Below are 60948 nucleotides of genomic sequence, written 5' to 3' on the forward strand. Positions count from 1 at the left end.
CTGCCCCAGACCGACTCCTCCAGGACTTTACCACGGGGACCAGGAGGACTGACTGGCTCCAAGGGCCTGGAAATCCCATCTACCCCCTTCTGTCTGCCACCTGCTCACTAAGCCAGGGGCTCCCAGCCAGGCCTGGGGCCACGGCAGGGCAGGTCTGGCCCCTCCCGCTCCCCCCCATGCCCCAGATCCCAGGCCACCCCCTCCCCCATCAGGGTGGAGCACCTGTCAGGCAGCTACCCAGAGAAGAGCCAAATGGGGCGGGCTCCCCAAACCGGACCGGCTGGTTTGGGCTCTGGTGAGGGAGGCGGTCAGGACTGGGCAGTTCTGACCAGCCAGGGAAACTAGGTCCCAAGGGAAGGGACCGGGGAGGGCGGAGGAAGGAGGGAGCACCCCTCCTCCAGGAGGAAGTCTCACTGGAAACAAGGGATCCTCCTGGGACAGGCCTCAGGGGCAAGGAGAGGTCGGTTCAAGAGCCTCTCACACCGGAACAGATCTTCATTACCAAACTTTATAAACACACCCCAAGCCAGAGACTAAACCAATGAACCCCCATAAAATCCATCGTTCGGATTCTCAACTATTAACATTCTGCCACATTTAGGCTTCATCTATCCCCTCCCTTTCCTTTCCTTCTCTCCGTCTCAGTCTCTGTCCCTTTATAATATGGAACATAGTTCAAAAGCCAATGGCACCAAAGGGAAAACAGGGACAGAACGATGCCCTCCTGCCCTGCCCCACCCCAGCTCAGCCCTGGAGCCACCTCTACTGGAGTTTCTTTGTTTTCTTTCTGAGAGAGCCTATGCACACGTGTGTGTGCACGCACGCGCACACAGAGACGCTTACGCACTTTTAAAACAGCCAGAAATGGCAGCGCACCACACGTACGATGCTTTTGCCGACAGCATTCCTCGGCCCCTCTGCGCCGTTGGCACCAGGAGGAATTTGGCAGGATCCAGTCGAGGTGAAGACACACTGGGGACCTGGCAAGTGCTCTCCCACGTCCACACCCAGGGACACACATGAGAAGGTTCACACAGCACAGTCTGAATCGGCGAGGACTAGGTACTGGAAACAACACAAATGCTCGTCTACAGGAGATGGATGATGAACTGTGATCTACTAGCTCTGTGGAATAGTACACAACAGTGAGAATGAATGACCCACAGCTACATTGGATGGACATCAAAAACAATATTAAACAGAAGAAGCAAAGCAAAAACCGATACATCCTAGGACTTTGTTCAGAAATAGTTTAAAACCAGACAAAATGAAATATGCTCTTTAGGGAAGCATACAGAGGAGAGCAAAACCAAAGAGAAAAGCAAGGCAGCGACTGCCTCAAAAATCAGGGGAGAAGCTGCCTCCGGGGGGCAAGAGGGCTTGGGACGGGCTTCTGGGGGGCTGGAACCATCTGTGTCTTCAAATGGAGGTGGGGGTTACGTGGGTTTTCCCTTTAAAGTAACTGGTCATACTATACATTTATGCCTTAGGTAGGCTAATAATTTAAAATTAGGATTTTAAATAAAAAAAATATATATGTCTAGTGATCTTTCCATGCTTCCATCTCTGCAAAGCACAGCCTTGTTGCTTTAGCAGCTGTGTGGAAGGGCCACGATGTCTTGAGCCAGTCCCCATGGGGCCAGGTCAGTGGTTTCCAGGCATTTGCTCTTACAAACGGTGCAGCAATGATAACCATGTGCAGATGTCATTTCACAGGTGTGCCAGCATGTCTGTGGGCCAAATGCCTACAAGTGGGATTGCCGGGCAAAGCTCAGCACTGCCAAGTTGCCCATTCTCAGCCCCTCCCTCGGCCTCATGCCCAGGGTGTTCTCAAACTCTCCCATCTTCCTCAGTCAGACAGGTGAAGTCTGGCCCCTCTCGGCCTAGTTTTCATTTGCGTTTTTGTACTTAGTAATTGTGCATCCTTTCATATTTATAAAAGCACCACAATTCCTTTTCTGCTAAGTGTCTCTTCAAAGCCTTTGCCTCCTGCATGCTGCGCGGCGTGGCCAAAAAAAAAAAAAGTTTTATTTTGGAACTTTCTGGGTCCGTGCTTCCAGTGCAGGGGGCGCGCGCGGGTCTGATCCCTGGTTGGGGAGATCGCACATGCCATGTGGTATGGCCGAAAAAAAAAAAAAGGCTTCGCCTGTTTTTCTGCAAGGGTCAGGGAGACCTCTGTAAACCCACCCCAGCTATCCCCACGTCTCCAGCCTCATCTCCCCACCACCACCCCCAACCATGGGCTCCTTCCCACATTCATGGAGTTTGTCAATAGAAATCCAATGTGCATGCACCAAGTCCAGTCCCAGCTGGTGTGACGGTGCAGCATGGCCCCTGCCCGCTGGGGCCTGCAGTCCAGCATCGCCTGATGAAGTGTGAAATTCCAGCAGAGACGGGTGGCTGGAGGGCTGAGAGTGTGGGGGAGCCAGGCTGGAGCAGGGCAGGAGCCAGGCCTCCAGGGAGGCGGGGGAGCAGAGGCAGGCGCTGAGGACGGGCTGGTATTTGGGAGATGTAACTCTGGCTGCCTTGTCTGTGGAGGATGGGATCAAGGGGGCCTGAGAGGGTGTGCGGACAAGTGATGAGATGGAAGCAGTGTTCCAGGAGACTGATGAAAGCAGCCAGTATGGCTGGACACGGAGAGAGGGGCACAGACCAGAGCTATGTCTGCCCCCAAAAAAGCAACGCTTGTTGATGAGTCAGATACGGGGGGCTGAGGGCAAGGCAGGTGTCAAGGGTGACTTTCAAAGTAGGTAAGTCCTGGTGCCATCTTCTACAAAAGGGAGTGCGAGAGGGGCTCCAAAAATGCCAGGCCCAGGCCCTAGAAGAACTCAATTGTGGAAAAGGTGAACAAAATGGGAAGACTCACTTTCCCCAGTAGTTTGTTTCCCCGATAGTTTAAGACCAGCTGTACAGACACAGTAATCAAGACAGTGGGGATAAACACAGTAATCAAGACAGTGGGGATAAACACAGAGCCCGGTGAATGGAATGGAGAACCCAGAGACAGACCCTTACAAATACACCCAACTGGTTTTTTTTTTTTTTTTTTTTTTTTTTTTTTTGCGGTACGCGGGCCTCTCACCGCTGTGGCCTCTCCCGTTGCGGAGCACAGGCTCCGGACGCGCAGGCCCAGCGGCCATGGCCCACGGGCCCAGCCGCTCCGCGGCATGTGGGATCCTCCGGGACCGGGGCACGAACCCGTGTCCCCTGCGTCGGCAGGTGGACCCTCAACCACTGCGCTACCAGGGAAGCCCCCAACTGGTTTTTAAAACATTGATTCTTTTTCACTGTGGTAAAATATACATAATATTTATCTTTTAACCATTTGTAAAGTGTACACTTCAGTGGCATCAGATACATTCACAATGTTGTGGAACACCTTCAAGGCCTATGCCTCAAACTTCTTCATTATCCCCAAAAAAGATCCTGTACCCATTAAACAATAGCTCCCCACTCCCTCCTTCCCCCCAGCCTCAGGTAACCTCTATTCTACTTTCCTTCTCTATGAATCTGCCTACGCTAGGTGGAATACGTAAGTGGAATCTCACAATATTTCTATGTCTGGCTTATTGCACTAAGCATGTTTCCAAGGTCCACCCACCCTGTAGCATAAATTAAAACTTCATTCCTTTTTATGGCTGAATAATATTCCCTTGTGTGTATGCACCAAATTTTGTTTATTCATTCATCTGTTGATAGACACTTGGATCGTTTCCACTTTTTAGGTATTGTTAATAATGCATCTATGAACATTAAAGTATACAAATATCTGTTCAAGTCTCTGCTTTCAGTTCTTTTGGATGTGTACCTAGCGGTCGAATTGCTGGGTCATATGGTAGTTCTGTATTTAACCTTTTGAGAAACCACCAAACTGTTTCCCACGGCAGCCGCACCATTTTACATCCCCACCAGCAATCCATAAGGGCTCCGATTTCTCTGCATCCTCACCGATACATGTTATTTTCCTTTCTTCTCTTGATAATAGCCATCCTGGTAGGCGTGAAGTGGTATCTCACTGTGGTAACTGATTTTTGACAAAAAGCATAAGCAATTCAACGGAGGAAAGACAGCATTTTCAACAAATGGTACAGGAACAGTCAGACATCCCTATGCTGGAAAACGAACCTTCATCTAAACCTCACACTTGCACAAACCTACATTCATAATGGATCACAGGCTCAAATATAAAATGTGAAACTATAAAACTTTTAGAAAACAAACAAATCGTCAGGATCTAGGGCTAAGCACAGAGTTCTCAGACTTGATACCAAAAGCATGACCTGTAAAAGGAAAAATTAATAAAGCAGACCTCATCAAAATTAAAAACTTCTGCTCTGCAAAAGTCCATGTGAAGAGGATAAAAAGCCACAGATTGGGAGAAAATATCTGCAAGCCACATATCTGACAAGTGATTAATATCTAGAAGTGATAAAGAACTCTCAATACTCAACAGTAAAAAAAACCCCAAAGAATCCAATTAGAAAATGGGCAGGAGACATGAGACATTTCACCAAAGGGGATACACAGATGGCAGATAAGCTCATGAAAGGATGTTCAACATCATTAGCCATCAGAGAAATGCAAATGAAAGCCACAATGAGTCATCATTACATGCCTATTAGAACAGCCAAAATAAAAAATAGTGATAACACCAAATGCTGGTGAGGACACAGAAAAACTGATCACTCATATACTGCTGGTGGGAATGCAGCGTGGAACAGTCATTCTGGAAAACAGCCTGGCAGTTTCTTTAAACATGCATCTACCTTACTTTCCAGCAGTTGCACTTACGGGTATTTGTCCCAGAAAACCGAAAATTTACATTCACACAGAAACCTGTATGAGACTGTTTATAGCAGCTTTGTTTCTAATAGCCCCAAACTGGAAACAACCCAGATGTCCCTCAATGGGTGAATGGTTCAATAAACTACGGCACATCCACTGCTGAGCAAGAAAAAGGAATGAACTATTGACACAGGCAACAACCTGGATGAATCTCCAGAGAGCTACGCTGAGAGAAAAAAAGCCAGCACCAAAAGGTGACGTACAGTATGATCCCATTTACATAACGTTGAAATGACAGAATAATAAGAATGGGGAACAGATAGATGAGTGGTTGCCAGGAGTCAGGGACAGGCCAGGGAGGGGATGTGGCTATAAAAAGGCATCAGGGGGGATCCTTGTGATGGAATGTTCTATATCTTGACGGTATCTGTGTCAATATCCTGGTTGTGGTCTTGTACTAACCGTAATTTTGCAAGATGTTATTATTGGGGGAACTGGGTAAAGGGTACAGGGGCTCTCTCTGTGTTATTTCTTACATGTCCAAGTTAATCTACAACGATCTCACAATAAAAAGCTTAATTAAAAATATTAATAATTTAAAAAAATATTAATAATTTACTGAAAATGCCAGACCCTTTCCCACCTTAGAAGATGCTATTCATTCTCCTTGGAACGCACAGCTTTCCATACACTAACTCCTACTCCTTTTACAGCCCTCAGCACAGATGTCTCCTCCTCCAGGAAGCCTTCCCTGATTTCCTAGGGTGGAGCCAGGGCTTGCTTCAAGTTCTCGGGGCCTCCTCCACCAAAGCCATGACCCTCGGGCCTGTGTTTTCCTCAGGGTCACTCTGGGCTGTCACTGCTTAGTGCTGTGTCTGTCTCCCATCACCGGACATGAGGGCAGGGCCTCGGGCAGACAGGTCACCATCCTGTCCCAGGCATCAGCCAGCACAGGGCTGGACTCAGAGGAGGCACACAGTGAAAGAGTGAGGGACGATAATGACAATAATACTCTCAGCTAACACTTGTTAAGAGGTTTCTATGTGCTAGCTCTCTTTTGAGTGCTTTACATGGATAAAATAACCTTTATAACAATCTCATTTTACAAATGGGGAAAGTGAGGCCGAGGGGGGCTGGAGGGGAGCCACGAGCCCAAGGTCACCCAGCTAGTAGGTGGTGGAGCTGGGTAGCAAACCCAGGCCTTCAGATCCAGAGCCTTTGATAGTCATCTCCACCCCACAGGGCTTCTCCATGAAAGGCTGGATGAGACCGGCTAACAGGGGAAGCAGAGGGGCAGAGGAGGCAGGGGAAGAGAAGAGACCCTCCCTGCACCCAGCCCCCAATCCATTCCCACGTGGCGGGGGGTGTCTCACCCTTCTCCAGGGAAGGCCCCTCCGTGGAAGTGACAGATCTGGGATGGTACCAGAACCCCCTTCACACCTTACAGGTGTCAGGGAAGGCCCCTTACAGGTCATGGGCCTACAGCTGAATCCCAATTGTCAACCTGGGAAGCTGGCAGTGCCCTCTCCGGACAGGGACTACCCACCTTCATTTGAGGCAGAGGTGTCACACCCAGCTGGAGCAGGGGGTGGCAAGCCGAGAGGCGCCCCAGAGCGCCCTCCTGCGGCTCCACCGGGGCAGGGATGCTTTCATCTGGCTATGGGGAGAGGCTTCCATCTGACCCGTGCTGGGGAGCATGGGACCTCACTTACCCACCCTATTGAGAGCAAGCTGCAGCTGAGTGCTGGCGGTCTGGAACCATTTACATACAGTGTTAAAACCCGCAGAACAATATGGGATACTATTTATGGAAGCAACAAGGAAGCACAGTGAGTACCTGCGGGAGGGGACCCAGGGGACTTTAACCATGGCAAGCGTTTTTTCTCTCTTAGTTGGGCAACAGGCCCAAGGGAGTCCATCAGGTGATTCTCTGATCTCTTGAGGGCAACTGTAATCTTTCATGATTCACAAACGAATAGGCAACAATTAAAAGGAAGAAAAGAGGGCTGAATTTATTTGATAAACCTGGAAAGAGCACACGAAGGAGGGGGCTTCTAGGGTGCTGGCAACGCCTGTCTTCTTGATCTGGTGGTCGTTAGAAGGGCGTGTGCTTTATGATCATTCACTAGACTGAACAGGGAGGTCTCACGCAGTTTTCTGTACGCGTGTCATATTTTACACTCTAATGCAGGAAACACCAGCGGTAGCAATTCTGACAGCTGGAAGCTTCCTCCACACCTGCAGGTGTCCGCAGACAGTCTCTTTTGCTCTCTGTCCATCTCTCTCTCTCTCTCACACTCACACACTCCCAAGGCTGTAACTGCTGCCGCGATCAGAGCAGTAGCCCCCCTTGGCCCCTTGCAGCTCTTGGGCTGTCTCCTGCAAAGCAGACAAAGGCCTGGAAGCAGCTAGACTCAGCCTCAGCCCCAACACCCAGGTCTCTGCACATGCCCAGCACTCTGGTGTCCTGCGTGGATCACACTCCCCGTGGAGCCTTTCTGGCCACAGGGAAGTATCTATCCACGGCGTCCCTACCCTGGGGTGCCACAGCCGGTCACCCAGAGTGGAAGGAGTTAGTTAAGATTTGGTAGGGTCCCCATGGTGGGGACAGCCCTAGCTGCCTCACCTGTGCCCTGCGCTGGAGACAGAGGACACCAGCGAGGCCAGCTACAGAGCCTTACGTGCGCGCACCACGCTAGTGCAAGACAAGGCAGTGAGCAGGGTGCTGTGAACGCCTCCATGCTGCAGACGAGGAAAGTGGGGCTCAGAGAGGGGAGGTGCTGGCCCAAGGTCACACAGCATGTATTAGAGCCAGGATTGCATGGCAGGTGTGACCCAGGCCAGAGTCCACTCACTTAACCACGTTCTTATTCGGTCCCGCACTCAACAATTCTTTATTATGCACTCAGTATGTACCAGGCACTGGGGATACAGCAGTGAGTAAGATAGTCCCTCCTTCCCAGAGATGACATCCTAGTGAGTGAGACGGAGTTAAGACAACACACAAGTAAACAAAAAAGTCCGTCACAAGTGGGAGAGGGGACAGTGGGGGGAGGGGTGTCTCTGAGGGGGCGGCATTTGGGCAAGAGCAGGGGAGTGAGGGAGCCACGTGCGGATCCAGGGAAGAGTTTTCAGGGTGGAAGGAACCACAACTGCAAAGGCCCGAGGACTGAAGCCTGCCTGGCACATTCCAGAATGCCGGAGGAGGCTGGCCAAGGAGGCTGGCGTGGCAGGAAGGGAGGAAGGGTGGAAGGGGAGAGTGGCCCGGCTGAGGTCAAAGAGAGTCTACACTAAATGTGCAGAAGTGTCATGTCTACACTAAGTGTAGAAGAACTGCGGCTCCCGGCGCCCAGGCCTCTTGACCACAGCCCTCCAAGGGAGGTGTGGTCCCCCTACCAGCATCATGTTACAGAGGAGGAAGCCCGTGGGGGATGGGAAAGCTTCCCAGGGTGGCCCTGCTGGCCAAGGGCAGAACTGGGGCAGGAGTCCCTAAAGCTTAACCGCCAGGCCAGGCTGAAGGATGGGGGTGGGGCTGGGGGCCAGGGACGGCTCTCAGCTGGGCGCCTCTGGTCCCAGCAAAGCAGGAGCCCAAAGCTGTGCACTTATGACACTGGTTCACTGGAAGCCAGGGGCTCACACACAGCCCTTTGCTCCCAGGCCCCGGCCATTCTGGAAGTCAGGCCTTTGGCTTCCTCCCGCTCCGCTCTGCTGTAGCTGGGTACCAGCGTTACTAGGAGTGACTTAAGAACTTTTTTTTCAATCCACTCACTTAAAAAAAAAACTTAATTAAATTTATTTAAAAATAGTCACTCAGACACAAATGTTGGCCGGATGTTCCCACAGAGCACCGCCTATGAAATAAGGGAACCTGAATCCAGCAGCGCCTCTAGGCCTAAGGCCCAATATACAGGAAGTACAGAGGACAGAGGAACATGTGAAATGACACCACAAAGATGCATCAGTGAGATCCAGAGTGTGGAAACTTCCAGAGGAGAGAGGACCAGGGTTGTTGACGGATCAATGACCCAATAAGCAAGCACAGGAAAGAGCCGCCTGGGGAAACCCTACAGACTACAGAAGCCTTAAGGGGCCTATCAACCGAACGCAAAGCAGACCCTGTCTGGATGCCAAGTCAAACAAACACATGAAAAAGGATGATAAGACAGCTGGGAAAATGTGAGGATATTAAGGAAGTACTGGTTCTTTTTCTCCTGTGACAATGGTATTGTGTGTGTGTGTATGTGTGTCTGTGTGTTTTAAGGATTCCTTATCTCTCATAGGCAAAAAAAATCTGAGATACTTATGGCTGAAGTCTATGATGTTTGAGAAGTGCTTGAAAAGAATCAGGGAGGTGGGGATGGGGTACAGATGAAAAAGCCTGGTGGTTACTGATAACTGCTGAAGCTGGGGACGGGGACGTGGGGAGGGCATCAGACCATTCTTCAGAGCATGTGTGGACACTTCCATTACACAAAGGTTTTAAATGTTTTGCAAAAGGAAATGTGACCTAGTCATAACAGTGAAGAATTATGGATCGCTCACCCCGTGAACCTTAATTACTAAATCCAAACACATATCCTGCCTCTAATAACTGTAACAGGAATCACGGCAACAGTAACCAGAATGACACAATGATGACAGCCCTGTGCTGAGTGTTACACACACGCTGACTCAATTCTCCCAGCTGCCCTGGGAGGCAACAAGAATCCTTCCCCTCTGGCTCCAAATGGGAACCGGTGCAGAGATACCCCCGGCTCAGGGCCCGGCCTCAGGTCACAGAGGAAGCTCTGTTGGGGGTGGGTGAGGCTGGCAGGGGAGCTGCATGCCCAGCCCTTGCTGGGATGGGGTCGGGGAGAGGAGGCCAGAGAGCCCTTGGTGAGTGGGGACACACAGGGGCACTGGACTCTTGGTCCCCCTCGTTCCCATCAAACAATAACGGCTCCTGCAATGCAATATTCACATATTAGCACAAACCTTTCCTGAAATTAAACCATGAGCCACCCCACGGGAGGCTGAAATGGTAACCAGCAACAGATGACAACACCAGATCTGGGGCCCATGGGATTTGTTAGGCTCCACCCCACTGGATGGTCCTCCCTGCAAGGTTGCAGAGCCAGCCCCAGTACCCCCGGCCCCTGACCATCAGTGGGATGGGTGCCCTGCCTCCCACCCTCTCCCACGCCAGGTGCCAGGAGGAGCAAGGGAGGCTGGAGTGTGTGTGGCGGGGGGAGCCTGTGGAAGGAGGGAAGCCCTCCTTCCTGTTCTTGTCCTGGGCCTGTAGAAACCATCTCCCCTCTGTGGCTTCAGCAGGATCCTGGCTCTAAACAGGGAAGCTAAGGAAGCCTCTTCAGGGGAGGAGGGAAGCAGAAATTGAGGGAAAGAGGGAGAGAGATAGGAGGCAGAGACACAGGTAGAGAAAGACAGGAGCGGGGCGGGGACAGAGAGATAGCTGCTCAGACAGAGGTCTGGAGGGCCCAGGGATGGGAAGACAGGACAGCGACAGAGGCTGCACCACCAGGCACGGACGCCTTCTTTGGGCCTCAGCTCTCTTGTCAGTAACATGGGAATAATAATCATATCTTCCTACAGTGTGCTTATGGAGGTGACATGACTTAATCACGCCATGTCAGAAACCCAGGAAAGTGCCCAAACCCAGGAAATCGCAAAAGCTAATATATGTTTCCTATCATTCTGTAAGCCAGTGGCTCTCATCTCGGTTCAGAATTGCACTAGAGTCACCCAGGGAGCTTGAAAAAACCTCACAAAACCCAATGCTCAGGCCTCACAGCCAGAGATTCGGATTCAAATGGTCTGACCTTGGACCCCCGCGTGGATGCCTGCACCAGGTAACCCTAATGTGTGGCCAGAGGTGAGCACGGGATTAGGGGTGGGGGGCCTGGACACACAGTCCCAGGCCTGCGTCCTCGAGGGGTGGTGTAAAGTGAGACAGACTGATGGGGGTGTAGGCCTTAGGGGCTGAAAGGGAAAGGGCGGGGCAGGGTGAGTGCCCAGGAGGCCCCCCTCTCTGCCTGCCCACCCTCCCCCACCGTAGCCACTGGGAGTCTGGGGCCTGCTGAAGAATGCAAGGAATGAAGCCAGGCCTGGCACGGCCATCTCCAGGTCCCCGCCCCTTTCACAAACTCCCAAGAGCCCTTCCCTGGTCAGGTCACTGGCCAGATTGCCAACCACCGCCCCCGGGAAGGCCTCAGCAATCACTCAGTCCTCCGGGCCTGAAGCCCGCGCCCAGCCCTCTCCTCAGAGCGCCCATCCTGAACCCCTTCTCCTCTTGGGTCCTCCACAATCCCAATGCTGGACCACAGGGCACAGCCCAGGAGTGAAGTGCTTCTCAGTGGTGGAGGGAGTGACACTGACAGCCAGCCTGGGGCTGGCAGAGTTTATCACCTGCTCTGGAGGCAGGAGTGGCCTGAGAAGGCTTCCCAGAGGTGGTGACCTTTAGGCCAGGACCCAAAGAATAAATGAGGTGAGAGCACTAAAAAAAGGCCAGCGAGGCTGAAGTGCAGCCGGCAAGGGAGGGGGGCAGGGCCTTGCCGACCAGAGGCGGGACTAGGTCCCCCACCACCCCAGCAGTGGGAACCATAGAAGGATTTTAAGCAGGGCAGGGACCCACTCTGACCTCACCGGCATCTGCTGCCCTCCACCCTGTTCTCTCCCAGGGACGGAGAACCGCAGCTGGCTTCCTGGGGGTGCCGGGGCATCCCCAGATCCTGCCATGGCTACGGGGTAAGGGCTGGGCCCTGGCTCCTTCCCGCCACGCTGTAAGGAGACCCCAGCGCTGCTGCTTCCTGCATCCCTGAGCCTGTTTCCCGATAATTAAACCGTAAGCTGGTTAGTCAAGGAAAACCTTTAATTAGCCCTTGAAATCATTCAGGAAAATTACAACCTCCTCTCTGGCACCCTGCCTGCCCTCTGCCAGGGCCCAGGGGCGGTGCCAGGGAGAAAGCAGGGAATGGGGGAGGTGGGCTCCTGCCTCTGCTGTGAGAGCCTCACCCAGCAAAGCCAAGCCCAGTGAACAAGGCGCCTCGTGGGAGAGGAGGCCACAGGCTCCCCCTGCCACAACACAAAGTGCCTTGGAATAAATCCAGCAGGCGATGGGCAAGGCCCAGGCTGGAAAAGTGTGATACTTTGCTGAAAGACATCAGAGAAGACATAAATAAATGGAGAGACAGACCACGTTCATGGACTGGGAGACTCAATGTCACGTCTGTGTGTGTGGCAAGATGCTTGTCTCATCTCTAAATGGAATTATGAAAAGTCAAATAGCCGAGACACTCGGGAAGAAGGACATGTGGAAGGGCTTGCTCTCCACACCAGCGAGACTTACTATCAACTACAGAAATTAGGACAGTGGGGTACTGACACAGGACTAGGCAAACCAAGCATGAGAAAGGAAGAAAGTACCCAGAAACAGGCCCACTTATACAGAGAGATAATTTATGACACAGGTGGCAGGGGAGAAACGCTGGTTTGTAATAAATGGTACATGGATGACTGGGGATCCAGGTGGACAATGTGAAACTGGGTGCCTATCTCACACCACACATACACACTCCAATTCTAGCACAAAGGAAAACTAAACGTGAAAAGCAGAACTATAAAACTATAAAGGAAATGGGTGATAACTGACTGCATTAAAATTAAAGGCTTCTGTTCATCAAAAGACACAATAAATAAAGTGAATGGACTTCCCTGGTGGTCCAGTGGTTAAGAATCTGCCTTCCAATGCAGGCGACGTGGGTTCGATCCCTGGTCAGGGAACTAAGATCCCACACACTGCAGGACAACTAAGCCACAACTACTGAGCCCGTGGCCTCAACTAGAGAGCCCATGCGCCACAACTAGAGAGAAGCCTGAGTGCTGCAATGAAGAGCCCGTGTGCTGCAAGTAAGATCTGATGCGGCCAGATGAATAAATAAATAAATATTTTTTTAAAAAAGTGAAAAGACAGACCATGGACTGAGAGAAGGCAGGAGTACCATCTAGGAAACACATGTTCTTGACCAGAATCTAGAATTTAACTCACAGAAATTCAAAACAAAAATGCAGACAGGGAATTCTCTGGCGGTCTAGTGGTTAAAAAAAAGTACAGACAGCCAGAGGAAAAAGAGGCAAGTGACCCGAATGGGCCATTCATAGGAGGGGCGCTCCAGATGTTTGAGGAGCATGTGAGAAGCTGCTCCAACACCCCGAGGAGATACCACCACATCAGGTTAGCACCAGCCGGTAGGATGGACCCAGTACTCACTACTGGTGCCACCCTCACTGCCCTCATCTCTGAAATGGGTTGAATCCTTCCAGGAAGGACTGAGTAGAAACAGCGTGGGAGTTGTGTGCGGGCACTGGGCCTGGCACGTGCAAACCCGCGATTAGTTCTCCTTATTAATCAGCCTCAGGAATAAGGACTCCCCAGGCCCAAGGTCTTTTCAGGCCTTCTCCTGCCTCTGACCTGGGAGGTCGGGGGTGTGGCTAGAAGGCTAAGAGCCCAAGAGATAGGCTCCATCTGGGGAGCAACTGGGTCTGTTTATCTACCACAGTGTCCCCGGAGGCCAGAAAGGGCCAGGCGCTCCAGAGTATTTGTTGGAAAAAAGGGTAATAAACCAATCACATGCATATTTCTATGCCAGGCACTAGGATACGTATGTTAGGAGCAGAACTTTACACATGCCCCAGGACACGCAGAGGAACCTCAGTTCTAGAGGAAGAAATTGAGACATGAAGAGGCCCGAGTGGCTGCCAAGATTCGAATCCAGAGCAGTGGGAGAATGCCAGTCTTCCTTCGACTCCTGGAAGGCTCCTTGCGCTCTCCCGCCTGGAACTTCTGCACAGGCAGCTCCCTCAGCCTCGACAGTCACCCTCCTCCTCCCTGAGTTCATCCTTCAAGTAGCAATTCCTCCTTAGGAAAGCCTGCCCTGTAATTCTCACGTTGGGGGCGGGGCGGGCGGGTGGGGGAAGGACACCCCCCCACATCATACATGCTGGCAATGACACTCTCCGCTTATTATGGCTTGTTCATTCATTCGGCCCACCAGTGTTTACTGAGCGACTACTACAAGTCAAGCCCTGAGATACAACAAGGGACGCAAGAATCCCCCCCCCACCGCCATGAAGCTAAGTCATTCGGGGCGGGGCGGGGAGGGGTGGGCAGAGAGGACACTAACCCAAACGCCCACAGTCATAACAAAGGATCAGTAGTGACGGTGAGTGGACCAGGAGAACCAAGCAGGGGAAGGTGGGGAGAGAGAGTGACGGCGCTACTGTAGACAGGAGTCAGGGAGATCTGCCTGGATGCAGGGATGCGAGGTGCTGCAAACACAAGGGAGCAGCGTGAACAGAGGGCCTGAGGCAGGACCAGCCTGGAATGCTCCAGGAATAGGGCGGCAGGAGAGGAGTGAAGGCGAGCAGGGAACCTGGGCCAGGATCTTGTGGGGCCTTGGAGGCGTTCCCAAAAGAGATGAAGCCACGGGAGGGCGCCCAGCAGGGCAGGGAACCCCTGGCTGGGCACGGGGACAGACTGTGGGGGCAGCGGGGGAGTGAGGAGGCGGCCACATGGCCCAGGCAGGAGTGGAGGGCGGCTGGAACCAGGCGGAGACAACAAGGAGTGGGAGGCGCTGGGGTCTAATCTGAGGCAGAACAGCCGGCTTTTTTTTTTTTTTTTTTTTTTTTTCAGTACGCGGGCCTCTCACTGCTGTGGCCTCTCCCATTGCGGAGCACAGGCTCCGGACGCGCAGGCTCAGCGGCCATGGCTCACGGGGCCAGCCGCTCCGCAGCATGTGGGATCTCCCCGGACCGGGGCACAAACCTGTGTCCCCTGCATCGGCAGGCGGACTCCCAACCGCTGCGCCACCAGGGAAGCCCCAGCCGGCTTTCTTGACATCGTGGATGTGGAGGATGAGGACAAGAGAAGCCAGGATGACGCCAGATTCCTGGTCCCATGGAGAGGACGAATGGGGTACCCGTGAACGAGGCAGGGTTGCTGGGAGGAGATGGGGCTTGGGAGTCTGGTCTATTTTACCTGTCTCCGCATCACTCTTTGGTCAAGGTCTGGGTCGCCTGCCAGACTGAGCCCAGCGAGGGAGCCTGCTGTGTTCACCTCCAGGTCCTGGCACCCGGGGCCCCAGCACAGGGCTTATCAAGGAGTAAGCACAGGACTCCCATAGGTGGGATGGGTAAGAGCTGGCATGGATAGGAGCCCAAGGAGGAGAAAAGGACAAGAGGACTCATCTCAGCGATAAGAAGCACACATGTTACTTCTGTAGGAGAAGAGAATATAAAGTGTTCCAAGGTCAGTTACAAAATCTGAGAGACCCAGCGCAGGGAGGACGAGCAGCGCCGCTGGGCGGGCGCGCAGTTACGGCCACTCTGGACAGCTGCGTGGCGGGCTCTACGGGGTGAGACTCGACCCTCTGAGCTCGGCACCGCAGCCCAGACGTGACCCCTGGAGAAGTGCATGCACACAAGTCGCAGCAGATGTGTTCAAAGAGCAGTCACCCCCGCGCAGCAGGGGCGGAGAAGTAAGTTATGATTAGAAGGCTGCCCAGCAACGAGGGCGAATGAACCACTCACACCCACAACCACATGGCTGTGCCTCACAGACCAAGGATGAGGGAGGGCAGACCCAGACGAGGATGTGCTGCAGGAGTCCCTTTATGTGAAGTCCCCAGGCAGGCGAGGTGACAGGCTATAACTCAGGATGCACATCTGGTAAAACCTCTGGAAAAGCGGGGGCCTGGTGACCCCCAAGGTCAGGGAGGTGGCCTCTACTGGGGTTGTGGTCAAGAGGGCATGGGAGGCTCCTGGGGTGCTGTGTTGGCAGTCTTCGCCTAGGTGTGGTGAAATGCTGCTCACCTTATAACTACCTGTTAAACTGACATGGGCACTGATGCACTTTTCTATAGGCATGTTACCCTTCACCACTGTGGAAGGTTTAAAGAGGTGGAATCATCAAGGTACATAAATACACAAATAATCTGGGGCCAGATTTGGAGGAAGGGAGCTGGGGAAGTGGCTGCAGGCAGCAGAGGAGGGGTCCTTAGGGAGAAAGGAAGCGCGAGAAAGAGAGCGTATGCCTGCGCACAGGACTTGGGGGGTTGTCCTCACCTGGGGGACAGTAGGAGCCCAGCCCTCCCACAATGCCCTACTTCCTCCCCATTCCCAGCACTCGCGTGGAGGGCTGGCAGGAGGGGCGGGGGAGGGGGAGGAGGCCCAGGCGGCTTCCCCATGTGTGGGAGTGGCTGAAAGCCGCCAGGGGAAGCAAGCCGAAACTGCCACACAATGCCGCTTTATCAGAGTTTCCAGGGCCGGGCTGGGGCGCTGGGGTGGGAGCAGAGGGCCCAGGAGGGAGGCTCTCTATGTGGGGCCCCTGCCCGGCGTCCCCACCTGTCAAGGTGTGCCCTCCAGAGCTCCCCTGCAGCCGGCTGGGAAGGGAGGAGCCTTCTAATCCCTCGGCTCAGTTAGCGGGTGGCAGGGGGAGCCCGGGGCCAAACCCCAGCCCTGCTGGCTCTGACACCAGGCTGGTCTCCCAGGTTCTCCATTTCCTCCCCTTAAAAGTGGGATAATAAGAACATCTACATCTAGGACTTCCCTGGTGGTCCAGTGGGTAAGACTCTGGGCTTCTACTGCAGGGGGCCCGGGAACTAAGATCCCACATGCTGCTAACAAAAAACCACCACCACCAAAAAAACAAGAACGTCTACATCTTGGGGTTGCTAGGAGGATGTGACAAGTTCGTTCACTCAAAGCACACGAAACAGTGCCTGCTAATACTAATAATATAGAGTAACACTGTGAGTACTAATACTGGCAGCTGTCTGTCTTTGAACACTTACTATGCATTTTGTCTGATGAGTATGCATTTATATCCTCAAAACAACCCTGTAAAGGAGGGATCATTATCGTCCCCATTTTATAGATGAGGACGCGGAGGCACAGAGAGGTGAACTGACTTGTCTGGGATCACACAGCTAAGAGTGGCCAAGTTGGCTCCAGAGTCTATGCCCTCAATCTCCACTGCGTCCGACAGGTTAAGAGCTCCAGATTGGAGCGAGGCAGGCCTGGATTTGAGTCCCAAATCTGCCACTCACTAGCTGTGGGCTTTCCAGCCTATGCCTCAGTTTCCTCTTTTTAGGGAAAGCAAAAATATCACAAATAGACAGGAAAGGAAGTCTAGAGGGCTTTCAACAAACACAAAGATGCTCCCTTTTACTCATATTAAAATCAGGGGACTTCCCTGGTGGTCCAGTGATTAAGACTCTGCGCTTCCACGGCAGGGGGCATGGTCAGGGGAACTGAGATCCCACATGGTACAGCCAAAATTAAAATAAAAAACAAGAATAATTTAAAAAAATCAGAACCACAATAAGGACCACTTACTGTGGCACCTGCCTGACTGGCAGAGGTCAAAGTATCAGATAACACCCATCCACATGGCGAGAACGTGAGGAGACCATGGCGCCACCGGACACTGGGAGTGGGGTGCAAACAGGAGCACGCTCTCAGGCAGACTGGGACACTGCCAGCAGAGCTCCCGGGGCACGCATCTCAGACCCCCGAGCACCTCCATAGGTGTGCCCACAGCTCACACACGTGTGGGGGGACACCATGCCGTGGAACCTCACACAGCCACAGAAAGCACGAGGAAGCCCTCTACATCCTGACACAGAACTTAAGAGTGAAAAATGCAAGGGGCAGGACAGAATACAAACATGGGAAGTCGGCTCCATGTAAGCAAAAACAAAAGCGGGGGAGAACACGTGCAGGAACAAACACCCAAGACAGAAAAGAAACCAGGAACAATGCTGTCTCTGGGAAGGGGCCCGAAGACAGAGAAGGGGTGGGAAAGAGACCTTATTGCTGTATATACCATTCTGCGCTGTGCGTGGTTTCTCAACTGCAAATAGGCAATACATGCAGAAAGGGCAAAAACGGGCCTCTTAAAATTAAAATGCAGGAAAAGAGAAATGAGGTTAATAACACCTCCTCCTCAGGGCTCCGGGCCAAGCCACGGCGGGATGCTCAAAAAGCACACATCTGGTGCCTGGCACTCAGGGACCTGGCGGCTAGCACGGCATCACGAGGGGCTGGGAGCAGGCGAAGAGGAGGCTGCAGTCCAGAGGGGCACACGTACCACGAGCTTACTATGTACCAGGTAATGTGCTAAGCACTCGTCAGCACGGTCTCCTCCAATCCCCCCGACAGCCCATTTAACAGGTGAGGAAGGGGAGGCCCGGGGATGCTCTGGCTCTTCCAGTAGGGGTCGGGCTGAGGGACGTGTGAGCGGAATGTGTGGCCCTGGCAGGGAAGGTGCCATTGGGCAGGACCAGAGGGCCCCGTGAGACAGGCTGCAGTGAGTGGTGGCTTCTGACACATCTGCCGTAGCTGGCTCCCCTGGGACCTGGGAAAGCTCCCCTTCTGACCCTCCCTGCCCACCTCCACCAGCGCTCCTGTGGGCCAAGGCAGCTGGCAGACAATAAGCCCCAGCCCCGGATGGGTGGCTGGGCCGGGAAGGGTCCCATTTCCCTGGCTGTGACTTGGAAGGAGACTGCTTCCTGCTGGCAGCATCTGTGGCCGCCCGGCTTGGGTGATGGGAGAAACAGCTGCTGGGGACACCCCGACCGGCGTCTGGCCAGGAAGTCTGGCTCACTGTGAGCCAGCAGGACAAGGAGCGGTGAGGCAGTAGACACGAAAGGGAAGGGGGCTGTGGGAGGTCGTGAGGGAAGTAGGGACCCAGTGCCCAGAAACCACCCAGGCTGAACAGGCCCCCGAAGAGTTTCTGTCTAAACAGGAGGCTGGAAGAACAGGAAGTAGCCTTGTCTTACCAAGACCACTTCCAAAACACTGCAGGGCACTGGAGCCTGAAGGCCTGGAGTTCAAGTCCTGCCTCTGCCACATGCCTGCTGTGTGACCCTAGGCAGGTCACATATCTCTCTGGGTCTCAATTCTCTTATCTCTAAAAAGGGGTTGATACCAGTACCTACCTCATAGGTTGTTGTGAAGATCAAATGAGTCCATATGGGTAAAGGACTCACAATCTTGGCCAGCACACGGGACCCTCCAACACCGCCACCCTCATGCTACCCACTCTCTTCTGCTTGGACTATCCCGGCAGCCTCCCCTCAGGTCTCCCCGCCCCCACCCTCCCTGATCTGTTCCCCACATGGCAGCCTGAGCAATCTTTATAAAAGGCAAAGCAGATGTTGCTTAAAGCCCTCCGATGACTCCCATTACACACAGAATGAAGTCCACACTCCTCACCCCAGCCTGTCACCCCCTGCTGTATCTGTCACACCTCCCCACCTCCTTGATCTCACTGCCAGCTCTGCCACACTGGCTTCCTTGGTGGGAACTGAACATCCCAAGCTCCTCTGGACCTCAGGGCCTTTGCACTTTCCATACCAACTACCTGTTCTGTTCTTTCCAACTCTTCCCGGGCCTGGCTCCCTCTCATCAATCAGATGTCTCCTTCTCCAGAAAGCCCTTGTGCTGGCTCCCCAGGCTGGGTCAGATGCCTCCTCCAGATTCCTACAGTCCCTGTGCGTCCCCCATCCCAGCCCTAACCATTCTGCTTGTGCATCCCTATCCCAGCCCAACCACTGTGGGCTGTCACTGTCTGGGGACAGGTCTACCTCCTTCACTGTCCTGTAACCCATGAGGGCAGGGCTTGGACTGCGTTGGTCACCACTGGGACCAATGATCTGACACATACGAGTGTAGCAAGGCTTTGCCCATCCCTTTCCAAGCTGCACCTCCGTCCTCTGTGCCTCCCTCCTGAGGAGGTTTAAGTCAGTACTGCTTCCCTTCCCAAATGTCAGCCCCGGGAGATGATCCCCAAGGAGAGCTGGGTCAAAGTTTCAGCCCCTGTCCTGGATACCCTAGAGGGCGAAGGTCAAAGCCTGCCTTCTCCTCTGGGTGTGAGGGCTCAGCAGGTGTCAGGCCCCAGCTAAGCCCGTCACATGAACCATCCCCCTGTTTCCAGCCTGGGGTGAGGGGGGCAGGCAGGTGGCACGAAACCTACCACCTCATGGCTGAGTAAATTGTTTCAGCAAGGGCCGCAGACTTGCCCGAAGCAGGACACGGAGGCAAGGGAACCCTCAAGCACTGCTGGGAAGCACATTGGTACAAATGCTTAGGGAAGCAATTTGGAAGGTCCAGCATTTCCACTGTGAGACATATACCTAAGAGAGACTCTGGTCGTGGTACACAAGGAAACATGTCTAGAATGTTCATTGCAGTGTTGTTTGTTACAGTCCCAGTGGGAACCACCCAAACGGCCACCGAAAGGTCAACAGGCAACTCCTGTGTGTCACTAATACAAAAAGAAACGCAGAAAGGGAAAATGAATGACCTGTTCTAGACCGACACACATCCACATGGAGAAAAAGCCAAACTAACGCAGAGCAGAACAAGCAGGCTGTTTACTGTGGTATGCTTTATATGATCTGTAAAACTGTAAAACACTGGGCAACCCTGGCTGGCCATCAGAACCACGTGCCGATGCTGGCCCCACGCCAGACCAAGGGACTCCAAGCCAGAATTTCTAGGGTGGGCCTGGGCAGCAGTATTTTTGAAAGCTCTCCAGGTGACTGCAGTATGTAGCCAGGGTTGAGAGCTATTACTCTATTGTTTGTGAATCCATCCGAGGGCAGGAACAGTAGGAAAACCTGCAGAGGAAGGCTGGACACCAAATCCAGCCCAGCGGCTACCACTGGGAGGGAGGACAGGCAGGGAGGGCGGGGCAGAGAAGAGGGGCCTTTAACTGTATCTACTGTGTGCTCTGTCCCAGGCTGGACACTGGAAGCGTGGGTGTTTTGCTACATTGAAAGCTCTACTTTTTCCCCTAGTCTAAAAATGTACCACAGGAACAAAACTGGCAAATAAGAAATCACTTGCTCAAGGTTCCATGGCTGGTAAGTGATGGGGCAGGAGCCCGAATGTCTAGTGCCAAAGCCCTATAATTCCCCCATTATCTGTGCCAAGCCCTGAGATGCTGAGTAAGTTGCCGCCGTGAGGGCCCGAGGCTGGCTGGCCTCATAGGGCTGCCTGGCCCTGTACCCACCCAGTGACCCTGCCAGAGCCAGGTGGGGGAGGGGTAGCTCCCAGAGTAAGCCAGGAGGCAGGTGGAGAGGGGCCCGGCCACCACCTCTGAGGCCCTCCTCAGGTAGCAGCAGCAGCAGCGGCCTCAAGACCAGTGCTTACACAGCACCTACTGTGTGCTAGGCCTTGGGCCAAGCGCTTTATGCTCTGCATCCTCACAGCAGTTCTATGAAGTAGTCATTATCGTTATGCCCATTTTGCAGAGGAGGAAACTGAGGCCCAGAAAAGTTAAGCGACTTGCCCACGGTCACACAGCCTGTGAGTGATGAATGTGAGCCAGGCATCCTTGCACCAGCGTCCTTTCTCTGAACCACCCCCCAGTACTGCCTCGGAGCTCCACACACACAGGGCAGCTACTCACCTGCCCCTGCTCCACTGCCCACTCTCCTCCAAGGCCAGGAACCTTAGGGGTCTCACACAGGCTACATGCTGCCGACAAGCCCCCAACTCTGCATCCCTGACCTCCACTCACGCCTTTTCTTCTGCCTGGCGCACCCTTTCCCATTCCTCCTATTCATCCTTCAGAGATTACCCAGGGGACTTTCCAAGGGACAGAGTACCAGGCCCAGGGTCTGGGCACTCTCATGGTCCTCTGACCATGTCCTCGCAGGCCACGTCACTGCTGGTAGAGATGTAGCCATGTATCACTGGCTAGGGGTCTGGCTCCAGTCCGCTCCCACCAAGGAACACTGAGGGCCCTCAGGGGCCAGGGGCTCGTGTGTCTTGTCCGCTGCTGCAGACCCAGCACCCAGCACTACGCCCGACATTCAACCACCACCAACCCAGCACCCTCCATGGACCAGGCAGTGATTCAAGTGGGGATTCAGGGAAAGAACAACATGGAGAAATTCCTGCCCGTGAGGGGCCCACATTCTATTGGGAGGCAGACAAGAAACTGCGTGTTGATAAATAAGTTAAAGACCCAGTGAAGGGCTGGGAGAGAACAATAGTGAGATAAAGAGTGTGTGTGGAGGGCGGTTGGGAGTTCCCTGGTGGCCTAGTGGTTAGGATTCAGTGCTTTCACTGCAGAGGTCTGGGTTCGATCCCTGGTCCGGGAACCATCCCACATGCCACACAGCACGGCCAAAATACCACAAAACAGTGTCTGGGGGCAGGGTGGTCCTGGTCAGGCTGTGAGTGCGTGGCTCGTGAGTGAGAGGGTGCAAAGTGGGGTAGGGATTCCAAGCAGAGGGAACAGGAAGGTCAAAGACCTGGAGGCAGGCATAAGCCTACAGAGTTGAAGAACAGCAAACAGGCCAGTGTGGTTGGACCTCGGGGAGGGACGTGAGAGAGCAGGAGGAAAAGAGGTGGCAGTGACTGAAGATTGTGAGGAGAGGTTGGGGTTTTAAGGACAGAGAACACCCAACTTTGTACAGGGTACCACCCAACAACACCCTCCCCAGACAGGAGCCTGCCAGACTCACTTGGACTCTGGGCCACCCACAAACATCCCATCCCATCAGCCCAGGGGACCCTCTCCTCCCAGATCACACCCTTCCACGGAGGCCAAACAGACAATCTGTTCCTGCCCAGGGAGCGGCCCGGCCTTGCCCAGCCCACCCTGCTTCCACGAACAGACATCTGGCAATCTACAGTGTGGCGACCAGGGGCAGGAGCTCTGGAATCCTTCAGATCCAGCCTGGAATCTGCCTCCATCACTTAGCAGCAGCTCTTTGAGCCTCACTTTTTGTGGCTGTAAAGTGGGTGTATCTAGATTGTAGTACAATAAGACCAGGCGCTGAGCACAGTGTCAGCCCTCATTAAGTATTAACCAACATTATGAGTATTTGAGAGGCAGCAGAGCATAAAACTCTGGGCCCAGAACTCCAGAGTTCCAATCTCAGCTGCAAAACGTACTCATGAGGTGGCCCTGGGCAAATCACTTAGCCTCTTAATAATGGCACCAAGCCCATAAGGTTGTGGTCAGGATTAAATACGTGTAAAGAGTTTAGAACAGGGTCTGACACATAGTGCTTTATGAGTGCTTGGAATTCTTTTCATTATCTGCGGGAGGGGGGCTTCCTTCTCCCCCACCAGAAAGCACCTTTGATTTCTTTCTTGAATATCCTACTCCTCCTCTCCAGCAATATGTCCCACTTGGGTTTTAACTTTTGACCCTTGGGAACATCATCTGTCGGGCCATCAGATTCTGATTTTTGCTCGCTTTGGTCACGCCCCACCTTTGATCTCATAAAGATGCCCCCCAACCTAAGTCTCCTACATTTGCTCCACTGGCTGCTGCCTTAACTCCAACCGCCGCCCCCACGGTTGTGACTTCTGACCCTCGTAGGCACATCCTCCCATCAAATTATTAATTTGACCCCCCTTTTTTGACATTCACCCTGTGTCCCTCCAACGAACTCCCACTTCAAATTTCGAATTTTGCGCCCCCCTTCGCCACGCCCCCTTCGTTAATTTGACCTCTGACCTCCTATACACCTCCCTCCCTCCCGCTCAGCGTAGACCCACGACCCCCCCGGACGCGACCCTTCCCTCCACAAGTGAACTTTGACCCCAGCGGCCCCGCCCCCTACTCGCCTAAACGCTCCACCACCGCCCGGCGCACCCCGATCCCGTGGCCAGACCACTTATCCTACCGGCTCGGCACCGCAGTCGCTCGCGGCCTAGCTGCTCGGCCCGGAAATCGGCGCCCTCACGCCGCCCTCAGCTCTCTTGCGCCGCCGCCACCACGGCCACTGCCGCCGCCATGTTGAATCCCCAACGAACATCCGGGGCTTTCCCCCTTCGCCGTCCACCAGTCCCCATAGCAACGGGGCTGACTGGGCCTGGGGCAGGGCCCGCTCAGGGGCGGAGCTGGGCTCCGGGCAGCGCCGCTCCAGCCTCTGATTGGTGCTGATAGTCCAATCGGAGACCTTCGGGCAGAAAATGCCAAGCAGGGATTGGAAAATTTGGAAAGGGTGCGGAGAGGCTGGCTCCCAGCCCACTTGGATTCTTAAAGGGGAAAATGGCTATCCTCTGGTAACAGAACTTCCCACCTTCCCTCAAAAGGAGTTAGGGGGTGGAAGGCAGTAACGGTAATAATGGCCAGAAACAGTTCGTAAGCATTTACTATGTGTCAGACACCCCGCCAAGTGAAATTTCTCGCTGAATACTCACAACAGCCGTATTGTATGTTAATACCCATTTTACAGATAAAACTGAGGTTTAGAGGGGCGAACGAACGAGCTGGTTCGGGATCACAGGAAGTAAATAGTGAGTTTTGGACGACGTCTGTCAGTCTGTCTGAGCCCGGGAACTTGGCCCGGAATCAAGGCACAGTTTGATTTAATCTTTTTATAAGGTTTTTTTGTGTGTTTTTAGTATTTATTTGTAAAAAATTTTTTTGAAAAAAAAACCCTGTAATCTAAACTCGGACATCTTTTTCTGTGATTGCACTCATTGAGCTCCAGCCAGTTTGCTCTTCCAAAAAAAAAAAAAAAAAATCAGGTGCTCTCCCACTTCAAGGTCATTGCATTGCCTTTTCCTTCTGTCTGGAATAGACTCTTCCCCCAGGTATCATCATGGCTACCTCCCTTCTGTCCTTCAGGGTTTTACTCAAATGTCATCTTATCAGTGGGACTGTTCCTGCCCACGCTGACTAATGCAGCAAACATCCCTCTCACATGCTACTAAACCCCTTACCTTGTCTGCTTTTTCTTATTTTCTGTTGCTCAAATCATCTTCTAACATACTAGATGATTAGATAATCATAGTTACTGTTTTTTGGCTCTCTCCGCTGCTGTCGTGTCAGCACCATGAGAGCATTGATTTTTGTCTGTTTTGTTCACTGTACTTGCCCATTTGTTGAATGGATGGTTGGATGAGTTGTAAATCCACCTCTGCAGAGGTACTTTTAAATATTTAGTGCATCTCCCTTGCCCCAGCCCAGTGTCTAGCACATAGTAGGCATTTAATTAGTATCTGCAGAAGCAATGAATGAGTGATTGCATAATGTCTTTTTTTCTGTGCATTTACCTTTTATTTATTTTTAAAATAAATTTATTTTTAATTTTGGCTGTGTTGTGTCTTCATTGCTGCGCTCAGGCTTTCTCTAGTTGCGGCGAGCAGGGGCTACTCTTCGTTGCGGTGCGCGGGCTTCTCATTGCCGTGGCTTCTGTCGTTGCAGAGCACGGACTCTAGGCGCGTGGGCTTCAGTAGTTGTGGCTTGCAGGCTCTAGGGCACAGGCTCAGCAGTTGTGGCGCCTGGACCTAGCTGCTCCGCGGCATGTGGTATCTTCCTGGACCAGTGCTCGAACCTGTGTCCCCTGCATTGGCAGGTGGATTCTTAAGCGCTGCGCCACCAGGGAAGCCCCCTACCTACCTTTTAAAACAGAATTGGAAACACATTTATAAAGAATTTTGTATCTTTCTAAAACAAGACTATAAATATCACCAGTAACTTTCCAGGTCATTAAATATTCTTCAAGAACATTTGTTTTAATGGCTGCATAAGATACCATTCTATCAATGAATGCTAATTTGTCTGAACCACTCTTTCTTGTTGAACATGTAAACTGTGATAAATATTTTGCTATTATAAATAATTTACCCCACCCCAAAAATCCAAGCAGTTAAATATTTGTGCACGTCTTTAATTATTTCCTTTGAAAAGATTACCACAGATGGAACTGCTGGGTCAAAGGAAACGTACATCTTTAAGATTTAATAATAGTAACAGTTCCCATGCTTCAGACATTTCTGTGCACTATACACGGCGCTAAGTTGCATAATTTAATCAGCAGGGGCTGTGATTATCCCTGCTTCACAGAGGAGGAAACTGAGGCTTAGACAAGTAACTCGAAACCACACACTGGGCTCATCCCTAGCTTTGATGCCCAAGTAAGGCTCTCGCTAACTTCCCTCTGCTGCCTCCCCACGGCCTGGGACACACATTGCCAAGTTGTGCTGCAGGGATCCAATTCACACACCCGCCAGTGTTCGGAGAGAATATGCCCTTTAAACTACCCTTGCCAGCATTAAACATTCTTGTTCTTGTGCTCTTTTGAAGTCTTTCTGCCTTACTGAGTCTCCGTTTTTAAAAAAAAAACAAGTCTTGGGACTTCCCTGGTGGTCCAGAGGTTAGGACTCTGCCCTTCCACTTCAGGGGACACAGGTTCAATCCCTGGTCCCTGGGCGGGGAACTAAGATTCTGCAACCCTACCTCACCCCCACACACACACACAAAAACACAAGCAAGTCTAGTAGCTGAGACGATGGCACTTTATCCAAGTCCCAGTGATGGGAGGATGGCTGGGTACAGCCTTTGTCTCTCTCTTTTTAATTTTATATTGGACTATAGTTGATTTACAGTGCTGTGTTAGTTTCAGGTGTACAGCAAAGTGATTCACTTACACATATACATATATCTAGTCTTTGCCTCTTTAATACCCTGTACACAGTGCAGGGCATCAGGCTCTAGAACCCATGTTTGGGGAAGCCCTCCTGTAACTTAGTTGGGGATCTCAGTCAGAGATCAGAGCCCTGGAACAAGCCCAGTGGTAGATCTGCTCCAAGGGTTTCCTCAGGATGGGCAATCAGGCCCTTCTACTTCAGGGCCCTGGGAGAGGAAATCGGGCCCAAAGAACCTCCTATAGCAGGCTTCCTGGAGGGGTTGGTGAGGAGGTGACCCCCAATAGATGGAAAAGGTGAGGAGAGTGAGGAGGATTTGGCCTCATAAAAATGATAAATTTTGGGCTTCCCTGGTGGTGCAGTGGTTGGGAGTCCGCATGCCAATGCAGGGGACACGGGTTCGAGCCCTGGTCCGGGGAGCAGCTAAGCCTGTGCGCCACAACTGCTGAGCCTGCATTCCAGAGCCCATGAGCCACAACTCCTAAAGCCCAGGCGCCTAGAGCCCGTGCTCTGCAACAAGAAAAGCCATTGCAGTGTGAAGCCCGCGGAATGCAACGAAGAGGAGCCCCTGCTTGCCGCAACTAGAGAAAAGCCCGCGCGCAGCAACGAAGACCCAACACAGTCAAAAATAAATAAATAAAATAAATACATTAAAAAAAATGATAAATTTCAATACATCATGGAAAAAGATCAGTGGCAATATATAGATGGCAAGCAAAGCTTCCTGTCCTTTACAGGTAAAGAGCATTTACGAATTTGTGGTCCAGTGGTTAAGACTCCACACTCCCAATGCAGGAGGCCCAGGTTCAATCTCTGGTCAGGGAACTAGATCCCACATGCCGCAGATAAGCGTTCACATGCCACAACTAAGGAGCCAGTGAACTGCAACTAAGGAGCTCTCGAGCCACAACTAAGGGGCCCATGTGCCACAACTAAGAAGCCGGTGAGCCGCAACTAAGGAAACTGCCTGCTGCAACTAAGGAAACCAACTGCTGCAACTAAGACCTGGCACAACCAAGTAAATAAAAAAAAAAAAAAGAAACTGCAAGGAGCCTTGGGCCTAGTGGAGCCTGGGGGGGAATAAGATGTGAGGAGGCTGAAACTGCATGGCGCAATGGAGGAATACATGTGCCATCAGCCAGAGCTAGGGGCTCACAGGCTTCTCTCAGGGGAGCCCTCAGCCCTGGGGCCAGAGCCCAGCCTTTGCCTAGGACTTCTGGAGTCAGATCCTGTCCATCCCCAGCTCAGAGCCCTCCCCTGGTTCCATGTCACTCAGGATAAAGGACAGAGTCCTCCCTGTGACCCACAAGGCTCCACACGTTCTGCCCCAGTCGCCTCCCTGCCCTCATCCCCACTCTTCCTCTCACTGCCTCTGCCCTCTGACAGGATGGGCGTGCTTCTGTCTCAGGGCCTGTGCATTAGCTGTTCCTCTGCCTGAACTGCTCTGCTCACATGGCTCCCCCTTCAGATTCCTTCAGATCTAAACATCACCCTCTCAGTGAGGTCTCCCTGACCACCCTCGTGGAAACTGCCACTGCCCCCCACTACTCTCTATCCCCCTTCCCGCTTTTTCTGTGCATTTTCACTATTTACCATTATATGTTTTACTTACTTATTGTGTTTGCTGTCCGACACCCTGGATAGAATGTCGGCTCCATGAGGGCAGACATCTCTGTGTTGTTCACAGCACGGAGAACAGGTCCTGGCACATGACAGGTGCTCAATAAATACCGATTGAATACAGGAAAGGAAGAAGGGAAACACAGGGAGGGGGAAAAATTTAAAAAGGGAGGAAAATGGCAGCTCCGTGAGCTCCTAAGCTTGTCAGCTGCCCCAGTTGGAAGTTAGGAGTGTTAACACTTCCCGCCTTCCAGGATAAGTCAGTGCCAGGCTGGGAAACTGAGTCATGAAGGACACTGGTTACCGCTCCTTGGGCCGTTGGAGGCAGGCCTCTGATTGGCACTAAGGGCCGGCCTGGAGGAGAAAGTCACCATCGCCACCTGCTGGACAATGGTGTCATGACAGCCATACTCACCCTGCTGACTTGGGGCTGCTGATGGCCCTTGCTCCGTGGTCAGGAGAGGAGTCGGCCCAGTGGGGCATCCCCAGCAGAAGTTCAGAGTCCACAGAGACACAGCCATAAGCCTCTTTACTCCTGAGGCCCTGTGGACACTCTGCCCAGTCAGTGCTATGCAGGAGGGCAGGGTTGTACCACCCAAGACCTGTCTTGCTTCACTTTGCCCGTACAGCTGCTCTCCCAACACAGCAGGTTGGGACCCCCACCTCTCGGGGAGGGGAGAGCTGCTCCAGCTCCCTCAGGGCTGCATCCACCCCACATGGGACCTAGGAAGGTAGAGGAGTCGAGGACCTCCCTGACACCCTCCCGGGCCTGGGTACTCCAGCCTAGGTAACAAGGCCCAGGGTTCCTGATGAGAGCTGTCTCCATCCCCAGAGGTACATCATCCGGCCAAGCAGAGGTCTCATCACCCAGACATCGTCCACAATCTTCCCATCATGCAAGGGACAAAAAAAAAAAAAAGAAAAAGGAGGTAATGAAGGCTGAAAGCCCAGATTCTGGGGCCAAGTGGCCTGAGTTCAAATTCCAGCTCTGCCTCTGATAGGCTGTGTGACCTTGGGTGAGCTATTAGACCTCTCTCGGTGTCAGTTTTCCTCAACTGGAAAGTGAGGATGCTAGTAATAGTACCTACATCATAGCTATTATGAGAATTAAGTGAGATATTTGGAAAAGGCTGAAAAGGGAACCTGGCACAAGGCAAGGACTGGGTAAGTGTGGGCTATTATTATTAGAGCACAAACCCTGGAGTCAGACAAAACTCACTTTATATCCCAGCAAAGCCACTCCCTATGTGGCCTTCAGCACATGCCCCTACTCTGAGCCTCACTTCCATATTCCATAAAATGGGGAGAACTGAATAGATAACATACACAAGAGCCTGCCTGTGGTGTATGGGCTACACAGTAAATAGTAGTTATTTATCATAAAAAGAATATGGTCTTTGGGGTCAGATCTTAGTTCTGCACCCTCTGGCTGTGTGACCCTGGGAAAATTACCTCCCCTTTCTGAGCTGTAAAATGAAAAGAAAATTTGTCACATGGTATTGTTTTGGTGATTAAAGGGACTAAATATAAGGCATCCAGTTCAGAGTCTGGAGCACAACCGGTGTTCAATCAATCAGTTATTAGCACCTTTATAAAACTACAATGGCAGAAATAAAGAAAGGTGAGCCATGATTATTTGGGTCTGTCTAACCTTAAGCCATCCCTACCACACACACATCATATTACTTTCCCTCTACCTGTCTCCCACAACCTACCTTTTTCTTCCCCTGCTTCATGTTGATAAATACCTATAGAATTGACTGTGTTTTAGAAACTGTTCTAAGCACTTTATATACAATAAGTCATTCAACCCCCATTCAACCCTGTGAGGTAGAAACTATTAATATCCCCATTTTTCAGATGGGAAAACTGTGGCTCAAAGTTGCTTGAGGTCATCCAGCTGGTAAATAGCAGAGGCAGGATTTGAACCCAGGATTTCCAGCTCTCACGTCCACTTTTGAAACCACTTGGCTCCAGAGCATGCTAGGCCTGGTTACTCAGGCAGGTGATTGGGCCACTGCTCACTGACCTGGTCATCAGACACCTGCTGGATATGGACACGGGTCTCATTGAGGTTGTGTAGCCGTGTGTACCCGTACTCTTTGATGAGCACGGCGCTCCAGGGCCGCGGGAAGAGGGTTAAGGGGGTCAGCCGCTCCTCACAACCCTGCCGGAGAGAATCATTTAGACCCAGGGCTGGCGCAGGTGGAGTACCCACTGGGGAGCAGAAAAGACCTGCCAGGCCGGGACCCTGCCACCCCCAAGGAAGACAAAGCCAGTTAAGACTTGACCTTGATAATTGCTCACAGCTGAGTGTTTTGACCCAACCAGGCTTCCTGGTTCTCTGACTTCTAGAACAGTGCATGGCTGTACAAGACTGTCCACTGCAGCATTTTCTCGAAAATCCCTGAGCTGGAAGCCAGCCAAACGGCCATCAATGGGGGTCAGTTAAATAAATTATAGGGTAGCCATCACCAAGTGGGGCTGTATAGAAAAATGGCCAAGACGTATGGTTAAGGGGAAAATGCAATTCACAGAATAGAAGAAATTGGTGGCTCTCAACCGTCGCTGCACAGCAGACCCTCCAAGAAAGCTATTGAAATCGTCATTGCCTGGGGGAGAGGAAGTGCTTATCCTTGCTGTAGAAACCCAGGTAATGTGAGCAGAAAGGATGAGGGAGCATCAGCCTCAAAAACAAAAAAAGTCACCATTTTGCAGCCATCATCATAGTAACTGATTGAAGCCAGAACCATCAATGGATGGTCAAAGTAGCAGCGAAAATTTGAGGAATATCAGGATATTTGTGGAGTCTCAAAGTATCTCCAGGAGACACTTGTTAATTTTAAAGGGGAAAACCGTGACTATGGTGGAGAAGATGTGTAAACTGAGACTTAAAGGAGCTAAAGGGATACCATGCACCTCCTCATAGGGTGCACTGAAAAGAACACAATATCGCTTTTGTCTATTCTCACCAAAAATGTGTAACTTCAATCTAATCACCAGCAAACATCAGACAAATCCGAACTGAGGGATAGTCTATAAAACAACTTTGCTATGCTCTTCAAATTTTTCAAAGTCATGAAGAATGAAGAAAGAGTGGGGAAATGTTTCTGATTAAAGGAAGGGAGAGGGGGCTTCCCTGGTGGCGCAGTGGTTGAGAGTCCACCTGCCGATGCAGGGGGCGCGGATTCGTGCCCTGGTCCGGGAGGGTCCCGCGTGCCGCGGAGCGGCTAGGCCCGTGAGCCATGGCCGCTGGGTCTGCGCATCCGGAGCCTGTGCTCCGCAACGGGAGAGGCCACAACAGTGAGAGGCCCGCGTACCGCAAAAAAAAAAAAAAAAGCCCTTGCTTCTTGTGGAAGTGACTGATTCCAAGGCTCGGCGGGTGGGGGTAGGGGGACAGAAGATGATCCTGGAGCACCCTGTAGTGCCAAAAAGTAAGAGAGACCCCACAAAACGACAGGGACACATCGAAAGGACACGGCCTGATCTGAAGAGTTCTCAGTGGCCAAAGTTAGAGCAATCTAGGCAGCAGCATAAACAGCAGGCATATTGGATTAGAGCCCACGGGAGAAGATAATTACCCATGAGTCCATACTAGTATAAACCCATAGCTAACTAACCAAATAAATGGGGCAGAAGGGACAACTCTTCCTCATGGGAGGATGCTAACTAATAAATCGAGGAGGAATGAGGGAAATACAAGATCCCCAGTAGAACACCCCAGTAATCACTGTAACAGACAAGACCCACTGATGGGTTCAAAAATTAGCAGGTGAAAGTTGGAGGAGAAACAGGACATTTGCAGGGTCTAAAAGCATCTCCCCCAAGATGTTTATCAACTAAAAAGGGAAATACAACAACTTTACAGAGCAAGAACCCAGCAGACACTTCCTTAAACAGGTGATTCAGAGAAATCCCTCCAGGAATGAGACACAGTGAGGACAGGGACCCCCCGGTATGGCCCGCTGAGAAGGATAGACCATCATTTGTGACTGTGTTGCCCCAAATGCATAACCCGAATCTTGGCAGGAGAAAACATCAGACAAACCCAGATCCAGGTGCATTCTGAAAAAAACAACTGGCCTGAATGAAAGACAAGGGAAGAGGGAGGAACCGTCACAGTTTGGAGGAGACTAAGGAGACACAATAACTAAATACAGTGTGGGATCCTGAAACAGAAAAAGGTCATTGCTGGGAAAGCTGGTGCAATGTGAATAAAGTCTGGAGTCCAGTTACAATGATAATGATAAGCCCTCTGCCCTGGATCCATCCAGTAGACCTGGGCAAGCACCCCCTGCCCCCGCCACTTATTGATCCTGTGATTCGGAAGGAGTATTTTACTGTCTGAGCCTCTGTTTCCACATCTGTGCAATGGGCATGCTATTGATACTAGGTGCATCTAACCACCTAAGAGATGAGGCACCCAGGCTGGTACAAGTGCAGCCCTCAATAGATCAGAAGCCAAAGCAGCACCTCCCCCTCCTCCCACCAAGCTCGCGGCAGATCCGGTGATGATGTGGACGGAGACTCGAGGGTGGGTGTAGGGCATCTCTCGGCTGCCATTAAATACCTGGAGAAGGGACAAAGGGGAGGGGCCTGTCATACCCAGCCAGGCCCCGCGGTTCTGACCTTGAGGGGGCGGTCCACTGACACCAGCCACATGGGTCTCAGCCCACCCCAGGCCTCACATGGTAGTTGTAAATTGGCCACGGGTGTTCATAGGAGCGTTCGTGAGCCCACAGCTGCAGGTCCGCCCCTGATACAAAGCAAGAGGGGGGTCAGGTCCCTGAATCCAGGAGAGATGGGGGGTGGGGCCTGGGGCTGGGGAGTCCCCTGGGGTCACTCACCGTATTTATAGAAAAGATCCTCCAACTCATAGAACTTGCCGAGGAGGCCTCTGCGAACCTGGGCCGGATGAGCAAGGAGGTGAGGGGTGACTCGGACCAACCCCCCTACCTGGATTTCAGCACCTTTTCCCCAGGGAGGGGGTCCTCACCTTGCTTTCACACCAGGTGCAGTCATCCCAATCAGCACTGGAACAGTACGTGGGCCGGTGACCCATGGTAATGATCCACGCGGGGCTGCTGGGTTCTTATTGGCTTTCTGCAGAGAAGGGTGCAGTGTGAGGGGCAGGGGTTGCAGGAGGGGGAGGCGAGGCAGGTCCAAGGGGGACATCCACAGGTTACCTGGAGGTCGCTCTCCAGCCAGCAAAACTGTCTCTCTACCAGGTGGCGCCATAATGGAGAAAGAAATATACCTCGGTGGAGAAGGAAACGATGTGTACTGGGCCCAGATCCCAGCTGGAAGGGTCAAAGGGCAGGGGTCAAATATGGGGTCTCTCCTGCATCTCCCATCCTTCAGGGGAGGGAGGTCAGTCCCCCAGCTTCCCCCAGGTTACCTGTACCACAGGCCTTCACTGTCCCCTGGCATGATGAAGCAAGCTTTGTAGTTGGAGAAGTTGCTGGAAGTAAAACGGTGGGGGGAGGGTCTGGGTGCCCCCGCCCACCCCCACCTCCCACTGTCAGGCCGGGCCTGGCTCCCAGCCCAGCCCTCATCTCCTTCCCTCTCACTTCCACAAATGAGCTGCTGCAGTACGAGAGACTAAGGTGAGACACTAGGAAGGACTGTTTTCCTTGGCCAGGCCCTTGCCCACCCCGAAGCCCTCAGGCCTCACTAGTGGTCTTCGTGATTCCCAGGACACGTCACGTATGGTAGGCTGGCGGCCACAGGTTCAATGAGATTCATGAACTTGTCCCTGACGTGAGTGTTGTCCTGATCCACGTTGTAGGTAAAGTCTCCTGGGGGGTGGAGGAGAGAATGAGGACCCAGACCTGGCTCTGCTTTCTCCAGATTTGAGAGACCTGGTTGGTCACGTGCGGGCTGTGCAAGTCCTGGTCGCCCCCACTGTGAGGCGTCCTGGTTCTCCGATCCCTACCTCACACCCACCCGCATGTGCGCTTGGAACCATTTCCTGAGCCTCTGGTCCCTGAGGGCCCCTGCAGGACCTTGCAGGTCTCCTGTGCTCTGAGCACACCAGCCGCCATCTCACCCCTTCTCAGAGTAATAACAACGTTAAGACTGACATAGTCTGGGAACTTCCCTGGTGATCTAGTGGTTTAAGACTCGGTGCTTCCACGGCAGGGGGCACAAGTTCGATACCTGGTCAGGGAACTAAGATCCCGCGTGCCCCTCGGAGGGGCCAAAATAAACAAATAAAAAAATACATAAGGGTGAATTAAAAAAAAAAAAGACTGAGGTAGTCTAGTCAGGTACTGGTTTTGTACCAGGCACATTTTCAGATGCTTTACATGCTCGATCACCTGAATCTTCAAAACACCCTCTGAGGTGGATGTTATTATCATCCCCGTTTCAGATGGGGAAACTGAGGCCCAGAGGGGTTAAGTGCTCGTTTAAGGTCACAGAGCTGGTTAGTGAGGATCCAGGAATCGAACCCTGGGAGCCTGATTCCAGAGTCTACTATGGCTTTGAACTATATCGGCCCCAATCTCCATCTCCCATCTGGTTCTCGTCCTCTCAAATCACAACAGAAATGATCATGACAACAAACACTTATGTAGCACTTACAACAGGACAGGCAATATCGCCTTATTTAGTCATCACAAGAGCCCTATGAATTCTAACCTAGTCTTAGCCCTTATAACAATAATACAGAGGAGAAAACCAACGCACATAGCTCAAAGCGTCAAGACTGATTTTAACCTGGGCAGCCTGGTTGACCACAGCACCGTCTCTGTGGCCAGTCTCATCCCCCATCCTGCAGAGCCACGCTAGCCCCGACCCAGGTCCCCTCCGCAGTCCTGGCGTGGCCTCCCACCCAAGCTCCCCCTCCCCGACCCCAAGCCTCCAGGCGCACCCTGGCCGATGCCTCACCCACGTGAAGAACAGCGTCACACCTGCCTGCTGGGTGTCGCTGCACAGTCGGGGTAGGGCCCTAGGATTGTCAGTCCCTATGTCCCCAAACACAGCCAGACAGGGGCTCCAGTGGGGCCCATTCTTCAGGGCCCTGAAGAGGAACCGACGGCTCCAGCCCTGAGTACTGCCGCAGCGGTAAACTGAGGGGAAAGGAAAAGGCCACAGTCGGCTGGGGAGTGGGGTGGGGGGCGCCCCAGGATGTCTCCTTCATCCCCATCCATCTTCAGCTGGTGCGGGGATTGAATGGGTCTGCCCTATGCCCCTTCTGTCCACCTCACCCCAGGTCCCCAGCCTTCCATTTTCATCCTAGGGTCTTATACAATAGGCTTGCAGATAAGCAGAAGGGGTACCAGCCCACCTGAGCCACCTGCCAATAGCAGCTTCTAGCCCACATCCCACTCCTCTTCCCATTCCCCCCCCAACACCTGGGCCCAGGGCCCCTCTCACCATACTGGACCCTGGGCAGCAGCCCCTGCAGTGTGATTCGGTCCGCCAGAGAATGCCCCCATCCATAAAGGGGCTGAAGGTGCCCTGAGTCCAAGGTCCTACTACCTCCTTGCACCTCCACCCGAAGATCAAGGACCAGGAGGGAGCTTTGTGCGAACACCACAATGAGTGAGGACGACAGCAGCCCCCTTAGGAGAGCGCTTACTATAGGCTGGGCTCCAGAGTCATTTCCTACACAGCCAGATGCGCCGCTGCTTATAATCTCCATTTAACAGTGGTGGACACATGAGTCTCAGAAAGAACCACCAGCCTAGAAATCAGTGTGGGATTCCTGAGCCTTACTGGGAAATGCCCAGGGAGAGGTCACAGACACTTACCTGGGTAGGACAGGTGGACTTGCTCAGGGGCAGCGCTGGGAGCCTTTGGGGACCCCTGGACTCCCAGGGAGAAAAAGAGGAGCAGACAGCAGCAGGACCAGCAGGGACGAGGGGAGCACACGGTAGAGGGAAGGTGGGAAGCAGAAAGGGGAAGGGGAAGGGTCTAAAGTGTATGAGATCCCTTCAGAACAGCAGGAGCGGCTGGGGAGGATGGAGAAAGAAGGGGGATCAGGCAAAATCACACGGAGGGAGGGAGCACGGCAGGGAGGTCTTCACAGGGACGGTTATCCAGATGCTGGAGAAAAAACAAAAAAAAACAGTCATCGCTACAAAGAGGCAAATGCCCTCTGAGCCTCACTGGCTGCTAAGTACTTTACATAGATTAACTCATGGGAGCCTGACGACATTCCGCTGTGTGGTGGCCACTGTGATCATCAGTCCCATATCACAGATGACGGAGCTGAGCAATGGAGTGACTCAGTTGCATGGCTCAGGTGTGATGGAGCGGGGATTGGAACCCAGGGGTCCTGGCTCCAGAGCCCTTGCTCTTATCCACCGCTCACTCTCAATGCAAGAGGCTTGGGAGTGGGGCTGGGGGGTCTCAGTGTAGGAAGTTGCCTTTGGCAACCCCATCCTCAGCATTCCACCCTGCCCTCAGAGACCTCATCACCCTCTACTCCATCCTCCAACCTTCCATTTCCATCATAGTAACCTCAATCCCCCCACTCCATCCCCAGACCGCCCAAGAATTCCGTCCCACCTGGAGCAGCCCCGTCCTCCTTGCCCCTTACCCAGCATCCCATTCTGCCTTTAGTGACCCCAATTCCTCTCCATCTCCACCTGTCTCCCCTGACCCTGCACCTGTATACCCACCCTCCTCCTCCCCATCCCTTCCCTTCCCGCTCCAGTTCGGTCTCCAGCCCATCGAGGACCAGCCTGCCTGCCTGCCGGGGCAGAGCCAGGCCGGGACCGTCAATCTGGGGGCCGGGAGCTGGGGCTGGAGGTCCCCCCCAGGTCCCTGGCTCACCCGCTGGGGCTCCAACTCCCAGCATGCGCGTCTCGGGGCACCAGTGGGACAGCGGTATTTTATGAGTTTGTAGGCGCTGAGACATCCCGCCGCCCACAGCTATCCCAGCCCCGGAAGAGCCTGCCTTCTCCAGGTGACGGCCTCCTCAGACAGCTGGCGCCCCGGGTTCCACAGGTCCGACTGGTCTTGGGCGGCCCATGCCCACGCGCCCACCTTCCTCCCGCCCCGCCTCCCCGGGCTGGGCGGGGGAAGGGGGACCTAGGTAAATTTGATAAGCTGCTGCCGCCACCTCCAAGCCGGCCTCCAGGTAAGCACCCGGACAGGAGGTCTATGCTCGTCCCCCAGGAGCCCCATCCCGCAGCTACGGAGCCCCCAGGGCACTGACACCGGTCCCCAGCTCTGGCCCTGCCGGATCCTGAGGTACCCAGGTGTGCTGGCACCTGCGCCTGCGACCGAGGTGGGTGTGGGGAGATTCTCCCATCCCTTCTCGCGGCGCCGGCTTTGTATTCTTGGCAGTTCCTTCCGCCTTCCTCACTCTGCAAGCTTAGTCCACGCGGGTTCCTCCTCAGGCCCCCGGGCATGCTGAAAACAGAAAATCAAAGTCCACCGAATGACTGTGCTGCTTCTAAGTCTTGCGCTCGAGGCCGGTTACTCGACCCCGCTGGGCCTCGGTTTCTTCACCTGTGAAATGAGGGTGATAACAGTATGGACACTATGGGCTACTGTGAGGATTAAACCAGTTGACACATGAAATTTCACGCTGAGAACAGGGACTGGCCCAGAGTAAGGGCTGGATAAGAATCAGCTGTTATTTTTATTATTATTACTGCATGAGTTCCAGAAATTGCCCTGGGGTCTAGGTGGGAGCAAGTGAGAATTTTCTCTGTAAATCTTTGTGAGCTGTCTGAAGGTTGTGAGTGGCTTGCTGCAAAATACCCTTGCGTATTTTCCCAGAGCAGCAGGAAAAGTCAGAGGGTCCAGGTTTTAGTTGTTTCATCTTCCTGTCTGCAGATAAAATGACTCCACAATTTGGCTTTGTCAAGTCAGGTATAGCAGTGTCTGCTGATTGGGAACACTGATTCCATAGACTGACACTGAGGGTGTAGGGGTGGTTCAAGATGGGCTTTTGCACTGTTTGGACTTTTTTCCCCCACCTTCTGGAGTCTCCATTACAGCTTAAAATGTAATAAAAAGCAACCCTCTTGGCCATACTCAAATACCCTCAAGACCCTGCTCACCCTCAGCAATTTTAACTTCCCCTTAGTTCTAGTTTTTCTGGTGGTCTTCCAGGAGCTGCGTGGTTACGAACGTTGTTTTGGCTAAAGTCACCTGTGGCAGGCTGGTGAAGCCCTTCTCCAAATCATGTTTTAACACGTATTAAAAAGAAAAAAAAAAAAAAAAAACACAGGATACAAAGGAAACGGATGCCATTGAATTACAGATACACGATTTTTTTTCGATATGTAATACAGTAATATATGTACTTCTTTATCAGTGCATTAAACTTCAAGATCTAGGGACAGGTCCAAAATTATAGTAATTTAGAAACTTTGTTGAGTGTATAGACGATGTTTGAGAGTCTTGCGACGACTACAGTGGGGTTGGAAAACAGCTGTTAATTTCTTCTCATGGCAAAGCCAGAAATCTGCTAACTGTCCTGTGGTTGGCCCTTCCAACACTCGCCCCCGCCCCCCATGGCAGAAGGACCTGGTAAATTTGAATTACAGCAACAGTTTATAAACATTACCCTCTTAAAAAATTTTGAGGACCCCAAAGAGCTTTGGTATGTGTGGGTTATATCTTTTAATACTTACCATGTAAGAAAATAAAACTGGGAAGTGTTTTTTTCTTTTTTCTTTTTGGCTGTGCTGTGCGGTTTGTGGAATCGTAGTTCCCCAAACAGGAATTGAACCTGGGCGCTCGGCAGTGAAAGCACTGAGTCCTAATCCCTGGACCACCAGGGAATTCCCAAAATTAGGAAGGTAGGCCTTGTTACCATCCCAGTTTACAAAATGAGAAAAAAAGCTTGGGGAGGGCAGCAGCCTGCCCAAAGTCACACAGCTGAACCCCGGTCCACAAGGAGAAGACTCCTGAGTCCGCCTCTAACCTGCTGTGCGGGGCATCTGATCAGGGCAGTGATGGGAGGGAACCAGTCTCAGCCAGGAGCTGGCTCTCGGGGGGCAGGTGGAGGCAGGTGCCCTGAGCCCCAGGTCCTTCTCCACCAGCAGTCCCTGAACTTGGCATGGAGCCTAGAGGAACCGTTGGCATCAGTTCTGAAGCTGAGACTGCCAGGTCTCAAACCTTAGCTGGGACAAACCAAACACTCCATATCTGCCCCCTCCCTCCAATGCCACTCTCCACCCCCAGCCACCGTCCTGGGAAGGCACATGCTTTGGGTTACGTTCTCCTTTTTCTCCATATGTTTGGCCTACAATTATTTTTTTAAAATCTTTTTAAAAAATTAATTATTTATTTTTGGCTGCGTTGGGTCTTCGTTGCTGCACGCGGGCTTTCTCTAGTTGAGGCGAGAGGGGGTTACTCTTCGTTGCGGTGCACGGGCTTCTCATTGCGGTGGCTTCTCTTGTTGTCAAGCACGGGCTCTAGAGCGCAGGCTCAGTAGTTGTGACACATGGGCTTAGTTGCTCCGCCGCATGTGGGATCTTCCTAGACCAGGGCTCGAACCCACGTCCCCTGCATTGGGAGGTGGATTCCTAACCACTGTGCCACCAAAGAAGTACCTGGCCCACAATTATTATATAGCATATTTTAAATGTTTTTAAGTTTTATGGAAATGATATATTGTACTCACCAGCCCACAGCTTCATGTTTGCCCTGAGGATGTGCTTTTGGATTAGTCCATATTGTTACCTGGAGATCTTGTCCTCTTGTGTGTCAATACTTAACTCTTCTTTAATGCTCTTCAATAACAGTTTTAAAATTTTTTCATGAAGTATTGCGTATCTTTTGTTGGATTTATTCTGAGCCACCTTAAGATTTTGTAAATCAAATTTTAAAAATTTTTTAATAAAAAATATTCTTGAATAGTCAAATTTCACCATCTTAACCATCTTTGAGTTTAATAATGTTAAGTACCTTCACATTGTTGTGTAACCCATCTCCAGAACTCTTTTCAACTTGTACAATTGAAACTCTGGACCCATTAATCAGTCTCCCCCCTGCAACCCTCAGCAACCACCATTCTACTTGGCCTCTATGCGTTTCCCTACTCTAAGAACCTTATATAAGTGGAATCATATGGTTTTTGTCTCTTTGTGCCTGGCTTATTTCTCTTAGAGTAATGTCCTCAAGGTCCATGTTGCAGCATGTATCGGAATTTCTTTCCTTTTTAAGGCTGAATAATATTCCACTGTGTGTAAACACTACATTCTGTTTATCCAGTCATCTGTCGAGGGACACGCGGGTTACTTCTGCCTTTTGGCCGTTGTGAATAATTCTATGAACATGAGTGTACAACTATCTCTTCAAGGCCTTGCTTTCAGTTCTCTTGGGTATATACTCAGAAGTGGAATTGCTGCATCATATATGGGATTTAATTTTTTTTAACCTCGAACTTTAACACACACACACACAAGGAGAGAAAATGGCATAATCAAACCTCATGTCCTCATCGCCCAGATTCAACAATTACCAGCTTGGGGCCAATCTCATTTTTTGTTTGTATATTTGTTTTACCTTTTTATTGAAGTATAATGTACACACAGAGAGTATAACAAGACTCCGTCTATAACAAGCCACAGACTGAGAAAAGGCATTTGCTCCTTTTCGTCTGGTGTATTTCCCTTATCCATAGCCTTCTAAAGTCCATCCATGTTGTTGCACATGGCTGTAGCTTACTCTACAGGAGCCCTCCAGAAGAGAGCCTTTTCTGAAATAACCATCACACAAGGTAGAAGTCCCTTTGCTACTGAGTCTAATTTAGTTTTGAAGCATAAAAGCAAGTCATCTGGGAATTTCCTGGCAGTCCAGTGGTTAGGACTTGGCGCTTTCACTGTGGGGGCCCGGGTTTGATTCCTGGTCAGGGAAGATCCTGAAAGCCGCACCGCACTGCATGGCCAAATAAATAAATAAATAAATAATTTAAGCAAAAACCATAAAAAAAAAAAAAAAAGCAAATCAACTACTAGCATTTTTGTAAAAGCATCAGTGTAAGAAAATAATTGTCTATATATGCAAAAGACTGAAAAACAAATTTGCTGTGACATACAACTTTTTAAGATAACAGCTAAAATGATGACTGACATCATACCAGGACACTTCAAATTTTAATAACTTCTAGAACATTTATATTAATAATATTTACCTTTACAATGTAACTTAAGATTTATTATTACTCATTTGGCATTGTTTCCCGGGTCATTTAATATACCAAATATACCTAACTAGTTTAATACCTCTCTTTGGGATGTTCAGGGGCCCTCTGAAGCATCCTAGAGTTAGCTGGAGGTCAAAAGAACTTCATTTAGAATTTGATTTGAGAAAGTTTGTCAAAGACATCAAAATGTTTTAAATTTGGTCAAATAGAATCAGAAGTCACAGTGAGGCAATACTGATACATATACCAAAATGACGATAAAAGATCTCAAAGACAAGTGCAGGAAGTCACTGGTAAAGAAACTCTACAATCTCTTATCAAAAGCAGATCCATATTTCAAGAAAACTTTGTCCTCTCAACAGAGAAAAAACCAAATTCTAGTTTTACATCATTTTACCTTTAATATTAAAATTCATTTATTTCATTAAATTCAATCTAAACTTAGTCTTGATCATGCATAAAACTCTCTTCTCAGTATTCCCTTTTAAAAATTAATTTCTAGAAATATATGCCATTTCATAGTACAATCTTTCAATAAAGCACAAAATATATCTATTAATAGTTTCATACATATTTAGTCTCTCTGTAATAAGAGGTCAAGAGTAGGTAAACAGAGGCCTCTTTAGCAATTAATGTTTTAGTATTTTATCTTATTAAAAATGATCTAGACATTCAATGAATTTCCAACATTTAATTTGAGTTAGCAGAACTCTAAAGTTTCAAGCTGCCAAAAATCTGGAGAAACTGTTTGCAGCTAGACATACAATAAAACATATTATTCTTAAAGCATCACCCAAAAGCTTTTATCCCATTTATCTCTATTTTATTACTTGTGAAAATAACATCATACCATTAATTATCTTGTTGACAAATTTTATAACATAAATAACACGAGCTTATTGACTTTCAGTAACCCTAGGTACAATAAAAGTATTATACTTCATAAATGTTGAGAACTCTAAAGACATGTCTATATTAGTTAAACCATTAGTTTAAACTTGTTTTTGGTCATTAAAGATTAATTCTAGATCACGTGATCCTTTTAAAATTTGGGTTAGTTTTTGGTAACATTTAGAAATATTTGATTTGTAAGCACTTGCTTTTTTTTTGCTTGTTTTTTTTTTTTGTTGTTTTGCAGTACGCGGGCCTGTCACCGCTGTGGCCTCTCCCGCCGCGGAGCACAGGCTCCGGACGTGCAGGCTCAGGGGCCATGGCTCACGGGCCCAGCCGCTCCGTGGCATGTGGGATCTTCCCGGACCGGGGCACGAACCTGCGTCCCCTGCATCGGCAGGCGGACTCCCAACCACTGCGCCACCAGGGAAGCCCAGCACTTGCTTTTACGTCCATTAAACAGAGCTCTTTTACAAATTAATTTTGATAACATCGTCTGGAGGTAGGGACATAGCATATTTACAACATACACACAGACACAGATACATCCAGACAGACACAGAGACCTCATAATTTTCCTGCTTGAACTTAAAAAGCCTCTTTCCCTTCTTTTCCTTCCTTTCAGTTTTACGTTCTACTAACTGAGCTAAGGCTGTATTCTCAGATGATGTGGGCTGTGTTTACATTTCAAGGATGTAATAAACGTTATAACTTCAAGCTTTCTCCTAGGAATACTTTTTTTTTAAAACTGGCTCCACCTCACAGCATGCGGGATCTTTGAACCTATGCCCCCAAGCAGTGGGAGCGTGGAGTCTTAACCACTGGACCAACAGGGAAGTCCCTCCTAGGAATACTTTTATTCTCTTGGGGTCAGAACTTTGAAAAGGTGTTTTTTCAAGCTGACTTTCTCTAAAATGTGAAAAGAGCTCCCCCTGGCCATTTAAGAGTTAAGATAAGTGCTTTCCAGCATTGGCTTTGTTCCAATTGTACATGAAACCAGGCAGAGTTCCCCGGGAGTGGCTGCCCATCCAGGAGCTGTTTGGCCTTTGAGGCATGGTTTCCCATTATTAATTTGGCAGCCTAATTCAGATATGATCTGGACAACTTTCTGAAGGCGGGCGTGCTGCTTCTGAGTCTAGTTCACCAGGGGAGTTCTATCCTTGGGTTGGTTCGATTCTCTTACGTGTCTCAGTTTCTCCCTCCAGTGGTCTAAAACTGCCAGGGGTTCTTGGGGCACTAAATGATCAGCCTTTATTATGCCCCGATGACAAGCAGAATTTACTTAATGATTGTAGTGGGATCCTCTGTGGGTCTGCTACAGGTCACGAGGATTGATCCTCAGACGCTTCCCCTAGGTTCTCAGTCACCTCAGACCACCTCGTGGCCAGAAGGAGCAGTTGTCCCTTTTCCTTCAGAGCTGTGCAGGCTCAGTCTCTCATGTCACTAGCAGTTTGTTCAGACCATATACACATAATCTTCCCAATTTAAGCCAAATTTTAAAAAAGGACAAGACAACCCAATTCGCTCCAGATTTCCCCCTAGGTCCTTGCCTAGGAAATGTACCTGAACCCCTTCAGGACTCCAAGTCCCAAGAAAAAGAGATAAATTTCAGGAGTAAAATTCAGGACAGTATTTAAGCAATGATGTCCGGATATCAGGAGAACTTGGAGAAGTACCTGAGGAATACCAAGAAGCTGGTGGGGCTCAAAGTTTCAGGGTGGGGGGCTCCCGGTGTCCTTTGGTGGGTGTCTCCGATATCCTGCAGACTATGCCGAGAAAATGTCGATGAAAATTCAATAAACTCTCAAGTTAAAAAAGAAAAAAAAAAAGGGAATTTTCTTCAAGCCAAACAGGGTTATAATGCTGGAAGCAGATTCTCAGAAAGCTCTGAGAACTATTCTGCCTGTTAGAAGTTGAAGGTACAGTCATACATTTTCTCGACAAAGGATTGTACAACAAAATGACATATTTTACATCAAGTTCACCAAGGATACCTAGTCCAGGTAAGAATATACAAAATGAGTAGCAAGTCACCATGACCCCCACAGAGCTGGGAAAGAATTCTGTTCTTCAGGAAGGTACATTGTGAAGCTTCAGAAGAAAGGGGAAAAAATGATCTTTACAACTGAGCAGGCACTGCCATCTTTGAGGAGCTCTGGGTGATTGCATAATGCAGGCACACGTTGCATTAGGGAGGGACAGAGGAGGCCCAAAAAAAGCACACGGAGAGAATTTTATTTTTAATTTCTCTTGTCCTGCCTCAAAATATACATTTTATTTCATCACACCACGATCTCACTAACACGGATTTATTGTGATTGTTACTCAGTTTCTTCTTGGGGTTTTTTTGTTTGTTTAGCCATATGGCTTATCACAGGACACTAAGTACAGTTCTCTGGGCTATACAGTAGGACGTGTTGTTTACCCATTCCAGATAAAATAGTTTGCATTTGCTAATCCCAAACTCCCAATCCTTCCCTCCCCCAACCCCCTCCCCCTTGGCAACCACAAGTCTGTTCTCTATATCTGTGAGTCTGTTTCTACTTCATAGATAAGTTCATTTGTGTCATATTTTAGATTCCATATATAACTGATGTCATATGGTATTTATCTTTCTCTTTCTGACTTACTTCACTTAGTATGATAATCTCTAGGTCCATCCATGTTGCTGTAAACGGCATTATTTCATTCTTTTTTATGGTTGAGTAGTATTCCATTGTATATACGTACCACATCTTTTATCCTTTATCTGTCCATCTGTGGACGGACATTTAGGTTGGTTCCATGTCTTGGCTATTGTAAATAGTGCTGCAATGAACATTGGGGTGTATGTATCTTTTGGAACTATAGTTTTCTCTGGATATATGCCCAGGAGTGGGATTGCAGGATCATATGGCAACCCTATTTTTAGTTTTTGAGGAAACTTCATAATGTTTTCCATATTGGCTGCACCAATTTACATTCTGCAGCATGGCCAAAAAAAAAAGGACTGCTATGGGCAGCAGGGTGTGGTTTCCAAGATTTGCTTCAAATTGCCTGGAGGAGCAAGTGGGTGGGAGGAGAGATGAAACCAGATTGGTCAGCAGTTAACTGCTGGAGCTCCTTACGCTATTCCACTTTGGGATATGCTGGAAAACCTCAACAGTAATAATTTTATTGACAGTGTATGTAATGAAAAGAAATTTGGCCCATGTAATAGTCAATCCATCTCTCAGAATTCAGGATCTCCCCACCCGGATTGCTTATGGCCCTTTTCCCCTTGCCTGCTCTGTTTCCCAGAGCACTGATCAGCTACACTACACACTACGCAATTTCCATGTCACGTCCACTGCTCATCATGGCCCATGTGAATTACAGTCTGATTTAATGTTTATTCCATAATAAAACTCTGAATCTTTTCTACAGTTGTGAAGAGGATGTTGGGGGTTGGCAGATTTTATTTTGAATGATTTCCCCAACAGTATATAACGTGCTTATTCTGTCTCCTGTTTACCATGTCTCTCCCCCTTGAAGGTAAGTTCCATGGGGGCAAGAAACCATATCTGGTTTTACTTGCTGATACTGAAAAATTATATGTGTAGCACACATTTTATTTTTATTGGGTAGAGTTGGTATACAGGTTAAAAGCAAGGATTCTAGATGCAGCCTGGTTAGGTTCAAATCCCAGCTCTGTCACCTACTAGCTGTGTGATCTTGGGCAGGTCACTTGGCCTCAGTTTTCTCACCTGGGAAGTGGGGACATAGCCATACCTATCTCAGGGGGTTGCTACCCTGACTGGTAGTAAGAGGCTCCATGAAGTTTGGCTGGGGTTATTACTGGTTACAGCACTCATTTAGGGAGTCAGATAGAAATGCATTTAGCTCCTGCTGGAGCCTGCTTTCTCCTGTGCAATGATCTCTGAGTTAGTGATGCTGGATCCTTAAATGTGATAGGAATTTTGACAGGAACTAAGGAATATTGTTGCAGCAAAAATAGAAATGAAGTTTTCCCTCCCCTGAGAACAAGGAAAATAAAGGGAACAGCGAACAGGCTAGAGAAGAAACACAACCTGGCCGGGAAGAGTTAATCACTCCTTATTTTACTTCAACTGTCACTAATTTGTAGTAACTAGATTTGTACTTTACAAAGCGAACCTCACTCCCTGACACTATGTAATTTACATTCAGCACCTATCACCCCTAACGCTGTGTGAGTTACATCCCGCGCCCCTCACTCCCTAACCTTATTATGTCGCGGCACTTATATCCTATACGCCCCTTGTAACAAATCACCTCTTAAGAGTTTTTGCATTTCAGAGACAAGGTCAGCAGCTGATAAACGGGAGGCAAACGGACGCAATTACCAGGCTGCCGGACCCCAATTATCGCGCGGCCTGACGCCAGCTCTGACTAGTTTGAAATAATGCAAAGGAAAGGAAGAATGCAAGACCTTCACTACTTTGATCCTTATCATATACCCCGGACTTCGAGCCCCACATATAAAATCTTCTCCGATTCCCAAGGATTCCCACAGTTCTTGAGGCGCTAGCCTGCTGTGTCTTCCCTTCTGCCTGGCCGAAAAATAAAGCTATCCCTCTCTTCCTCTAAAATCCCTGTCTCCGTATTTCTGTTCGGCCTCGGTACCCAGGTAAGCCGATATTTCGGCAACAATATGAGGCCTCTCGTCCGGAGGCCGGACTGAATAGCGCAGTTGTTCAGAACCAAGGGCCTTACAGCCTCGTTAGGGACACTCCAAGGGGCCATGGGGGCGGGCGAAGAGCGAGAGACTCTGCATCCCGGCGTTTCTACTCCCTCCCTCTTCTGCGGATTCTGTTTGGTAGTTTCCTTGAATACAGCCCAAAGGAGAGGGTGTCTGGAGATTACTGGAGGCGGGGACGGGAGGTGCTGGCCTGTAAATCGCCGCGAAGCAGAGGGAGGAGGGTGCAGGTCAGTGAGAAGGGAGTGGTTCTCAGAGACTGGCAGTTAGAGGGAGGATGGGGCCGCAGGGTGGTGCCGGCTATTAAGAAGGGAGGGGCGGGTGAATTAAAAGGCGGGAGGAAGAGATAAGGGCACTTGAAGCAAGGTGATGGCCCACCCAGGAGGAGCGCTGGCTGAGATGCAGGGTAGGACTCAGGGCTCCGCGCGGCCCCAGAGCCGGTTGGCTGTCCAGGGCTGTGTTTGGGGCGCATGGTGGAAAGGGGAGGGGATGGGAGCCCGGCAAGGATAGGTTGGGAATCTGGGGACTTGAGGACAAGACTGGGGGTGGTGAAGATGGGGAGGCGGCTGACGGGGTTTGGGGGCTGACAGTCTTGGGGTGTGGCTGGCAGGGGCGGGGCTGACGGAGGCTGCAGGTCTCTGACATCTTGGCCCTGGTTGTCCCGCAGTCGCAGGGGAGCCTGGCGAGAAGACCTCCTCCAGGGGCCAGCCTGTCGGGATCCCCTTGCTAGAGCAGGAGCCCGAGGAGCCGCTGGGTCTGGGCCAGCTGCCCACGGAGCTGCTCGAGATGGTGCTGAGCCACGTGCCCCCTCACGTGCTGCTCGGGCGCTGCCGCCGGGTGTGCCGGCGCTGGCGCGACCTGGTGGACTGCCAGGCCCTGTGGCTGAGCATCCTGGCCCGAGACCACGCCGCCCTGTCACCCGTCCTCCGCACCTGCCTGCCCGCCGCCGACGACCCCAGGCCCTGCGTCCTGGGCCGCTTCTGCGAGCGCAGACCCATAGGACGCAACCTCCTCCGGAACCCCAGGGGCCTAGGTGGGGAGCCCAGGAAAGGGGTCCTCCTGTGACCTGGTGCGAGGGTGCGGAGGCCTGCGACCGACCTCTAGGGTTTGGAGGGTGGGGCGGCGATGGACCACAGGGGAAACCCCTGGGACTTATACCTGAGCTGACAGGTGGAGGAAGAACTCGGGCACAAAATTTTTTTACTTAATAGATGGCTCCCAGAAACAGCCTATGCTGAGCGGTGGGGACGGCTGGACAAAGGAGGGAAAATGTAAGGGCATGCCTGCAACTCCTTGTGATGTCCACTTCCTACCTGCCTACTGCCTACCTGGTTACAGGTAAATGTCCCTCCCCATTCCCCAAGGGCCAGGGCTGTGGGGGTGAGTACTTGGCCTGTTCTCTTGACCTTCCTCTTTCTTAGGTGGTTTCAAAAGAAGGAAGTGTTGGACCTGGAGGAGGAGGGTTTCTGGCCAGAACTCCTGGACAGTGGGAAGATTGAGATTTGTGTCTCTGCCTGGTGAGTGTGATGATAAAAACCGCCCTTCCGCTGAGCATTGACTGACGGCAAGCACGAAGCCAGTGCTCTGAAGTTTGAGCTGTTTCAGCACCCTTCGTGATCCTTGATCCTGTGGGAAAGTGTATTTTAAGACCTCAAATTGAGAAGTTCAGAAAGAGAGGTGACTTCCCCTGGTGGCACAGCTAGGGCTTGGCAGGACCTGGCAGGAGGCTCATACTTGTCTGACTCTTGTGCATTGTATGATGGTCTTGAAACTGAGGTCCATGAAGACTTTCCAAGGGATACATGACCCGGATCATTTTAAGGGAGGCAAATTACAAATTCTCTACACTTTTATGTTCCCTGTTTTCAAATTCATCAGCTATAGATCACATCTATGGTGGGAGCATCGTTGGTTATGCCTTCCCAATTCCTATCTCTCATCCCTCCAGTTTTACAGAAAAAAAAAAAAAGCCCCTCACTAAGATGTATGGTCCACAGATGTAAAGACCTCTGGGGAGACAGGCAAAGTGACCATTTTGAAATTTCAGCCTTACTACATTCAGTTTCAATCAAGACATCCTAAACCCCCCCCCCCCCGCACAACCCACCCCGAAAACCCACCTCATTAGGAGATATATTTACAGTAAACTTCTGTTTTTCACTTAATCATTTATAAATTATTGAAGCACATTTGTGTTGCTTAGAGCAATGGTGTAGCTTTTCATTGTAATAATCTGTGATTCCCAATTTTGCCGTACATCACCCAGGAACACTGAAAACTCTTGATGCCTGGGTCACACATCATATTCATTAAATTGGAGTGTCTGGGGTGAGGGAGTCAGGCATCAATATCTTTGAGAAGTTTAGAGCCAACTGCAAGGTTAGAGGGCACAATTCCAAAACCACCCTCAGACTCAGTAATTGACTAGAAATACATAGAACTGAATGAAAACTCTTATTACAGGGAAAAGATACAGACTAAAATTAGCCAAGGGGAAGATCACAGGGCAGCATCCAGGGGAAGTATCCAACACCAGACTTCCATTGCCCTCTCTCTCCCTGTGGAGTCAGGACACCTGACTCTGCTGGCCTCCATGGGTGACAGTATGCATGGAGTATTGCCAACCAGGGAAGCTCACCTGAGTTTATAGGGGCTTTATCCTGTGTATCATCTCAGCCTCCAGGCCAACCGGTACTGCGTGATTCATCCTAAGTCACATTGTCTTCCTGGAGCGGCTAGCCCCCATTATAGACTATCTATATGGATGTGGCCAGCTCCCACCAAATCGCATTGGCAGGCTGTCCACTATGACCCAAGTCTGTAGGCAAACAAGGTTATTCCTGTCAGACATAACATTCCAAGGGTCCAGAGATTACATCCCAGTAGCAGAGGGCAAAGACCACAGCTTTGGACAGGCCAAAAAATTTTTCTACACGATATCTTTTCAAGAATGAAGATGATTCCAATCTGTAGCTATAACTGGAACCACTAGCAGGTAATAATCTAAAAGAAAAGATGTTGACACCTAGAGCTTTATGGTCACAAGAAAATTTTAACTGTCTAATTATATTCTTTGTGTGTGTGTGGTTGGCACAGAACAGCATGAAAGATAAGTCCAAAAAACATAATATTATTATATAAGGACAAAATCTGGGAGAAGTAGAATGGACATCTAAGTCTAAGAAGTGGAGTGATGTGAAGTCTCTGTAAAGAAAGTTACTTCTCTGTGTATTTATATAACCAATTACTCTTGTTTTTAAATTTTTAATTTCTAATATCAAAAAAGCACATATCTTGGGTGTGAAATTCAATGAATTATGACCAATTGAACACTTTCACTTACACCAAGAACAGGATGTTGCCAGCAATCCCCACCCTCAGCGTCCCTCATGCCCCATTCTCCATCACTTCCAACACAAGGGTACCACCGTCCAGAATTCTGTCACCGTAGATAGATTCCCCTGGATCCTTTTAAACGACTGATAAGAAAACTGTATCTTAAAACATCACCACTGTACACATTGGGAATGACATCTTTTGCTACCAGTGAAATATAGAATGAGAAATAATATGGGAGGAGGTACCTTGAAGAGCACGGCTCTAGGTCATTACTCCTGAATGTGCCTGCAGACCAGCTGGGGAGCACATTTAGCACAGATGGACTCATTGGGTATGCAGAGGGGCCAAGCTCCCAAGTGACACCAATGGTGCTAGTTCTGGGGACCACAGCACCATTTTGGGTTTGTATACTTGGGAAGGCCATTCAGGTGGGGGAGGCAGCCCCCCAAAGAGAATGGGCGGCAGGTCCAGCCTTTAAGGTTTCCCTTCTTCCACAGCTGGATGGAACAAAGAGGCACTAACCGTATACGTATATATCAGCTAATTGTGCAAATTCTAGACGTCAACCAGGCTGTCCTGCATCATTTCTCTTCGAATCCTTTTCCCATCCGGCGGTGGAGGAGAGTCCCCTTTGAGGTCAGTCTCTGTGGGGAAAGGGGTGAGGGGAAAGGATGGTATGGCCTATGCTGATCTACTGCTGCGTAACAAACTGCCCCTGAATTTAGTGGCTTAGTATTGACAGCAGTCATTTTCTCACCTCTCATGGGTTCTATGAGCAGGGCTCTGCTGGGAGTTTCTGGCTCTGGTCTCTCATGTGGCTGCATTTCAGACACTGGCTGGAGCTGAAGGGCAGGGTAGGGTGTGAGTGTGTATACGGCAGCTGGTAGCTGGCCAAGCAACTCTTGGTTTAGTCTCAGAGCTTGGCCTTGGGATCTCTCTGCTTGGTCTAGTTTGGGCTTCCTCATAGCATGGCGGTTTCAGGGCAGTCAGACTGCTTCTTGGTGGCTCAAGCAAGAGCCTCCACCATGAGGCTTCAGGAGAAACCAGCAGAAGCTGCATTGCCTTTCTGACCCAGCCTCAGAAATCACTTAGCAAAAGTCACTCAGCACCACTTCCACCACACTCTGGGTTACAAGGAAACCCACCCAGATAGATTCAAGGGGACGGAAATTAGACTCCACTCCTGGGTGAGGAGTGGCATTGATTCTAGAAGTACATGTGGAACTGGAGACATTGTCGCAGCCATCTATGGAAAATACACCTGTCAGAAGGCCCCCAACTCAGCTTTTGAGGGGAAGGCTATGTCACAACGAGGCTTACCTTTTTCTGTCTGTAGGGCAGCCATGTGTTCTCCAACCTCAAGAAGGGCGTTCGCTTTGTGTCTTTTGAACAATGGGTGTCGAACCTGGAGTTTGGGAGCGAGCAATATGGAGTCCTTTTTACCAACTCCAGTGTGATTGTGCGGGTCTGTCTGTCCTAGTCGTGGGCTGTCCTTGCAAAACTACCTGACCGTGCCTTCCAGGAGCTGGGCCCATTGGTTGGGCCATCTCAGTAATCAAGGGCATGTAGCTCCCTGGCATCCTGGGATCTCCTGGGTCCATTCGAAGTTCCTGCTGGGACCTGTCTTCAGGTTTCGGAAACTACTAGAAGAAAGTTTCTGCTGCTTTCTAAGGCAGACCCTGTTCTACTGAATGGAAACCCACGGTTGAGCACAGGGAAATGCTGGGTCCTGAGAGCTCCACGATCCCCCAGAGGCCCTCTGGTTCAGCCCCAGTGCCCTCTGCCCTTGTCTCCTCCTGTTTCTGCTGCAGAGGCTATATTCATCCCTTCCAGGAGGCCCTCTTTCACCTCTGAACGAGAAGCTCATCCCTATGGCTGGGAAAATTCCAGCCCCCCTTGGGTGGTGAACTTAACCTCATGGGGTTGCAAGCAAGACTGGGACCAGGACTCACAGCAGAAAGTCAAACTAGCGCAAAAAATGTTTGGAGACAGAGGGTTCTGCCCACCCTGGGAACAATGAAGCGGTCCCCTGAGCCCAACCCTACCCTGAATTGTATGGGGTATATAATAATTTTGTTATTTTGAAATTCTTTTTAAACATGGAGAGAATAAATGAGCAATATATCTGCCGATCATAGGTAATAAATGTATCATTTTGTCAAAAGTGTCTCACGTCTTTTTAATAGAAATACAATGTTACAGCCTTGGTGAATACTTGGTTCAGAGTAAGGAGCTGTCCCAGGTGAGGAGGGAAAATTGTACAGAAGAAAACACCATAGAAGGCGTTCTCCATTTGAGAGCGTGGAAGTGTTAGCACCCCATTTCCCAAGCCCTAAGAAAATCATGGAGTCAAAGATTATCAATCAGGGTTAAAAACATTAGGCAGGTGGTGGATGTGGGTACGGTGTCACAGTGACACCACATTTGTGACATTCTAGTCATGATGAGGGTGAGAGAGGACCATGCAATGGCAGGATCCGGCTGTCCTCACCCCAGTCCAGGGGTCGTGGCTAGCCTCACTGCTGCAGGATCCCTGAGGAGTTCCAGTCTCCTGATGTAAAGCAGATGAGGCCTGCTGCTGCCTTTGATGTAACTACCCTGAACTGCCCCACCCACCTGCAGTATCAGCATGGGACACACCCACTGAGGACAGTGTTTTGCCGGTATCATCAAAAGGGGATTGTGGGGCTTCCCTGATGGCTCAGTGGTTAAGAATCCACCCGCCAATGCAGGGGACACGGGTTCGAGCCCTGGTCCAGGAAGATCCCACATGCTGTGGAACAGCTAAGCCCATGCGCCACAACTACTGAGCCTGCGCTCTAGAGCCCGTGAGCCACAACTATTGAAGCCTGCGTGCCTAGAGCCTGTGCTCCGCAGCAAGAGATGCCACCGCAATGGGAAGCCCGCGCACTGCAATGAAGAGGAATCCCCTCTCACCGCAACTAGAGAAAGCCGGCGCGCAGCAGCGAGGATCCATCCAACGCAGCCAAATATAAATAAATAAAATAAAAATTTTTTTAAAAAGGCTTTCAAATTGAGTGGCCTGTCCTTCAAGAGAAATTGGAAGGAGGGTGGGGTGATCCGTCTGCCTCGTCACCCACAGAGGAAGAGCCGGAGCAGGGAGAGGTCGGTGCCTGCAGCGAGGAAGGCACTGCCCAGGGAGGGAAGGCTGCCACCACCCCTGAGAGCCAGGAGCCCCAGGCCAAAGGGGCCGAAGCTGGTGCTGCCTCCAAGGGAGGAGACTCGGAAGAGGCAGGGCCCCAGGCGCACAGCCATCCGCTCCCTCTGGCCAGAGAGTGGCTCTACACCAGCGAGTGAGCAGAGTGAGTATCTGGGTGGGGGCAGATGGGTGATCCCTAAGCTGCAAAAACTGTGCTGTCCTTGTGGTCACTGCCTGGACCTGGTACCCTGGCTGCCTTCCTGTGCCCAGAAAGGAAGGGTCTGTTGTCCGCTAGCCACGTTCCCTCTCCTCCTCTCCCTCCTGTGGATTCTCCCATCATCCATCTGGTCTTCCTGTTAAGGCCAGTTGAAGATGGTCCCTTGCAGTTTCCCAAGTTAGGTTAGTGATGTGAAATGCTCCTGCCCCTGTCCCTACCTCCTTCCCTGTCCCCACCTGTGCAGAAGGCAGTTGCTGGTTTTCTCCCCCAATTCTTTTCCAAGTAGGCTTTGTTTACTCCCCAAATCCCTGAGCCAGATGTGGTGGTGCCTACTCCCACACCCTGAGTGTCCAGCCTTCCCCTGTTGAGTTTGTAGTCTCTTGTGCTGTGTCTAGTGGCACCTGAGCTGGGGAGGACACTGCCCCTGTCTAGATTTTTGTAAATGTCTTAACTCAAGTTCAAACCTCCAGCTTGTGAATCAGCTGTGTCTCTTTTTTGACTTGGTGAGCAAGTATTAAGCTCTGGGGTGTGGGGGGGAGGTATGTAATGTGAAACAACTTCTTGTCTTTTTTTTCCCCCCTCCCATTGTTGTAGACAACTTTTAATGGCCAAACCCCAGATTTGTACATTTTATTTTCTAACTGCTAAAACCATTCTTTTCTACCTGGTTTTACTGCAACATTTGGAAAAGGAATAAATGTCATCCCTTTAAAAAAAAAACAAACCAAAAAAACCCATGATGTTGGAGTGGGGTTGGGGAGGGAGTTGAAAGAACCCAGAAACCCATCTGAAGAAAATCAAAAGAATCAGGGACCATCTGAGTCACAAAATAAATAGCAACAGTATTGGATTTAACCCAGGGGACAAAATATATATCAGTAACTCCATACTGACGTAAAGAAATAATTGAATAAATAAATAAATGGAGTGGGGAGGAACAGCCCTTCCTTACAGTAAAATCTCAATTAGACAAGAAAGAAAATTAGAAAATAACAAGATCACCGTTAGGCAAACCCCGTGCTAATAATTCTTGCAGACGAGATCCACCAATGAATGATAAAATTACTGGGTGAAAATTTCAGAAGAAACCTGATTTGCATAGCCTTAAGGGATCCACACCCCCCCCACCCCAAGATATTTATTAACTACAAAGGAAAGAATAAAAGCTTTACAGTGGAGAAACCCAGCAGGTACCACTTTAACCAAGCAATGAAGGTTAACGTCAGCAGTGAGAGCAATAAGCCATGTCAGTGTCATAAACCCTCCGATACCATGTGCTGAGAAGGACACTGCATCCCACTAGGATAGTCGTGCCAGAAAAATCCAGAATCCAATTCACTTAATTCCAATCATGAGAAAACATCAGATAAACCTCAAAGGAGTGATATCCTACAAAAAAACAACAGCTCAGGACTCTAAACTGTCAAGATGTTAACATTAGGAGAAACAGGGTGAGGGGGACAGAGAAACTTTGTAATATAGCTGCAAATTTTCTGCTAAGTCTAAAATTAGTACAAAATTTAAAGTGCTAAAAAAAAATATCAAGGGTTTTTCAGCCAGCCTGCCTGGTTTCAAATCCCAGACTGTGTGACCCGAGGCCAGACTCTTCATCTCTTTGAGCCTCAATTTACTCTTTTGTAAATGGAAGGAACAATAGTACCTACAGCTTAAGGTGCAGTAAGAAGTTAAATGAGTTTTCCACCTGATCACTTGTAAGAGTATATTTGTTATTATTACTATCGTGTAGCCCAAACAAAGGACGACTGTGAGAACAACTTCGGGAGTGTTTCCTCCTCTTCAATCTTTTGGAAGAGTTTGAGAAGGATGGATATAAGTTCTTCTTTGTATGTTTGGTAGAATTCCCCGGTGAAGGCATCCTGTCCTGGACTTTTTTGTTTGTAGGAAGTTTTTAAATTACACAGTCTAGGGCTTCCCTGGTGACGCAGTGGTTGAGAGTCCACCTGCCGATGCAGGGGACACGGGTTCGTGCCCTGGTCCGGGAGGATCCCACATGCCGCGGAGCGGCTGGGCCCATGAGCCATGGTCGCTGGGCTTGCGTGTCCGGAGCCTGTGCTCCGCAACGGGAGAGGCCGCAACAGTGAGAGGCCCGCGTACAGCAAAAAAAAAAAAGTGCACCGTCTATTCCACTTCTAGAGTGATAGGTTTGTTCAAATTATCTATTTCATTCTTATTCAGTTTTGGTGGGCTGTATGTTTCTAGAAACTTGTCCATTTCTTCTAGGTTGTCAAATTAAATTATATGTGGTTTTTTTTTTTTTTTGAACCAATGGTCTCCACCTTTCCCTTCCTGAACATGAATATCTCATATCCCTCCTATCAAAATTCCTCCAGTTGACCCAAAATTATCCTCCAGAGTTGAATTGTTCAAACCAGTATCTGCTCCAGGACCACACACTACATGTGGTCATGACTCTTAGGTCTGTTTCAACCTGTCACACTCGCCTTTTGATGACACTGGAAAAACACTAACCCCTCTAGTTGTGTCTCCCTGCCAGGTGGGTGGGGCAGTTCAGGGTGGATACATCAAAGGCAGTGGCAGGCTTCGTCTGCTTTACATCAGGAGATCTGGAACTCCTTAGGGATCCTGCAGCAGTGAGGCTAGCCACGACCCCTGGACTGGGGCGAGGACAGTCAAATTCTGCCATTGCATGGTTCTCTCTCAGCCTCATGACTAGAATGTCACAGTTGTGGTGTCACTGTGACACCGTACCCACATCCACCACCTAACGCTTTTAACCCTGATTGATAATCTTTGACCCGTGATTTCCTTAGGGCTTGGGAAATAAGGTGCTAACACTTCCATTCTCTCGACTGGAGAGCACCTTCTATTGGTGTTTTCTTCTGTACAGTTTTCCCTCCTCAACCGGGACAACTCCTTACTCTGAACCAAGTACTCACCAAGGCTGTAACATTGTATTTCCATTAAAAAGAGCGGAGACACTTTTGGCAAAATAATACATTTATTACCTGTGATCGGCAGATGTATTGCTCAATATTCTCTCCGTGTTTGAAAAGAATTTAACAATAACAAAATCATTTTATACGCCATACAATTCAAAGCAGCGTTGGGCTCAGGGGACCACTTCATCGTTCACAGGGTGGGCAGAACCCTCTGTCTCCAAACATCTTTTTGAGCTAGTTGACTTTCTGCTATGAGTCTTGGTCCCAATCTTAAAACCCCAAGAGGGCTGGAATTCTCTCAGCCATAGAGATAAGCCATAGGTGAAGAAAGGGCTTCCTGGAAGGGACCAATAAAGCCTCTGCAGCCGATCCAGAAGCAGACAAGGGCAGAGGGCACTGGGGCTGAACAAGACGGGCCTGACATTGGGGAAGGGTGAGGAGCCCTCTCCCCATCCAGGATTTCCCTGTGTTCACCCCTGCGTCTCCACTCAGTAGAACAGGGGCTGCCTTGGAGAAGCAGAAGCTGGTAAATCTGATGCAGGAACTTTCTTGTAGTAGCTTCCAGAACCTAAAGACAGGGCCCAGTAGGACTTCAACTGGACCCAGGAGATCCCAGGATGCCAGGGAGCTACAAGCCCTTGATTTCTGAGATGGTCCTGCCAATGGTCCCAGCTCCTGGAAGGCACTGTCAGGTTGTTTGCAAGGACAGTCCTTGACTAGGACAGACAAACCCGAACAATTACACTCGAGTGGGACAGAAAGAATCCATGTTGCTCATTCCTGAACTCCAGGTCCCAGCTGTACTGTTCAAAAGACACAAAGCGGGGCTTCCCTTGTGGCGCAGTGGCTGAGAGTCCGTCTGCCGATGCAGGGGACGCGGGTTCGTGCCTCAGTCCGGGAAGATCCCACAGGCCGCGGAGCGGCTGGGCCCGTGAGCCATGGCCACTGAGCCTGCGCTCTACAGCCCACAAGCCACAACTACTGAAGCCCGCATGCCACAAATACTGAAGCCCGCGTGCCACAAATACTGAAGCCTGCGCGCCTATAGCCCGTGCTCCACAACAAGAGAAGCCACTGCAATGAGAAGCCCATGCACTGCAACAAAGGGTAGCCCCTGCTCACCGCAACTAGAGAAAGCCCGCGTGCAGCAACGAAGACCCAACGCAGCCGAAAATAAAATAAATAAATTTATAACTATACAAACTCTATCCAAGAAAAATAAAAGGGAAGCTACATATATAATTTTCAGTAACAGCAAATAAAACCAGAAATGGATTCTTGCCCACGTGGGACTTAACCTTCTAAGGGAGAGAGACACGGTGAACAGGAGGCATAGTAAGTAAATTAGATACTGTTGGGGAAATCATTAAAAATAAAGTCTCGGGCTTCCCTGGTGGCGCAGTGGTTGGGAGTCTGCCTGCCAATGCAGGGGACACGAGTTCGTGCCCCGGTCCGGGAAGATCCCACATGCCGTGAAGCGGCTGGGCCCGTGAGCCATGGCCACCGAGCCTGCACGTCCGGAGCCTGTGCTCCACAACGGGAGAGGCCACAACAGTGAGAGGCCCGCGTACCGCAAAAAAAAAAAAAAAAAGTCTCCTGCCAACCCCCCAAAATTCTCTTCACAAATGTAGAAAAGATGCAGTTTTATTTTTTAATTTAATTTTTATTTTATTTTAGAGTATAGTTGATTTACAATGTTGTGTTAGTTTCAGTTGTACAGCAAAGTGATTCGGTTGTACATATACATATATCCATTCTTTTTTAAAATAAATTTATTTATTTTTATTTATTTATTTTTGGCCGCATTGGGTCTTCGTTGCTGTGCTCAGGCTTTCTCTAGTTGCGGTGAGCGGAGGCTACTCTTTGTTGTGGTGCACGGGCTCAGTAGTTGTGGCTCACAGGCTCTAGAGCACAGGCTCAGTAGTTGTGGCTCACAGGCTTAGTTGCTCCGTGACAGGTGGGATCTTCCCAGACCAGGACTTGAACCTGTGTCCTCTGCATTGGCAGGCAGATTCTTAACTACTGTGCCACCAGGGAAGTCCCTTCATTCTTTTTCAGATTCTTTTCCCACATAGGTTATTACAGATTATTGATAGAGTTCCCTGTACTATACAGTAGGTCCTTGTTGATTATCTATTTTATATATAGTAGAGTGTATATGTTAATCCCAAACTCCTAATTTATCCCTCCCTCCACCTTTCCCCCTTGGTAACCATAAGTTTGTTTCCAAAGTCTGTGAGTCTGTTTCTATTTTGTAAATAAGTTCAGTTGTATCATTTTCTTAGATTCCACATATAAGTGATATCATATGATGTTTGTCTTTCTCTGTCTGACTTACTTCACATAGTATGATAATCTCTAGGTCCATCCATGTTGTTGCAAATGGCATTATTTCATTCTTTTTTATGGCTGAGTAGTATTCTGTTGTATATATGTACCACATCTTCTGTATCCATTCATCTACCAATGGACATTTGGTTGCTTCCATATCTTGGCTGTTGTAAATAGTGCTGCAATGAACATTGGGGTGCATGTATCTTTTCGAATTATGGTTTTCTTTGGATATATGCCCAGGAGTGCTTTTTTAAGGAACCTCCATACTGTTTTCCATAATGATTGTACCAATTTACCTTCCTACCAACAGTGTAAGAGGGTTCCCTTTTCTCCACATGCTCTCCAGCATTTATTGTTTGCAGACTTTTTGATGCTGGCCATTCTGACCGGTGTGAGGTGATACCTCATTATAGTTTTGATTTGCATTTCTCTAGTAATTTGTGACGTTGAGTATCTTTTCCTGTGCTTTTTGGTCATCTGTATGTTTTCTTAGGAGAAATGTCTATTTAGATCTTCTGCCTATTTTTAAAAATATTTATTTATTTATTTTTGGCTACATTGGGTCTTCGTTGCTGTGCACGGGCTTTCTCTATTTGCGGTGAGCGGGGGCTACTCTTTGTTGTGGTGCGCGTACTCTCATTGCGGTGGCTTCTCTTATTGTGGAGCATGGGCTCTAAGGGCATGAGCTTCAGTAGTTGCAACATGCAGGCTCAGTAGCTGTGGCACACGGGCTCAGTAGTTGTGGCTTGCGGCTCTAGAGCGCAGCCTCGGTAGTTGTGGTACACGGGCTTAGTTGCTCCACGGCATGTGGGATCTTCCCAGACCAGGGCTCGAACCCATGTGCCCTGCACTGGCAGGCAGATTCTTAACCACTACGCCACCAGGGAAATCCCTTCTGCCTATTTTTTTTTTTTTTTTTATTGCACTGCATGAGCTGTTTGTATATTTTGGAGATTAGTCCCTTGTCAGTCACTTCATTTGCAAATATTTTCTCCCATTCTCTGCGTTGTCTTTTTGTTTTGTTTACGGTTTCCTTTGCTGTGCAAAAACTTACACGTTTGATTAGGTCCCATTTGTTTATTTTTCTTTTATGAAGGAAAGGGCATGTTTAGAGGGTCTGTTATAAACAAAAAGTCCATTGGAGGAAATTCTAAGTATAGAAGTTTTACATTGGCTGAGTTGTGACAGCCTCTCATTGGCTGAGCTGTTGCCAGGCAAGGAGAAAATCTTTCTTCCTCCTGCTGGCTGTAGTAAAGTAGCATCACATCCTGCCGGAGATGAAAGGTATTTGCATATTTGTACACCCATCTTCATAGAAATATTCACAACAGCTAAAAGGTGGAAGTAACCCACGTGTCCCTTGACATATGACTGGATAAACAGAGGGTAGTATAAACCAACAGTGGAATATTATTCAGCCTCAAAAAGGAAAGAAATTCTGATACATGCTGCAACATGGACCTTGAGGACATTATTCTCAGGGAAATAAACCAGATACAGAAGGACAGAAACTATGATTCCACCTATAGGAGGTTCCTAGAACAGGGAAATTGATAGAGAACAAGTAGAGTGGTGGTTGCCGGGGGTTGAGGTGGAGGGACCAGGGGGTTACTGATTAGTGGGTACAGAATATCAAGATGAAAAGTGTTCTGGAGATTGGTTCCACGACAGTGTGAATATCCTTAACATTACTAAATGCAGAAATGGTTATGAATTAAGAAGTTTTTATGAAAAAAATTTTAATTCCATTTACAAAACCTTAAAGTGGCTCAGAATAAATCCAACAAAAGACATGCAATACTTTATGAAAAAAACCTGAGGACTTCCCTGGTGGTCCAGTGATTAAGAATTTGCCTCCCAATTCAGGGACGTGGGTTCAGTCCCTGGTGGGGGAACTAAGATCCCACATGCCACGGGGCAACCAAGCCCACACACAACAACTGACCCCACGTGCTCTGGCGTCACAACTAGAGAGAAGCCTGTGCACCGCAATGAAAGATCCTGTGTGCCACAACTAAGACCCAACACAGCCAAAAATAAAAATAAATAAATATTTGTTAAAATAGGTAAAAAATTTTAAAAATCTGTAAAACATTATTGAAGGACATTTAAAAGGAGCTAAATATCGACACACAAGATGATAAGAGCTTCAGGTAACAATATGGACTAATCCAAAAGCACATCCTCAGGGCAAACATGAAGCTGTGGGTTGGTGACTGCAATATATGATTTCCATAAAACTTAAGAACACATAAAAAAATGCTATATAATAATTGTGGGCCAAACACATGTAGAAAAAGGAGAATGTAACCCAAAGTGTGTGCCTTTCCAGGATGGTGGCTGGGGGTGGGGAGTGGCATTGGAGGGAAGGGGCAGATACGGAGTGTTTGGTTTGTCCCAGCTAAGGTTTGA

General features: G+C 50.0%; 1 protein-coding gene across 1 annotated transcript; it reads right to left on the reverse strand.

The window, feature by feature from the left end:
* Positions 1–23516: 23516 nt before the first annotated feature.
* On the reverse strand, positions 23517–36053 carry ACP7 (acid phosphatase 7, tartrate resistant (putative)). Its single transcript, XM_065898322.1, is given in 18 exon segments — positions 23517–23765; positions 28654–28755; positions 29891–30028; positions 32360–32431; positions 32550–32617; positions 32709–32766; positions 32858–32940; positions 32943–32964; positions 33048–33094; positions 33097–33161; positions 33260–33322; positions 33536–33659; positions 34753–34782; positions 34785–34934; positions 35242–35283; positions 35286–35346; positions 35515–35781; positions 36021–36053. Coding segments are annotated over 18 exon segments (1674 nt in total).
* Positions 36054–60948: the final 24895 nt, after the last annotated feature.

Source organism: Phocoena phocoena, chromosome 20, assembly GCF_963924675.1.
Source record: "Phocoena phocoena chromosome 20, mPhoPho1.1, whole genome shotgun sequence".
Classification (NCBI taxonomy): domain Eukaryota; kingdom Metazoa; phylum Chordata; class Mammalia; order Artiodactyla; family Phocoenidae; genus Phocoena; species Phocoena phocoena.